This window comes from Lytechinus pictus, chromosome 16, assembly GCF_037042905.1.
Source record: "Lytechinus pictus isolate F3 Inbred chromosome 16, Lp3.0, whole genome shotgun sequence".
NCBI lineage: Eukaryota > Metazoa > Echinodermata > Echinoidea > Temnopleuroida > Toxopneustidae > Lytechinus > Lytechinus pictus.
The window spans coordinates 21,505,905-21,566,852 of NC_087260.1; the positions used below are offsets into that span (position 1 = coordinate 21,505,905).

General features: G+C 36.0%; 2 protein-coding genes across 3 annotated transcripts; one reads left to right on the forward strand and one right to left on the reverse strand.

Moving 5' to 3' along the window:
• Nucleotides 1-3,260: 3,260 nt before the first annotated feature.
• On the reverse strand, nt 3,261-25,675 carry LOC129278604 (progesterone-induced-blocking factor 1-like). Of its 2 annotated transcripts, none has more exons than XR_010296041.1 (14): nt 24,796-25,675; nt 22,815-23,057; nt 21,894-22,013; nt 21,481-21,614; nt 20,737-20,845; nt 18,899-19,080; nt 17,847-17,972; nt 14,034-14,132; nt 11,186-11,351; nt 10,444-10,594; nt 9,542-9,632; nt 8,923-9,025; nt 7,723-8,079; nt 3,261-6,199 (listed from the first exon to the last, which is right to left on the reverse strand). XR_010296041.1 is itself a non-coding variant. In XM_064111197.1 (14 exons), the coding sequence occupies exons 1-14, from the start codon at nt 25,132-25,134 to the stop codon at nt 6,107-6,109; spliced, it is 2,151 nt and encodes a 716-aa protein (XP_063967267.1). In that variant the 5' UTR covers nt 25,135-25,657; the 3' UTR covers nt 3,261-6,106. The 2 variants fall into 2 exon arrangements, 1 of the variants encoding a protein (XP_063967267.1); XM_064111197.1 differs by having other exon boundaries at nt 7,723-7,917; nt 24,796-25,657.
• Nucleotides 25,365-47,840, forward strand: LOC129279320 (tyrosine-protein kinase RYK-like). Its single transcript, XM_054915409.2, has 14 exons — nt 25,365-25,556; nt 29,350-29,471; nt 29,785-29,884; nt 32,050-32,184; nt 33,624-33,707; nt 34,796-34,934; nt 35,444-35,550; nt 35,997-36,119; nt 37,497-37,580; nt 38,085-38,281; nt 38,955-39,064; nt 40,358-40,517; nt 41,034-41,170; nt 42,144-47,840. Exons 1-14 carry the CDS (start codon nt 25,436-25,438, stop codon nt 42,253-42,255), a joined length of 1,731 nt encoding a protein of 576 aa, XP_054771384.2. The 5' UTR covers nt 25,365-25,435; the 3' UTR covers nt 42,256-47,840.
• The last annotated feature ends 13,108 nt before the right edge of the window (nt 47,841-60,948 follow it).

A 60,948-nucleotide genomic window follows, 5' to 3' on the forward strand; every position in this document is an offset into this window, starting at 1 on the left:
GGACAAAGTGAAAAATGCAGACGCCCTTCAGCGTAAGTGCTGGCATCCCCAGATTATTCTCGCTCCTTAGTCAAAGGCACCTCAAGTGGTTGGGGCATGTTCGCCGCATGAAACCTTGGCGAATCCAAGAAGGGATTCGCCAAGGTAAGGTCGCCAAGGTAAGGTGAGCTGTGTGATTGATCTCACCCCCATCGGTAGATCACACCTCCGATATAGAGACACCTGCAAATGTGACATAAAACTTGCCGGCATAGACAAGAACACTTGTGAAGATGTAGATGATAGTCGCCATTCTATGGAGAGCTACTAAGTACAAGGGTCAAGACGTCAGAAAATAATCGGAATGCTAAATTGGCAGACCAAAGACCGAGGAGGAAGGCTAGGGCAGCATCTCTATCTAAACCTGTCTCAGCGCCTTCCTCCTTCATCTCTACAAATTTGCTATAGATACTGCCACTCTAGAGTGGAGCTCTACAGTCACTCTCGAAATTGTAAGACCTACATGTAGCGCTACACCATCGTCTTTTAAGGGGAACTGATGCCTACCAATCATTGGACACATTGATTTAGAAAAAAATATTGAGAAAAGACTTTCAAATTCAAATAAGACTCTAAAGCCTCTTCAGTACAAAAGTATGGATGGACATTAAAAAAAATAAAAATGCACACGAAATGGATCATAGCCCCAACCAAAAGAGGATTCATTCTAAGGTGAGCAGTTAATGTCGAAAACTGACATATCAGATGTGACTTCCCCTTATACTAAAAATTGAGAATTAATACAAGAAATGGGTATTCTTACTGAAATCCCTTTACATTAGCTCTTACACGCATAAGCCTCGGAAAGTAATTTTTTTCAAGATCGCGGTTGGCGGCCATCTTGGATTTGATCTGAAGATTATCCTTTTAGGCAAAATTACAGCATAAATTGAATCAACATACCAAATGACTCATGAATAGAGTTATTATTCAGGATTCTGGGGCAAAGGGTTAAACAATTGATTTTTCAAGATGGCGTCATATGGCGGCCATCTTGGATTTGACCTGAAGATGACATTTTATAGCAAAATAGACAGCATAAATGGACTCTACACACCCCAAAACCCCTAAACAAAGGTATTACTCATCATTCTGGGGCAAGGGATTCAACTTTAATTTTTCAAGATGGCATCTGGCGGCCATCTTGGATTTGACCTGAAGATGACCTTATATTGCAAAAATGATTCCAGAAATCGGTTCTACACATCTCTAAACCCCTAAAACGAGTCATACTCATCATTTTGTGGAAAGGGGTTCAAAAGTTAGGTTTTAAAGATGGCATCTGGTGGCCATTTTGGATTTATGCAAATTAGCAAAATTGCCCAAACGGCAACTTTGGGCAACCAAGCTGAATTTGTTCTAGGACCCCATAGGAACACGAATCAAGAAAAAAACTTCATCGGAAAGAACATTTCTAGGTTCGGAAAATGTCAAATCGACTATGTACAGAGTGTAAGAATATAAGAATCTATCTACAGGCGACCTGATTGGCTGTTGCTTCCATCTCGAGCTCGACGACGACGCCTATATGGCTCTCGACGGTTGCAAAAAATTCATCCCAGATCGGAGATTTTCACACGTACCGCAGATCCAACGTCCCCGCCCCGTGGTTTCGAAAACTCTCTATTATGTGCCAGCATAAAAAAAGGAATGTTATCTACTTTCCTGTCAGTCAATACACAAGTCAATCATTTCAGGGTTTATGGCCTTGCTACAAGGATAAGGGGATAATTTAGCGAAACATGAGTAGTCCCATAAAGCAATAATTCTGGGGGGATGTCAATAAAAAAAATAAAAAGGAAATTTGTTATATGATCATATAGGCCTACCTACAAATACATCGATCAAGTAAGTCATGAAATAGTTCAACTTTACAAGGATCGAAATATTTGAGATGTATTGAGGACGGTTGGGCACGACCCCCCCCCCCCCCTCTAATCTCGGCCGCAGTTTGCTTGAATCGCACTGAAATTCGGCACACATTTCTTTCAACATTTACCACAAGCTACCATGCCTCCCCCGTCCCATTATAACCCTTACTTAACCGGGGGGTCAAATTGACCCCCCCCCCCCGGTTAATTTTGCGCCGCCGCGCGATTTTTTTTTACCACGCCACTCGCTGACTTTTTACTTTCAAGTCTTGCGTATATTTTGAGACCAAATTCACGAGGCCTGGGTACACGGTTTCGAAATTGTGCAACATTTTGTAAGTGCATGTCAGACCCAAAATTGCTCAAAAACATGATTCCCTGTACAAAGTTAATCCAAATTGTGTTTTTGAACCCAAAATCATATATATATAAATTATAATCATTTTTACTTTTATTGGTTCCGGTGGATTTATTTTATGCTATTTATAGTCGCAAAACGGTCCTCAACAAAGTTAATTGGAAAAAACCCAATAAAAACAAAGGCTTGGAAAAACAAAGAAATACATAAGAATAAAAAAATAAAATACATAGGAAATAATTATTTTGGGGGAATTTATTATAAATAGATGTTAGAAATGTAAAAATTGATATTTTCACCCCCCAAAAGCATCCTCCTAGCTATGTAAAGTGAATAAAAGGCAAAAACACACACAAAAAAAAAAAATTTCATACAATTATTTGCATAATTAATAAAAATATAAGCAATAGTTTTTTTGAAAGTTTTACTACTCTTGTAGTTTACATCCGGCTCTAGGCACGTGCAAATGTTCACAGTGATCGCGCAGTCAGTGGCTGAGATCTGGGGGGGGGGTGGTCAAATTGACCCCTCCCGTACATCCTGGTCTGAAAATTAGGGTTACGCCAGTTTGAATTTGAAAAAAGGGAAAACAACTTGGAGCTGATGACTGAATTTACTATGTAAATAAAATCCTACAATTCTCTGTCGTCCTTTCTTGCTTCCCCTCACTTTCACTCTCTTTATCTCTCCTTTTCCTTCATTCTTTCAATATTTCATTTCACTTCCTTTTATTGAAACCTATACCATGAATAATAATTATGTCATAAGGCTATTTTATGAGATAGGTGCGTTGGCTTCAAGCATAAAACATAATACTACGAGTATATTTTTAAGTTGAAGCTATAATAAATTTATAATAAAAAATTATGCAGGTTGGTTGTTTTATGGTACACAGCAAAAGCTCTATGGCAAAAGCAATAAGAACCTGTAATAAATATGATTAGATAATAAAATGACTGTCCAATAAAAGATTGACCCCATTGAAAAATTGATACATTGCTTGTATTGCTTTAATGCCAGACTCAATTAATCAGTTTATATGATACCCTTATCTGTGGAATGTGTTTTTGCTGAACTGTCAAAACATTCACAAGTAAATTGAAAAAAAAAAAAAATTTGGTCCAATTATTTGGTCTAATCACCGGTTCGTCTATGACCATTTTGTCTCATAACCAGTTGGTCTAATAATATTTGTTTTATTTTCATTCACTTTGCCCAATTATTAGACCAGATGGTATATGGACTAAATGGCTATTAGACCAACTAGTTATTAGACGAAACGGTGAGTGGACAAAATGACAATTAGACCATGTGGATATTGGACGAACTGATGGTAGACCAAATGGTATTTGACGAGTTGGCAATTGGACGAATTGGCATTGGACCAAATGAAAATAAACCATGAGCTCCATTCTTCTCCCCCCCCCCCAAAAAAAAAAAAAAAAACTCATTCATGGACATCATGGTGCTGTGTTACTGAGATTCTGCAATCAATTGCAAAATGACAATGGCCAATCATGGCCCCGTCTTACAAAGAGTTACGATTGATCCAATCAATCGTAACTCTATGGAAGTCCATCAGTGTCATAATTTTTTCTACAGGAAATTTGCAAAATGTCCTTTGTAAACAAAGGCGAACACACCAAATTGTCAAGAAAACAATGAATTTATGAATATCTGAAAAAAAATTGAACAAACATGCATTTTAGATATGGGCGTTGCTGGCTTTTCATAGTTCAGGTTGATCAGATCGATCACAACTCTTTGTAAGACGGGGCCCAAGATCATTGTGGAATGATCATTTATATCAGTAAATAATTGTTTATCTTTGTGTAACAAGGCACAAGGGTGTGTTTCAGAAAGATCACAAGTATATCTGAATAAAAGTCAATAACGTTCGTCATCATTTTTGCCTTTAATTTTCACTATTAATGCTATTAAAGCTTTTAACTACAAACACATTTTCACTCAAACTGTTCTTAATCCTCATGACACAAGGCTGGCTACACCCCGATGTCAATGCTTAGTTTTTAATGCAGCCCCAAGTCCATGAAGTATGCTCCAGCGCTCTCCTGACAAGTCACAAACCCATCCTATTTATGACACTCACAAGCAGAGGTCTGTTTAACAAAAATAACAAATTTGCAATAATGGTTAAAAGCTACTGAAATCCTTCAATTTGAATGGCTGATATGAAACTTGTTATAGGGATTTTGAATTTGTTATTATAACAAGGCTTTATGAAAGAGGACCCAGGTCTGACCAGCCATAAGCCTAAGCAGGGGGGGGGGGTGAGAAGAGAGAGAGCTAGAGTAGTAATGTTGAAATAAAACTCATCTATGAGTCTGCCCTGCGTACTTCTCACATACTGTATTACCTGCACGAGTACCTTCTCATGAAAGAGGCTTCTGAGATGAAATTTTTCTTTACTTGCCATGAGCTGTGCAATGCAGTATATTCTTGAAAAGAACAGGCCCCCCCAAAAACCCCATGGGGATGAATTCTGGGTAACTTACATGGCATAGCAGGTATCATCATATGTCACGCCTTTCTCTATTTGCATGATCTATTCTCATACAAGCCACTTACTTTTCAGATGCCAAGCATGGAATGGCATGGGCCTATATCAGGGAATAATCATGCTTGCTTGTATCTCTCTGATTGGTAAATTTACTTCTAAATATAATACATGTTGAAATGGCTCCTTTTTTAAAGAAAAAATAAAAACAGCACAGAGAGAGGGTGCCAAGTATCCTCAAAGGTGAAATTCAAATTAAAATAACAAATAAAGATGAAAAATATTCAACAATTGATAATACATTTTATGAAGAATTTAAGATGAAGAATCAAATATGCCTGAGTCTTTAGACGAGGGAAATATGGTTCTTTTAAGGGCAATATACATATGATGTTTCCCGAAATAGGAACAAGTCAATATTATCATCATTACCTACAGCTATATTTGGAACAATTTAGACGTCTGTTTGCCTATCACTACTTCTGATTCCAGGTTATTCATGAACTTGATGACATAATCCTTGCCAAGTAATTGTGACATAAAATGGTTGTTGAGCTCATAAACTTAACGTGCTTGGGTATGATCAGTGGGAATGCATTCATCATCATGCGCTGCATATCGATCAAACTCATGCATTATCTACATTGTGTTGATTCACAAACTGGTTCCAAGCAGGTTTGCGTATATTGAAATTATTGATCAAAGTCGACTCCTACTGCACAAGTGCACTGGCAGGTTTTTGGCCAATGTTGCCCTCGTTTCTGTATAGTATTCCTATGGGGAAAACCAGGAAGAGGGCAACATGGCAAATGTCTACCACTTTGGTCTCGGATTGAAAGGAGCATGTGAAATATGGCTTTTTTATTTAGCTGCTAAAATGCCTAGTATAGGTAATAATTCACATTATTGCACATTAAACAAAGCTTCATATAGGCTTTAAGCAAATACATGTATGGAGCCATTAGAATCCTGTGCATTATCAGTAACAATACCATAATTTCGTCATCGTTCATCCCTATGGCATTTTGTACCGAGGAAATGTAGGTCGCCCAAACCAAAATTACAAGCACGTACATGTAGCTCTCTTGCTATACCTCCTCAATCCTTGATTTTGAGTAAAAATAAAGATACAACATTCAAAAAGAGATCTTGGTTATTCCTGTCACATACATTTCAAGAAATGAATTCCCCATATGACTTTTCACAAAAAGAGGAATAATGATAAGATTTGCAATGTCGTATCAGTGATATAATGTTCAAGTGACTGTCAACGAGTCATTCCATCAATTCTTTCTTATAGCCTCTGATCATACTTCTCTGTCACGTTCCTTCTTTCCATGTATTCTTGCGAGTTCCTCTGTTGGTGTTGCGTTCTTTCAGCTTATCATACCACTGTGAATCTTGGCTCTTTGTCTATTAGAATAAACAAAAAAATTAATTGAATAAACATGATTATAAATTAGTTTGTCACTTATAACACACTTTCTCAGGTTAACATTGAGAAAATCAACATGGAATATTATAAATGCCTCATCTCTCATACAAAATCGGTTCTCCATTATTTCTTGCTTTTCAAGGTAATGTACATATGCCAATTAAATCCATATTATAATACTTAATAAGTATAACATTGACTGGCTTTGAGGGAGACACTATCAATATTTCCAAAAGTAGTCTCATATTGCCCAGAGTCTTGGAGAGGGCAATACATGTATGTGTCTACTGAGAGAAAGTGTGGTCTCTCCCCAAAATTCCATATTATTAAAGTCAATATCATTATCATCACCTACAGCTGCATCATATGTAATTCAGGCTATTATTTTGAGCAGTTAATATGCCTGTTTTCTTGTAAATACTTCTGATTAATGGTTGTTCATGAACCTAATGAAGTTATCCTTGCTAAGTAATTGCGACAAAAACTGTTACCATGCAGGAGCGCACAACGCATAGCGCACAATAATGCATACAAGATCTTGGTCTTGATCAGTTTGGATTATGGATACTGTGGACTGATAATTTAGTACAGAGGCACTATAGGAAAATGACATAATTTGCGGAGGAGGGGTGTATGAATGTTATGGTCCCTAGCCATACAGCTGAACTCTGGCTGGGCCATTGTGACGAACAGGTACAATACACATTTACATATAGCTTGTATCGAGAATGCCTCTTTCAGGTAATAGTAATAACAAACATACATCCAGTGGCGTACATGTACCTAGGATTTTCCACAGGGGGGACAAGCAAAAAAAAAAAAAAAGGTCTTCAACCAGAAATAAAGGATCTTGTCCGCCAAAAAATTTGACAAGCAAAAAAAAAAAAAAAAAAAAGGTCTTCAAGACTCGTCGGGGGGGGGGGGGGGGGCAGGGATATGTCCCTTGCATGGGTTGTGACTCGTCAGGGGGGGGCAGTCTGTCCCCTCTGCCCCCCCCCCCCCCGTAGGTACGCTAGTGCATACATCCCCTTGTGCTACGTATGTTGTAAATCAAAGGTGTGTAAAAAATAAATGATAGTAGTTGCAGTTAACGCTGATTTCATGAGAGTCTGTAAAACCAAGATTAATGGTCACTTTTTCATCACAGATCCAGATCTGGTACATTTGCATAAACTAAACTTTGTGAAATCATGGAATATAAGCTGAAAAACGATCACAATGGAAATTGGCAACACAGATAAGCACATGTGGGACAGTGTATTATTACTGCTTTGGAAAAGACCCGACAATTCTCTGGAATGTCATGCTCATTTTGCTAATTTATCAGTAATGACACAATTTCTTGCAGAATCCTTAGTGACATATTTTTTTTCAATTTATGCCTACAGACCATTGGGTGATCAATTTATTGGATTCTGTATGAGCTCATTTTGAAATTGTGACCACAACTTGAATTTATCTTTCATTGTGCAATGGGTTAACGTCTTCATAAATCACTCACAAAGACAGTAGGTCGTGGCAGGTCACCCGCATCCAGACCAACGGTCATCTTCTTGGACACGGGATGCTGGTCACGACTCAATCTCTCATGAAGGACTGGACTGTGATGGGATTCCTTGTTGCCATGGTAATGTGGTGTTTCCTTGTTGCCGCGCTGGCTGAGCTTCATAACAACTTGTTTCATCAGAGCCATTTGCTGCCATGAAAGAAAGTGAGAAGAATCACACAGTAAAGATTTTTTCAAAAAGTAATGTGTTAGTTCCTTGTTATAATACAAAGCCTTATTCAGGTATAACCCAAATAATTTATGACATTAATATAACAAAGGTTGCGGATAACAACAGTTAAAAAGCTCTAGCTAGATGGACCTCAGGCCTTCCCAAAACACACACTTTTGCTTTTTTATAGTATTATCTACAAATTAAAATTGATAATGTAAGATGAATATATATTATGAAGGCAGCTTATCATACTTGCTGATAGATACATAAATCGGCTAAAAACTTCAGGTCAAGAAGAGTTGCACTGAATTTTGACAACATGAATTTGTGAAGCCACAACTATTTGGTTAAATAGAACTTTAAATTCAGCTGCGTTACATCCCGGCACAGTATAGTATATACATGTACTAGCTGTGCTATTGTATTTTCGAATTATTACATTATTGCTATCATCATTATTATTAATATCATTCTTTTCATCATCATCATTATGAATACTATTATCATTATTATCATTATGACTGTGTAGTGGGTTTCAGGTTAGACCATTTGTTTTTCGTGGGCAAATGTTGGTCCTGAAAAGGACCACCCAGACTTGACGTTTCGACAAGTGTGTTTTTGTCGTCTTCAGGAGAATGAGCAAAATTTTATAAAAACTTAAATCAGTTAAGTGGTTGTTATTGTTATTGGTTGTATATCAGTAAAGTGATTTTACCACTATTTTTACTATCATCATTATCATTATGATTGTTATTACTTTCATTATCATTATTGTCCGTATCATCATCATCATCATCATCATCATCATCGTCATCATCATCATCATCACCACCACCAACACCAGCATTATCATCATCATCATCATCACCATCACCACCACCATCATCATCATCACCATAATCGTTATCATCATCACAACCACCTCACCACCATCAGTACCATCATCATCATCATCATCATGTTCTAAATCTCCTCCTTACCTCCTCTCCTAGTTGTTGTATCTTTGTCTCTCTTCTCTCAATATCTTTCTTCAGTGATGTATTAATCCTTTCTAAGCTAAGAACTCTCCTTGCCAGATGAACACTAGTAAAAAGAAAAATAATGATAAATGTGACAGAAGGTAATAAAGACCGATGATGAAACATAGCTTAACAAAGCTAGGCACATAGCTGACATTTTATTCTTTGTATTTTCCTTGGTCTTCTGAGGAGTACAACTTTAAGAACTTTGGATAATGCACTTTGACATACAAAATAATATTTATTAATATCAGTAAATAGGACGTGAAGAAAATCCAGTTGGTATGGTTTGCATTAGCCCCTATTAATGTACAAATGATTCATCTCGATATTATAATAAACTGCTATTACATTGTCAAAACACAGAACACTGTACTCCCAGCTAATTAACCCCCTCAAAAATAAAATAAAATAATAAATAAATGAATGAATGAATGAATAAATAAATATATATATAAAATAAAATAAGAAATATAAAATAATAATAATAATAATATTAATATTAATAATAATAATAACAATAACAATAATAATAATAACAACAACAAAAAAACAACTAAAAAACATTAATCCGTCATACCTGTGCTGTAATCTCCTTTTTGCTGTAGAGGGAACATTTGCTCCATAGCCATATGAGAACAGAACCTTCTCAGCCTCATCAGCTTGGTCATCTGTGATGAATAAGTCATATCAAATCAAACAAATAAACAACAAAAAATACAATGTTTCTGATCTACAATGTGATTGTGTGAACTAAACAAATACTTTAGTCAGGGACAGATCCAGAATTTTTAAAAGGGGGCATTTTTGTACAGAAAAAAAAATTAACAAGCCCCCTTAAAGTCTTCACTCCCAATTAATGGTGATTCAGGTCAGGAAAAATTTGACAAGCAAAAAAAAAGGAGAAAAATAAAAGGGTCCTCAGTTGCGAATGCATCACATATTTCCCTAACCAATATTTGTTATGCCTCTTAAAGGGGGGGGGGGGGGGGGCGGGGGCATGGCCCAGATGTGAACCTTCCTGGATCCGCCACTGGCTATAGTGTTTGCGATTGTTCAATAAATCAGCAACAAATTAAGTGCATGTGTATTTTCATGCTTACATTCTGCTCATTATACAGCTCTTAAGTCGAGGAAGAGATTGAGTCTTGCCACGGATGAAAGAGTCAAGTTATTACCATTATTTTGTCCACTTGCATGAAGTTTTTAATAAAATACTGATTTTATCACGTGTTGATCGTGATACTTTATGTGAAATTCTTTGATAGAAAAATTGTCTTAAATTCTAAATGGTCGCAATTTGTTTTAATGTCTTGCCAAACACCAAACCTGCCGCTTCTACATGTTAATATCCCTCGTGGAAGCAAAAATCTTATGAGAATATTGATGGGGGAATATTATCAGAGTGATTTATCCTACCTGATGATTTATCATGTTACGCATAAAGCAAATGCAGTAATATTTTAAGTAATCTGTACTTACATTCGGCAGCCTGCATTACTACTTCATCAAGTTCTTTCTCTAGTTTCTCATAAGTCTCTAGCTTTGATTTCAATTCAGATAGCTGTGCTTCTAATTCAGTAGCCCTTCTCTCCCCTGAAGACTGCATGGTGTAATATTCTTTTGTCAAAACCTGAACGAAAGAAAACAGATTGATCATTTAAGCATGAAGTTATTAAAATTCTTATCTTTTAATCTTCAAATTGGCAAATGTATAATTTGTTTATCATTGTTACATTTAATGCACAGCTCAAGCTTAAAGGTAAAAGAAAATAGTTGCAGCAATTACTTCATGAGAAAGTCTTTAAAATCAAGGTTAAATGCCACCATATTATCATAGATCTAGTACTGGTACACTGAAATAATCTTATCTTTGTGAAATCAAGGAATCTTAGCTAAAAACTGATAATTCTGATGATCACTAACACAAACAGGCATATGTGGGACAGTGTATTAATAATGTTTAGAAAAATATCTGACATTTTATGGAATTCCATGGTTATTTTACTCATTTCTCGGCAATTACAAATTTTTTATTTATTTATGCATACAAACACTTGGGTGGTCATTAAATCGGATTCTGTTCGAACTCACTTTGAGATCGTGACCACAACTGGTATATATCTTTAAGTTGGGGTAATAATATCGCACCTCAGAACTGACAGTACTTCTGGATCGATAGCGCTATAAAACTATCTATCATTATTATCCAGCACAAATATACCTCTAATTTCTTTTGGAGTTTGTCGCAGTCCACCTGGGCCTGTTTGAGGTTCCGTTGAGTCTCCTCCTGAATCATATTGGATCTTTCTGCTTCAAAGGTCTTTAGCTTGGCTTCACTGCTCAACTCCATGGCTCTGGCATCAGAGGTGGACTGCAGCTCTCGGTACCTGAGAAATGACAGGTTGGATTGAATGAATTGGTTAATGTTTTGTTTTATTTTTCTGAAAGTCTTTAAAGGAGAATGAAACTTTTGGAGCAAGTTAGCTTTTGTGAAAGCAGAAAAATCAAAGAATAAGATCAACAAAACTTTGAGTAAAATAGGACTAGCAATAAAAGAGTTATGAGCATTTGAATGTCGAGATCACTAATGCTATGGAGATCCTCCCATTGGCAATGCGACCAAGATCTGTGATGTCACACACGTACAACTCTCCCATTTGGACACTGAAAATATACCCCAAAACATCTCTTTTTGCTCATTCTAATCATATGACAAACGATTCATCAATGATATAATGTTGTGAAACCTCTGTACTTGTCATCTCATAAAGAGAACACCTCACCTTGTGATAGACTCTATAAAAGTGAGAATATAAGTGAAATAAGTACTAAAGTAATGAGGGAGTTGTACGTGTGTGATATCACAGATCTTGGTCGCATTGCCGTTGGGAGGATCTACATGGCACTAGTGATCTCAATATTCGAATGCTCATAACTTTCTTATTATTCATTCAATCTTCCTCAAACTTTCAACAATATGTTTCTTTGATTTTTCTCTTTGATATGGATTCAGCTGGTTTCAAGGGTTTCATTCTCCTTTAATGTATTACAGATCCAAAGCATTTTAAAAGATATGTTCGTAGGAATGGTAGCAGGAACTAGACCAGGGCCCCGTCTTACAAAGAGTTACGATTGATCTGATCAATCGTAACTCTTTGTAAGACGGCCAGCAACGTCAACATATTATTCATGTTTGTTCAAAACATTTTCTATCTATGATGTATGTTCATGCATTCATTGTTTTCTTGAAAATTCACTGTGCTTCTCTTTGTTTACAAAAGACACTGCAAATTTCCTATAGACAAAAATATAGCACTGATGGATTTTCATAGTTAGTTACGATTGATTGGATCAATCGTAACTCTTTGGAAGATGGGGCCCAGGGACCCATTGCATAAGACACTATTATGGTAAATTTGCCATCCAATGGTATCTTTCATTAAATCCTTGATTTTGATTGGCTGAGCATTGTTACCATGAAAGTTACCACTGGATGGCAAAGTTATTATGATACAGTAGTACGTTTTATGCAATGGGGCCCAGAAAGGGGGCCTAATCATCATCTAACCTCAAAGACCAAGACCCTGCTTCAGAAAGAGTGGTGATCAAACAGAACTTAAATCAACTTGATTTCCAACCGATCAAAATCATGCATTTGGGATTTGCACTTAATGGAATTTTATGAAGTCAAGTGGGCCCTAGAACAGATGTTTATCCTTATAATACACTGATAATACTGATTTTCATCATAGCGCAGAAACTTAGGGACAGTGATTTTCCGTTTCAAAAAATTGCCTTTTCCGTTTCAGAAAATCTCAAATTCCGTTTCAGCATGTCAGAAAACGGAAATTCCGTTTCCCCATAGACTTTGTACACACGGAAAAGTGACAATTCCGTTTACACATTGAATAGCAAAATCAACACGTACACTCGAACTGGTCAAAATTTGTATCTGCTACTGTACCAACAACACAATAGAATCCGTTCTAATCGGATCTATGCGGGTGCATAAAATATTTTTACAAACCCATTTAGCATGCATACATCCTCACCTTTCACATTATTAGCATTATTTCACGGTAAAATGATATTTCATGGATAATTTTGGGGTTTTTTGGACATCGTTATCATCAGGTAACGGCTTTTGCCAATCCGCCATCTTGGATTTTAAGACCACGATATCGTGCTGTTACATGTTCAAACGTAGAGGGCAGCAACACACGACCGTGTAGTTGAATGATATGTGTGCATGTGAAGCCCAACCCGGCCGGCCGGCCTGGTACGGTGCGGGGTACAATGGAGTGTGCTGATGTCGAGTGCAGTCACGATGTGTGAATTGTCATGATAGTAGCGAAGTGAGATCGTGTTTTCTGGGGTTTTGTGGCCATTTAATATTCTCATTTTGTTGTGATTTTGGAGATAATTTCTGTTGCTATTCTGTGTATTTTGAGGGAAAATACGTTTTCCGTGATTTTCCGTTTGAAATGCCACTTTCCGTTTCAAAAGGCCCTTTCCGTGAATTCCGTCCGTTTTCCGCGATCGCGGAAAATCACTGTCCCTAGAAACTATGTGCATATATTCTACTGCGCTGTAATTAAGAGCTGATGAAATGCTTGAAAACAAATTTAGAAAAGGGGTAAAAAGAATGTATGGGAATTAATTGAAAATATAGGTTTTTAATCTAAGTTTGAACGTTTCTTCTGATGGAGAGGATCTAATAACATACGGAAACCATTCCATAATTTTGGGGCTGCGCAGGTGAAAGCACGATCTCCGAAAGTTTGTATTACGAGCGGGGATGTAAAGGAGCAGATTATCATGAGAACTGCGCAGGTTTTTTTGCCTGTGAGCTTTTCTTGGTAAAAGCTCAGAAATACAGCTGGGGGCTTGGCCACTTTAGTGCCTTGTACACAAATAACAAAATCTTAAAAGATATTTGTTGGCTAACTGGAAGCCAGTGCAGATCTTTTAAGATACGGGTGATCTTTGAAAATCTAGGCTGACAACAAATCTTTCATGTCTAGCATAATAAGTTCACAGTTGAGAAATGAGAATAAACAGGGACTTACTTTGCAAAGAGCTCCTCATATTTGGTCTTTCCTTCCTGGTCCGATGCTGAAGCTCTGTCTTTCTCTAACACTGCATTGTCTCTCGCATCCCGCAAACTCCTACAAAATGAAGAAATCACAAGTTGCTTCAATATTGTCGCAGCAGCATATCAGTACACGGGGACATGTCACATGACATGTCACATGAAATATCACTTTTGTGCCCCTGACCCACTTGCCGCTCCCACATTTCTTTGCATGTTTGTATGTAGTGTAACTGTTTTTCTGATGTAATGTATTTGTACACTTTTTATATTGGTCAAATAAATAAATAATAATATTGATAATAATAACCCATGCACCACTTTGTTTGGGTGTAACATAGCCCCCTACAGGCCTTGCAGACTAGAAACACACAGGAAGTGAACTGCGGGAAGACAGGCCGATGCTTCGTCAGGCAATGACAGGGATGCTCCATCATGCTCAGAAGTGCACTGAGAGAGAGAGGCATGGAGCTCACGTAGAAGATTAAAGTGTATGGATGCTAATGCTCAAAGCACCATCAAACGAGGATGATTTCATTCATATCACAAGACTGCAAATTAATGTACTCCGTAGTTTTGAAAACATTCACAATTCAAAGAGTGTGTATAGTTGTTGTTTTTTCTGACTCACACTGTATAGTGTGACAGTACACTAACTGCTGTTTTGACACCTATTGTTTGTTCACACTTCATCTTTCATTCTGCCTATATCTCTCCTAATCCCCTACTGTCTAAAGTGAGCTCTATGAATAGTAATACAAGAGGGATGAAAGGGATGTCTCTTTTTAAAATCAGATTGAATTGAAGGAATTGAGTGACTTTCTTGCACATGGGTAAATTCTAGCCCCATCCCTACGTTTGTTTTGTCTTGAATGTATATAGTAAATGTATTTTTATTCATTTATACTGGTGTTTCTTTCATTTGTTATGTTAAATGTAGACTGCAAACTATTTTTGGTTAATCTTCACATATACTTGGGAAAATTTTTATGCTGTAGTGTCAGGCACTACTTTCTTAATGTATATCATGTGAACACCTCTACTCTATAGACTGTATGTATCATGTGAACACCTCTACTCAGAAGATTATACATGTATGTATCATGCAAACACCTATACTCAGAAGACTATACATGTATGCATATCATGTGCAGGGGTCATGGAAGCGAGGGGGGGTGGGGTTCCCCCACTCTTTAAAAAAACGTGTACAAAACCGTAAAAATGACCATCTGATTGTGATTTTTTGCATGGTCAGCCCCCCAATTTTGGCTCAGCCCCCCCCCCCCCCCACTTTGAAAACCGTTCCGCGGCCTCTGATGTGAACACCTCTACTCTGAAGACTGTATGCATCGTGTGAACACCTCTACTCAGAATACTATACATGTATGTATCATGCAAACACCTTTACTCAGTAGACTGTATCTATTCTACATGTATGCACACCTGGGCTCCGTAACACAAAGATTAGCGATCAATCGCTAAATGAAGTGACCAATCAATACAAATGTTAAACGCGCATTAGGTCTAAAATACTGACCAGGGACCAATCAGTGCGGTTCTTTCATATTTGCAATCCATCGCAAACCTTTGTGTTACGGAGCCCGGGGCATGTTATTCAGAGTGCATTCTTTTCTATTGTATCTCCTGTTTACTAGAGCCTTAAACTCTGCTACATTGGGCAACGTGAATCTCATTCCTATCTAGGATGTCTTTTGTGTCTTGCTCTGTGCACTGGAGCCTAGTATAGAGTGCATTTAGGTATAAATAGGGCAAGTTAGGGAATAGATGGTAGTTGTATCTGGGATCTCAAGGCTTATGGCACACTCGCTGGACCGACCGCACGCAACATACCCCGTTGCTCAGGATGCGTTAGCAGCTAGAGGCCCTATACTTCAACAGTGCGCTCTGCAACCCAGAATTCAACCCATACAGGTCACGTCTATGTAATCTCCCTAGATCCCATGTTAAGGTTAGATAGTTGAGGCTTGATAATTATAATTATTGTTAGATATATGTAATTATGTGTAATAGTCTCGGCAAACCTCTACAATACAATGCGAATAAATACAAAATTTAATTTAATCTAACAAGGCAAAGAGAGTATAAAAGGAGCTGTAACTTGCCCACCTAGTTTCATTCATTCATTATTTTGTTAGAATAGGAACTAGAGTACTCTTATTAACATATTCTTCCTCTTGATACATGCAGGATAGGAGTAATAGTTGAAAATACATTTAGGATTTAGGATTTGAAGAAATCATGGCATCATCCTCGGGGACTGTCGCGAGAAAAGGAAGAGAAAGGCAACATTCTGGGGTTTTTTTGCCACTATCACAAAACTTAGTATGAATAAATGCCTTAGCATTACTTCAGAATGTTTATTGCATCTTTTCAGTGTGCTGTTTTTCTGAAACTGTAATAGACAAAAAAACAACAAACATGTTACTGTGTTATATAATTTTTGATATATTTTCTTATATATTTTTTGTAAATCATATAAATGTAAGACTGAAAAAGTCTTTTTCTTTTCTCTCACATTGTCTTTACATTACAGGAAAAGATTGTTGAACCTGATCAGCAAACTACAGGTTATGAACAGCAGAATGCTGAGCTCAATCTAGAGATATCAATTCCCAAATAAAATTCATGTATATGAAGCTCCATACTGTGGGAAGCTAACAAAAGAACCAATGCCATAAAGTCTGGCACCAAAGTAATCACGAGAGAGAGATGATTACTGACACGTCCATGCATGGCTAACTTGGAGTCAGAGGACGCAATATCTCCATCGACAAACTATACACATCTCTTCCTCTCACTGAATGGCTACTGAGGAAGGGGATAGTGATCACTGGTACCATGCAGGTTAACCGGATAGGAATCCCCACTGGCATGAAGACAACTGAAGACAGGGAGGGTTTTTTCCTATCAAGTGGTCTGGAATCAAGAAAATAGGAATATGAGTCTCCAATTCCTATGTTGTGCGAACATAGTAGTCTGGCCCTGGAAATGTCCTCCTCCTGACCCCTCCGAGCCCACAACTTGGTCAAACAAAGGACGATAGAAAGAAAAAAACGGCCGTGTACAAGTTCTACGACTTCACAAAAGAAAGGACAGATATAGTAGACCAGAGAGCACAGAGCTACACAACCAAGGTAAAATCAAATAGGTGGGTAGTGGTTGCATATTGACACCTGCCGTGTCAGCAGTGCCACAATCTATGCTATGAACAATGGAGAAGATCCAAGGAATCTTAACTCCTTTGACTATGGGTGGACCCTCTGCAAGAGTCTCGCAATGCCATTCATCCAGCAATGGCCACGTTGAGGTCTACAAGCTTCTGTAGTAAGCAAGACTAGTGCATGCTCTGACTCGGAGGTCACAATAGCATCTGTAACCAAATCGACTCCTTAGAGCCAAGAGCGATGAACGAAGAAGATGCAGGCATTGACTGGAACAGTCAAATGGAGACGGACTAGAGCGAACCAAGATGAACATTCATTGAAAGTCTCTGCATGATCGATGCCAACACTGAGGCAAATCTGTATGCAGTATGCATTCAGTCCTCATGTGCATATCATGCTATTCAGATCAGACTGTGCAGCAATTTAGCATTGCTGAACATTGAGAAGTTTCAACATATTCATGACTGAAATTTAACAGCTAATGACTGAAACAACATTTGATCACCTCAAATTGAAAATCATAGTGACGTTTTATGACGTTGATGTTGCCTGTTCACTTCATGGCTTAAATACGACTAAGTTGTATTGGTTATAGCCTGACTCACCTGTTCTCTCTTTCAAAGGTATCCCTCATGGTACTCTTCAGTTTATCAATCTCAGTTTCTGTCCTTAGTCGGATTGACTCTAGCTCTTCTCTTAGTCGAGTCTCATACTCCACCTTACACTGATCCCTGCGAATAAAAAGTTTACAGACTTAAATCACCTTGAATAAGCCTTTTTTAAGTACTTCGTTTCAATTCGTGCAAAGTACAAATGATTAATTACATTTCAAATTTACAAGAATTGTTATTATTATGGAATGGAATATTACCAAGTGTTTCATAAAAGCCGCTTGGAAGTTACGGCGGACTTTATGCAGGACACTAGTGACCCTTTCTCATGCTATATGATCCTTGTGCAGCTGACTTAGTACATAAGAACATGTTCCAGTTGTGCAAAACCTTTTTTTCAGTTTTTCAATTCAGTTCAGTTTATTTCATTTCCATTTTCAAACAATAAACATAACAACAAACACATAGATACATAATATACAAAAGTGATCAGTAAAAGTTGTAGTTTTGTAAACACATTTTGATAATTAAATAATTGAGAATTACAGGTCATAGTTAACGTATCAAAATGAAAATGAGGGACTTATTAAAAAGCAAAGCTTCTATTGGTAAGCCCCTCTGGAAATAAGTTGTGATTATTTATGGAAAGCCCACCAAGATTCAATGTACTTTTCATATAAAAATATGTAAGGGTCCTTTTTTTCAAGTAGTATTTCAATTTGTGTAAATTATCAAATTTTTAAATTTACTAGAATTTATATTTTCAAGAATGGAATGCAACTTGCCTGGATTCAATGTACTTTCTATATAATATGTACGGGTCCTTTCAAGTAGTATATTTCGATTTAGGCAAATGATGGATAACATTTCAAATTTCCATGAATTTTTTTTCTAGAATGGAATGCACCTTTAATCATCTTGATCCAATGCACTTTTCATCAAGTGTGAATGGATCCTTTTCAAGTACTACATTTCATTTCAAGTAAATGATTTCAATTTTAAGAAATTTACAAGGGTTGTTATTTCTAGAATAGAATTCAACTGACCTGGATTCAATGTACTTTTCGTAAAGCTCTTCTCTGGATCGCTTGGCATGGTCCACGTCAGCCTGGGCACACAGCAGACGTTCTTCAGCATGGGCAAGTTTGTTGCTGACATCGCTGAACTGCTTTGAAAAGTACCCCTTGTCTTGGTCAAGGAGAAGCAACTCTTGTTTCTTATCGGCGAGCTATGGGATGGGGGGGGGGGTGAAGTACAAAGGTGATGAACTAATTATTGTGACAATCAATAAAAAGAAAAGCTTTTGAATATACACAACTATGATTATATTCTTAACATTGTGAGATCACAGGCACCTAGATAATGTGCAATGTAATCTATACGGAAGTATAGTCAATTTTTCTGAAATAATAAGATTTTATTTGAATTAATTAGTTAATTTATGTATAAATCATACTTTGTGTTAAAATTCACTAAATAAAGCTCCTACATGTAGAATGTTAATTTTAGGTGAATTTTTTTTGGCAGCATTCCTCACAATGGTGTTTCAAAAATTTGTTTGATATTCAATTTCTTATGTGTTTTAATGTTTATGAATTTCCCATGTGTTTTTTTTTTTTTTTTTTTTTATTCATGAAATTTTGCATAAACTTTTTTGCAGAATAATTACATGTACCGTAAGTAACGGACTATAAACCGCACCCGTGGATTAACCGCACCCCCAACTTTGGACTAAAAACAAAAAAAAAAAAAATCCTTCTCACATTTACATGTGCATATTTGAGGTACGAAGAAACAAAAACTAAGTTAAAGATTTCAAAGTATCCAAAGAAATTAATACCGGTATGCGGAAATCTGCTGTTCTTGATCAATTCGTCTACAGATGTTAGCAAGAAAGAAAGGTCCCGACAATATTGGCCACTTACACACTCACTCACCTCACAGTCACAGTGTACACACACACACACAGCGCTGCCGTTCTTGTACATTGCAAACTACGATACGGTACCAGTAAATCTTATCAAATAATGATCTGTGTCTCTCCTGGCGTAGGAGGAAGAAACATTCACATTTCTTGCATCACAAACTCACAATCACTTTCAGAATTTGTCTAGCATTCGATGTCTTAGCATGAATTTTGGATACGGGATTACAGAAAGGTTCAAGAAACAAAGAAATTGGCATTTTTACAGTTGTTTTTACGGCTTCGTGCCGTCTCTCTCGTGCGTGGTGTACATGGTATCTTATGAAAAGCAAACGGGAAAGAAAAAATAAGCTGGCGTGAAACGGGACTTTGGAGGGCCTAGGGGAGGGGTTAAAATGAATAGCGCCAGCTTAAGTCGCACCATAACCACAATACAATGCAAGCTAGCTCAGCTCACTTAGCTCTCGCTCAGCTGTGACAAAATATTACCGAGTATGCTTGGCGTCTCTTTGAACTTAGCCAGGGAACTACGCTGCTTTGAATCGAGAATAAAGTCGAAATTAGTGTCATGAAGGTGGGTGCGTTTGTTATGGACAATATTTGATAAGATCGTAATAATCGCTTCTCATTACCCGCGGCTCATACCCCTCTAAACGACATTGCCCTGGGCGGCTACGCCCGGCCACTCGATGTGTTGTGAACTGGCAGACGTCTTACATGTTCGGGAGGGGTTACGACAGGCTGGCTCAGACCCGTCACCGTGGATAAACCGCACCCCCGACTTTTGCTTCTATCCCGCCGAGAAAAAGGTGCGGTTAATAGACCGTTACTTACGGTATGCTAAAATCAATTAGTTTCAGCTGATGAAAGTGGCATGGTAAAAAAAAACATGCAGCGGAATGGTCATTGAAAATGTTGAGGGGGGGTTAACTCTATGAAACACCCCAGATTATCATGTACCTCTTTGACAAGTTGATCCCTTTCTTCGGCCACTGCTTTGAAGGTGACATTGAGATACGTATGTTGCTTCTCCAGATCATCAAGCTGCTGTTCATAATTATCCCTCTCACTGCAAAACAAATCCACAAAACTACAACTTGCATTTGATTGATGTTACTAAATTTGTACTTCTTTTCATGTTTAAAGGTTGTTAGTAGATTTGTCCAGGATTAGAAATTAAAATCAAGCATTCAGCTGATAATTAAATCATAATTACAATCATTTGGGCCAAACAGGAATGACCAGTGACTTACATGTATAAGCAAAGTGGTTAATTATTCATCAACATAATCATGCCATGATAGTGCTACTACCACACTCTTAAGCACTGGTGTAAATCCGAGTAGTGAACGTATTGTTCAAGGGGGGGTCTATTGTGTCATCCCCCCCACTTGAATTTAAGTCACAGATTTATGCCAGTGCTCCTAAGAATCATTCCTGAAGGTGTGGCCTCCAAGTTTTTCATGCCACTGCACTGACATAAGTTGCTAAATTTCAATTTTAATATGACATAAAAAAAAAGTCTTCTGTGAACTCTGAAGAGTCAAGATTGCTTTTAATTTGTGCACATTCATGCATTTTCATATTACGCAGAAGTCAACAAGTGTAGAAACACTTCTACCAGTCTGCTCAAAGCCATTTTGTTCAGCTTCAGCAGAACTTACAGGTACAAAATACATGCAATTTTTCAATTTTGAAACTGACCTCTTGACTCTATCGTAGTTCTCTTGCTTGTAGTCATTCTGATTGTGTGTTGACTTCAAATTGGCAAGGTCAAGGGTCAACCTCTGACATTTTCCTTCAGCGTCACTTTTCAGCCGTTGCTCCTTCTCCAGTGCCTAAGAATATTGTGACATGAAACAATCTATAATATATTTCCATTTTCAAATCAATACAAAATATCTAGCCAATATTAATAAAAGGATAATTTTTCAATTACTGAATTCAAATCAATGAATGTCATGCTTCAAATGATCAAGATAGTGTTGCCATCAATATTAATTAAGAAAACATAAAATTAAGAAAACTATAGAATAAATCAATGAAATACTAGATAACATGAGTGTTGTCATCTAAATATGGCCGCTTTGTAAAAACAGCCCTGTGATTGTACTTGCCTCATGTAATCTAAACTGTTCCTCTCTGCTCCTCTTTAGCTCTGTTTCTAATGTGTCCTTCCAGCCTTCAAGATCAGTCAGCTTCAACTGCAGTGGATGTTTCTCTTCATAGAATTTCACCTGAAAGAGCCCAATTCAGATGTATCAAAGCATGTCACAATATATACATAACTTGCTATAAACTTCAATCGATGATGAAATTGAAAATCCAATAAAATAGCAGAGAGGGTGAGAAATTCATACAACTTACTAAAATGAGCGAGAAATTGAGTGTGAAACAGTGAATCTACCATTTGAAGCATGATGCAGGGCTGAGCTTAATCCATGTCAAGAGCATAGTACTATAGGCTTGATAAAGCATTATAAGGGTTAACGGATTGAGCTGCAAGCCTTCATAGCATACTTACAAAGTCTCACCATACCTTCCATTAAGTTTTGGTCTGCTATTTAAAACTATGGTAATGATGGCTAATATCGGTTTTTTTTTGTATGAGTTTCTAGCTTATAATTCATGTTTTACATTGTTTTCAAACCCTGGAAAATGCAAGTTGTAAACCCTATTTAACCCTGAAAATTCATTAAAAGATAGATTGTATTATTCAGAAAATTTATAGATTTAAACAAAAACTGATTGATCATTCTCTTCTATGCTCTTTACTCTAAAATTCCCATTGCGACTATTATTGGTTGTTTTTTTATAGAGTGCCATCATGAATATTATGTTGCTTGATCAGACAAAAGCGTCAAAATATATATACACATGTAATTTCTTTACTTGTATATTATTTGAATATCAAAATCATTATTCTAGGTTGAGAATTCAAAAAAGTGGAACAAGTGATATCATATTTCTGATTGGTGATGAGCTTTTCTAACAAACTTAAATTGAACATGGCAATACACATTCACAGGCTTACTTACCGCTATGACATCCCTTAAAGTGAGTTCTTCCTCTCTTGCTCTCTTCAATGAACTGTACTGCTCATCCGACAGATCTAAGTTATGCAATGCCCTCCGGACATCACCAGCTCGTCGTTGTAACTCTGCATTTGTGGCCTCCAGATGGCGCTGTTTTTCTGTGATTGTGTGCAAGTCAGCTTGGAGTTTCTGCTGTAAATGGCGGGCCTCTTCTTTGTTTACATTCAGTTGTGCTTCAAGTCTGGCCTGTCATGGGAAGAAGATATTACCAAAGTGTTTATAACTGGTCAAACAAAATAACTGATTTATTTCTAAAATGGACATCTTTGATGTACCGTAACACTTATCCTTTGGTGAATCAGACACAGTGTCAGGTATTAATTTATATTTCTGGATCTGGATGTATACAATGCAGGGCCCTCCGGGCTTTTTATGCTGTTTGTCAATGTCTTCCCCATCACATGTACCTTGCAATTTCAGTAAGTGAACAATAATCAATTATCAACTTAAAAAAAACCTGGTCCACTGTTTAATTCTATTGAATAGAATAAGGAGCGAAGATACATGTACGTGTACTCGTACGCCTAGTCCTTTCAGAATAAGACTACATGTATGTTGAATTTATGTAGCATAAATCACAGTACTGGTACTCTGTAACCTACAATGTCAAACATACACAGCCAAGAAGAAGAAAAAGACAAAGGAAAAGAAGAGGAGGGGGAGGAGGGAGGAGAAGAGGAGATTGAGGGGGGAAGAGGAGGAGGAGGAAGAGAAGGAGAAATGAGAATAGGGGAGGAAAAAGAAAAAGGGGAGAAACCTAAATACAAAGATGAAAAAGAGGAAAAGGGAAAAGTAGTATTTTGTATAGATCTTCAAAGACTTTCTAGATCTATACTTTTATCCAAACCTACCTCGAGCGAGGTTTGTGCAGGCTCCACTCCACTTCACTACCGCTACACTACGCTCCACCTACCTGAACTTTGAGGTACAAAACTCGCTCAGATATTCCGAGTGACAAAGGTGGGATTTTATGGGGGGAAAATATAAAATTCATGCAACATCACGATCTTTAAAAACAATCAAAACTAATATTCTTACTGTACACAAAGTTTCACTTCTTTTCCATGCTTCTATCAGTCTCAAAATTGGTGATTTAGAGCCAACATGAAGTTCCTCACACGTATCGCTGCCGATTTCAAAACATCGCATGCGCGAGGGTCCGAGCTCGGACCGGACCCAGTATCTCGCGCATATCGCATCCGATGTTTTGAAATCGGCAGCGAATTATTTATACGTGTGAGGAACTTCATGTTGGCTCTAAATCACCAATTTTGAGACTGATAGAAGCATGGAAAAAAAGTGAAACTTTGTGTAAAGTAAGAATATTAGTTTTAATTGTTTTTAAAGATCGTGATGTTGCATGAATTTTATATTTTCCCCCCATAAAATCCCACCTTTGTCACTCGGAATTATCAGATAGAGTTCATGGTCTCGAAGTTTGGGTAGGTGGAAAGTAGTGTAGCGGTAGTGAAGTGGAGTGGAGCCTGCACGAACTTCGCTCGAGGTAATCCAAACCATGCAGAACACTGACAATTGTCAACAAATTATCGAGATTAATAAGAAAATGAAGATTTACAAATTTGTGACCATGTCATGATCATCATCACAAAATTGCATTCCCAGGCATGACATCATCAAGTTCAGCTCACCATCATCATTCATCCGTCAAGTATATAAAATCAGGAAAGAAATAATCAGACAAACTTAGACTCTAAAATTGTCATCAATCATCATTTTCATTCTTCATCATGCTCATTTTCAATGAATAAAGTATCTGCATGATCACTCAGCTCAGCACAGCACTTCAGCAGCAGGATCAACTGGCGTTTGATAAGTCTAACGTTATTGATCAATATTTTTATTATAATATTACCGGTAACGTTAAATTTGAAAAAAAATATTAAAAAATATTTTTTTAAATCACCTGCAAAATCTGCTTGGTGTGAGAGGCATCGCCTAATTTTTCTTCAAGTTCTTCAACTCTCGCTAATTGTTCAGCTTTCAAATTCTCGATAATCAAATTCTTCTGGGACAATTCAATTTTCACCAGTTGCAAGTCGTGTAGCAACTGCTTCCTTTCGATCAGCTGACGGGTGATCTTCCCGGGTTGTCTCCGTTCAGAATGCCTCGATTTCCGCTGACGATTCTCGTCAGTTTCATCTCCCGCAGAAAATGAAATATCCGTCGCTAAAGATGTGCTTATTTCTCCAGTGACGTCGGTATCCAGCTCACTTATTAGGCTTGAAATATCTTTATGAGCCATTCTATCCTCAGGCTCAGCTTGTGTCTCAAAGGAATATAAACTTAATTATGTTTATGAATGTTTACATTTTCAAAATGACATTCTTTCGAAACAGCCGCTGCTAAAGTTGATATATGAGAATGCACTCCTGCAATAAAATACTAAACAACAAAGAGTAGAACGAAGCTTTCGCACATTTTTATGAGAAACGAGCACAGTCTTCTCTCCGAAATCCTTAATGGGTCAAAGGTTAAGGAGTGCTATATTTGGGTCATTGACATTACATTTGCTACTGTGTGTGAAGTCAGGAGAGAAAGACGAAATGGCTACAAGGATAATATATATAATTCTGCTTAAATGTGTTGTTTTATTTTCTTGTGTGTACTGTGTACACGGATATATGAACCTATTCATCAGTCCAGCTGAAGTTAAAAGATTAGTTGGTGAGTATTCGGAGACGCAAAAAGTCGCGAAGTGAAAGAGATGAGAAGATGATTGCCTCAGCTTCAGCATTCGGAGCCTGTGCAGTGTTGACTGTGTGTGTGTGTGGGGGATGATATGTGATGAGTGACTGAGGCTGTGCGTGTGCGGGCAAATGCAGTGGGGCAGTGCAATAATGGTATTGTTTTGATTCAATCATGTCAGTTTTGTTCATTATTTATTTAGAAGTGTAGCTTAGAGCCTCAGTAGTAGAGCCTAGTAGAAACCACTCAAGGGTTCATTTATGATGGGGGGAACTAAAGCTACGCACTTTGTTTACAAAACTTAATAAAAACTATGCCAATTTTAATATTTGAACAAATTATTTTTCACTGATTTGTGCCTTTTGTGGCAAACATTCTAAAGATCATTAAGCAAGAAAAAATATCACAAAACTCACTAATACGAAAATCCTGCCGTGTTTTCCGAACACTTCTTGAATTCGTTGCCCGATGTTAAAAGGGGTCCTAAATAAAGCTACGCACTCGATTTATCATGCAGAAAAATAGTATTTCCTGTGCCTCAATTTCTAAAATATGTTCATATTATATTATAGTTTAGTTTACTCCAACGATGTTGTAGGACTAAGCCTGTTCATTGATCAAAGTAGAATGTCTATTGCTGCTCTCCTTGGCTTTAGACAAAATTAGGTGTGCTACTTATGTTGGCAGGGAGGGGTGGCAGGGGTATTGTAGACAGCAAAAAAATTCCATATTATTATAGGATAATGTGAAATTGTAGCAAATATAACTCAAAATTCCAAACAGTTGTGGGTTTTCTCTGCATTTAGGGATTTACTGCAGCCTCTGTGGAAAAAATGAATAGGAATCGTTGTCACAATTCCTCCCACAAAGTGCGCATTTGCCACTAAAAACTGCATGCGCGACGAGTGGTGCTTAGCTTCAGGACCCGCGCAGTTTTACGACCCCCTACCATACATGCCGTGCACGGGAAAATCAAGGCACGACGCATGCAACTCTCTCGAGCTCTGTGAGCTGATTCTTCACTTCTTTGGAGTTTGGAATTGGAGATTCCTTCAACTCAGGGAGCTCCAGCACGCAAAGCGGGCTGGAGCCCAGGAGTCGTCCGTATAATACTAGGCAGACATGGGTACTCTTCAAAATGGGTTAGAATGGGGTCGCAATAGCACTCGAAATAAAAGGGGAAAAAATAAATTATGCACATACCTCGATTATATGGATCGTGACACAGAATCCTGACATCGAGGCACAAACTGGACACTCAAAAAAAGAAAAAGTTAGACCTCCATGTCGCGTTCGTTCTCGGTATCGATCGGCCATTTTGTTTTCAATTTTGAAAGAAGGAGAACGAACGTGACAGAACTTTTTACTTTTTTGAGGGTCCAGTTTTGTGCCTCGGATGTCAGGATTCTGTGTCATGATAGACCTTCATCCCTATAATCGAGGTAAGTGCATAATTTATTTTTTCACTGTTATTTGGGGTGCTACATGTATTGCGACCCCATTCTACCCCATTTTTGGATAGTATCCTCTGCCTAATATTACACGGACGAGTCCTGGGGTCCGGCCCGCGGGCCGGAGCTCCCTGGGTTAGAGATTCCTGAGACTGAGAGTCCAGATTAACACTTCCATGCGATTGCACGGAATAGATAATTTAAAATGTAAAATCTAATAATATTGTTCCATTTCACTTACATGTACATGTACCGATCGACATGAAGTCATTCGGTGACTTATTTTAGCACTCTGTCATGTCTGTTCCTCATCTTTTCTTGCTCTTGACATCGCTGCCTGTTGATGCCATTCAAATAATTGTTCAAATTGAATGATGGTGGTCCCCAAGTCTGCACACCTAATTATATGAGTTAAGATTTAACATGAATTTATTCTTACTTAAAATCTTTCAGTTAATAATGTTCCTTATATTATTATGAGTAAGTGTACCAAATATCTATTTGAAAGAAATTTAGGATTTTCTTGGAAAAAAACCTCGGGCAGTCATTTTCATATTAAAAAAAGATGGTACCCCATGTCTGCGCACCCATTCACTTTGCACGTGATTAGGGTATTTTGATAAGAAAGTCTGCATTTTGAGGTCTTCACATGAAATGCCTAAAATCATTTATACTTTTCCACCATTTTGAGTCAGATTTTTTAATGAATATCTGTCTATGTATTGCATGTGTAAAGACTGTGTTTGTTGTGTACAGTATATTCTTTTACTAGAATCCTGCAGATACGCGTGTGCGCAGACAAGGGGGACTGCGCAGACTTGGGGTAACTTGCCAAATATTTAGCAAATTTGAAAAATGATTCACCCTAGAAATAAGGGAAAAAAGAAACATTAAAAAAAAAACTTTTTCAAAATATTGCGTTACTTTCACATTTTGCATCCTACGTTATATAATCTATTGATGAAATAGCTGTCTGGGCAAGACTTCCATATGTCCCCTCCACTAAAATTGAAAAAAAAAATTTGGAGAAAGTTTATCAAGAATTATATAACAAATACGGTATCTAAGAGATTTAAGAAGGAAAAGTTGGATACATACCAAAATATGGCTTTATTCCTTCAAAAATTTGAGTGTGTGTAATTCCCAATGGCATCGGTTTATTTAGTCAAAAAATAAATACCCAATACTCTTGGAGAGTAGACTAGTCTTAATATCGGTTGATAACCGTTATGAAACCCCTAGCTTTCAACAATTCCTGCTAGCTCAGTGAGTAAGGTGACAGACTGGAGTTGCCTTGTTCTGCTGTGAGAGGTTCGAATCCAAGTCCCAATCGGAAGTAAGAAGAAAAAAAAAAAGAGAACAAAAGAAGGGGGTTTTGGAGAAGTATTTTTTTTAATTAGTGGAGGGGACATAAGGAAGTCTTTCCGCCGTCTGTTCGTAGAATTCGAAAATGCCAAGAAATTCAGGAATATTCCTTTCTTTCTTGATTCTGAAAGATTCATTTGATGTCACAGTCACATTTAATCTACTAACATCAAGTGCTACATGTGTGACTTCACTTACATGTCTGAAATGTCATTTTCAGGCAAATCAACTTTTGATACTACAATATCTGTCATTTTTCCTTTGTAGACTCGTAGAAGATATGTATCTTTGTTCACAATGAGTTCATCTTTGAGATGATACAGTATTATTTCAAGTTGAGAAATGGAGCCCCAAAGCATAAATGAGTTCAAAATAATTTGTTCTTGGAAGCATTTATGTACCTAAGAATGGCAGATTTTAGTGACTTTGCCAGAAATGGCATATTATGTTCATGTACATGTCCACATGTAGACATTGATGTTTGTAGTCAAACATAAAATAGCAGTCCTAGAAATCAATTTTTAGAATCAAGAAAGAATGGGGATATTCCTCATTGTCTTGGTACTGTAGTTTCCAAATAAATTGAAATGATTTAAGGAAAATATAGATAATAGATGGGCATTCCATGGATGTAAAATCTTAGCAACTTTTGGGGAAGGTTATTTTTTTAGCCCCCCCCCCCCCCCCGAGCTCACTGGGTGGGCTGTCATCATGTACCATATCCCCCCCCAAAAAAAAAAAAGGAATATGCTAAATTCTTCTTGATTTTCCTTGACTTGATTCAAATTCAAAGCCAAGACAAACATTTTCTGTGTGTAATTGTAGTATCCTATTAAAAGTCGAAGCCTCTTTTTGTAATACATGTAGGTCATCTCTCGCTACTGAGAGACCGTAGTCCTTTTATGATTTGAGTTACCTGTGCATTTCATGTTTTATGTTGTTACATGTACCTGCAGGTGTTTCAGCAGAGCTGTATTATATCCGAGAAGGGAAGATCAACCGTGCAGCCACAAACTATCCTTTAGCAGTCCCAACAGGAATAAATAAACTATATTACACATGGTATAGTGAGAGGCAGGTGAGTTGTTTTTCATTTTTTTCCTAAGGGGGAGGGGGTGACCTTTTATTGCATTTCATATCAAGTTATCATGATAATCAATCAGTTATTAAGAAAATAATAATTACACAATGCAGTATAACAGTTAAGATCCAGAGAATAAAAGAGCAGGAATGGATAATTCTTGAAATAATTATATGTTTCCTTTTTTCTTCTAACATTTACTTTAAATTTATCACAGGAATAATACTACAGAATGAATGAGAATAGATGAAATTGACATGTTTTGTAAATTGGAGTGACCTAAATGTATGTTTTGATTTTCCCCTTCCAGGTTTATTATTCAATGTCTGTGAAGTCCAAGAATCCAAGGATTTTATATCATCCAAGCTTGAATATCACAAAGGATGGGAAAGTCCCTCTCATTAAAACAGGTGCTTTGCAAGTATATTATGTATCATTATTATTAAACATCATTGCAGGGCTGCCAAATCTTTGTTTTCTCGAACTGTTTTTTTGTAAAAAAAAAATATCCTTTTTTTTCTACCTGTACATGTACACCAATGCTTACAAGCCTTACATACATGCATGTAGGTAATGGCCCTGGGGCCCGTTTCTCAACACCGTCATAAGTCTAACTTCTTGACTAAATCGGAGATAGTGAGCTACTTGTCCGCTAACCGTTTCACGAAGCCCTCTTTACCAAGATCGGGTACAACAACCTCACTACATATTTATGACACCTCCGAACCTGTCTTATCTTCTTTCTTAATGACGTAGTGGCATCACGTGGGTAGATTATGACATGCGAAAGTGCCTAGAAATTTTAAAATTATAATCTTACGTAATCAATCATAGAGGTTGAAATTACATCACAAAACAAGTGGGTTAATGCATTCAATGATAATTGTAATACAAAGAAAAGTTCTATAAAAACTGTTGGTACACGCCACAAAACCATTAATTTTGAAATAGTAAAATGATTTAATCGATAAAGATTCTACCACGTCAGGCCATCCATAACTGAACTCATATTTGTTGTTTTCAGACCCCTATTAACAGTTGGATGAATTCTATCTCTAATTTATGCATATAATTTGTCCAATATCGTATCTTTCGGTATCAATGATTAAAAATGTTTCGTTAAACTATATTTTGATGACGTTTGGAATCGTAAAAGTCCGTATAATTATCATCATTTTACTAAGAAAACCGTTATGGTTTACTTTCGTAAACTATTAAAATTGGGTCTCCCGGGGGTACCCATCTCAACGTCCACAAGTTATTTTTTATTTATGAAATGAATTATTCATAATTTAATTTTCTCTGCAATTGAATGCTCCAGTCTTCATGGTCTAAATATGTATGATGCATAATTCACCTGTGCTATTATTTTGAAAAGATTTATTTCCCAATTCATCATAATATTTGCAATTTTGTAATAAATTTTTCTTTTTGAAAATTATGCTATTTTGTGACTAAGGCTACGTCTCGTCTGCTCTTTTTACCGATAGTATCGATATCAAGGTATTCTAGTTAGGAAGCCTTTCGAGAAACAGGTTTAGTAAGATTGGAACTAACTCCGTGGTTGGTGGATAAAGATATGACTAACTTGTCCATGTGTTGAGAAACGGGCCCCTGGATGCCACATGGATTGATCTCAGTGCTCCTTTCCTTCTGGCTTTCCTTGAACTTGAAAAATGGAATGCCCCTGTAAAACAGAAACATCTATAATAATAATAATAATAGCGGTATATTTACCCAGGGTAGCCACTTCAGTTCCGAAAACTGTTCTCCCAGCGGGCCCTCCTATTATAATGGTGACTTACCTTTAAAAATATTGAAATTTAAGCCCCCTGTACAACTCCCTCTTTCGTACAGTACATGTATCTTTTGTACCTGAGAAAAAAATCACTGATTTCTCAATCCAGAAAAGTGAATAGTCTTCGGGTGATATTCTGATAGCAATGGTTAAGTCAAACCTGGATTAACTTAGAGACCACACTTTATGGAGTGCCAGTTGTCAATTCATTCACCAACTAAACTATTCATATGCCACAAAAAGTTGTAAAAATATTGTGACATGAAAAAAATGGGAAGAATAGGAAAATCCAAAAATATTACAAAATTTGATTAATTCATTTATATTGCAGTGAATGTGGAAGAAATATTGTAAAGCCCAGCATTCCATAGAAAATAGAATTGTGGTTTAAAATTATAGTGTAGACAACTGGGGTTAAACCTAGGTTTACTTAAAATCAGAAAACAGCCCTTCATCTTTCCTGCTAACATTACTTGTTAATGTTATTGTTTTGATATTTTGGTATGATGCAACTGGACCAGTGTGCTATAATGTAAATCTAACAGCATTTGTAATTGTACCGTAATTGTTTGATAGAGTGTAAAAGAATCGTAACCAGTGGGCTATGTTGGTGCATGTGTTTACTGAATTCTGTGCAATGCAAAAATGCATATTGCAGAGAAATCCACATGTATCAAGCGCTCTTCTTTTCTTTGATTTTTGTGATCCAGTTAGAGTTATCTAGCCATTTGTATTCATTTAAAAATAAATATAATTTTTCTTTTCCAAACCACACAGTGTTTGAGATGCAACTAGAATGCACAGGCCATGAAGGAGGCGAAGCAATCATCGAACTTCAAGTCAACCTTACGTTGTACTCAGCCAGCAATATCACCACACTCAATACCATTAGAACCAAATTGTGCCAAGGAAGTGAGTATTGATAGATAGAAAATATTCTCAGTGTTTGGAGGAGTTAGAGTTTAAAGCTTTAAAGCCAGTGATTCAGAGGGGATGGGTTACATGTTTGCTCTGTTTCCATGGTTACTATTGTTGGCGACATGTATAAGTTACTCATGTCGGTGGTATTGGCTTGCATTCTTACTATTAGTAGTTCTTGACCCACTATCTTTATTCCTCCTACCCAAACCCTCCCCCCTCTCTTTCTATCTCTCCCTTTCTCTCTTTTTCTATCTGTCTTCCTCCATCTCCTCCCTCTCTCTCTTCTGTTCTATTACTGTTCTTTTTTGGTTTCTTTTGAAGTAGGTGTCCTTATCTTCTGCTTTAAGAACAAGCACATAAGATTTGCCTATTAATGCTATAAATTCAACCACTTATTTATTCTGTCCACTGATATTTCACTTGTCAATTGCAGGGGTGTGAGAGTTCAGATTTTTATCTGATTTCAGATTTTTTGTTTCTATTTTCAGCTTATTTTTGGCCTTCCTCTGTACAAAAAGTATGGGAGCTTTTTCTATTTCAGACTTTTTCAACACTCTTCAGCTTTTTTCAGATCTTTTTATTTGTGACCCCTCACACCCCTGCAATTGTAACAAGCAATGACCTCTAAAAAAGTTTTTTTATATTATCACATAAGCATGAATATTATGTTGCACCATATCTTTTTTACTCTGTATAATTTTGGAGTTTTATTGATCAAATGAATCTGTTACTACATGTATGTTAATGGCAAAAGATGGCCCACATTCATTACGAATATAAGAATGGGATTTGTGTTTGTTCCCCTCAAAGTAGATAGGGAAAAGCACATAAATAAAGAAAACTATCTTAGGTTTGTTTTTTAATCAACATTCAAAATTATAATGAGGATTCAAGGTTAATGAATAGGTTATTGGTACACGTAGCAATTTTTATTCATTCAAAATCATTTATATTCACTGATTAAAGACAAATGCCAGTTGTAGTAACGATCTCAAAATGATTTCGAACAGAATATAATAAAATGACTACCCAAGTATTTGTATTAAAATATTTGGCAAATGGTGCTGGAAGAAAAACTGAGAAATAAGCAAAATAAGCACAGAATTCCATAAAATGTCAGGTCTGTTTGCAAAAAATACTAATACACTGTCCTGCATATGCTTTTCTGTGTAAGTGATAATCAGAATTATCAGTTTTCAGCTAAGATTGGATGATTTTATAAAAATATGTTTACGTTAATGTACCAGATCTAGATCTATGATAATATGGCTCATGAAATAATTGTTTGTTGCAACTATATTATTCACCTTTAATGGCTGGTATCAATTAGAATAAAACTAGAAATAATTAGCAATATTCTGTATGTTTTAAACAATCATCATTTAAGATATGATGTGAAGTAATGAAGTCTTTCATTTTTACTTGATCAGTTCCAGGAAGTGTTCCAATTCGACCCAGAGATCCTATTGAGAGAGAGGACCACAGACCAATGACTAACAACTCACATCTAGTCAGTAAGTATTAGTGCTATAGTCAAAATTTTAACTCAAACGAGGTAGACAGTCTAAAGTCACAGCCATATTCATGCCTCAGTCTACTGGAGATGGTTTCCAGAAGCATAATGTTTTCAATTTGTCTGTTGTCTGTTATTATCACCATCATCGTCATCATCCTCCTCATAAAAATCATCACCATCATCACCATCATTATCACCATCATCATCATCACTGTTTTTTTCGTTCTGGTCATCATTTTTATTATCATTATTATTGTTGTTTTTATTACAATTTTTTTATTGTTATCATCAGCAGCATCATTATCATTGTTGTTGTAGCTATTGTTATTATTCTATTATTATTTTTTTTATTATAATTATTATTATAACTATTATTATTATTATTATTACTATTATTATTATTATTATTCCTCTAAACAGGATCAAGTCCATATTTTTTCTTGAATAAGTTTGCTCTAACAAAAAGCACCAAGTTTATTATTATCATCATCATCATTATCATTATGATGATGATACACAGCATTTGTATAGTGCCATATATCTGTCAAAGACATTCAAAGGCGCATTGGAGGAGCCAGCCAATCTGGGTCACCAAGAAGGGCGCGCACACGGAACTGTGACCCGCAGGTCTCTCCTCCCGATAACTGGTTGGGGAATACAGGTGGGCCACTACACCGGGGTTTCCCCCTACTCTTATTCGAATAGTGCAGTGGGTTCTTAACGTGCAAAGGTGGTGATTCTCTTCTACACGGGTCCTCCATTTAATGTCCTATCCAAGGGACGGAGTGTTTTCCACTGTAACATAGCCCTCATCTATGAAACAGGGGAGAGATGTTTACACACAACGCACTGGCTTCAGTCATCCGCCCGGGGTGGACTCGAACCCACGATCTTTGGTTCGACGGGCAGACGCTTTACCGACTGAGCCATCTTCGCTCTCATTATTATTATTTTTAGTTCAAGTATTTTCGTTATTATTAATATTTTTTTGTCATTTCATCATCGTCATTATCACCTTGGTTATTATTATCAAAAACAAGATATCACACTGACAGTTATCAATTAATATTCTATTTGTTTTCACAGCCGAGTCTAAAGTGAAAGCTGTAACATCAACCAGTGTGTTCTACATAGCAGTAGGAGTGGTCTGCGGTATCATCATGCTGTTTGTGTTGGTGGTAGCACTCATCCACGTCAAAACAATGAGATCATCTGATCCAGCAAGGTTAGTCAAGTAGTAGTAGTAGTAGTAGTGGGAGTGATAGAAGTGGTGGTAGAAGTAGTAGTAATAGTAGTAGTAGTAGTAGTAGCAGCAGCAGCAGCAGCAGTAGTAGTAGTAGTAGCAGCAGTAGTAGCTGCAGCAGTAGTGGTAGTGGTGGCGGGAGTAATAGTAGTAGTAGTAGTAGTAGTAGTAGTATTAGTAGTAGTAGCAGTAGTAGTAGTAATAGTAGCAGCAGCAGCAGGAAAAGTAGTAGTGCTGGTGGTGGGGGGTGTGATGATTGTGAGGAGGAGGACAATTACTAGTCATCCTATTAGTATGATTTGACCATTGCAGTCATATACCTTTTATACCACACTCAACTGGAATTCAAGGGCAGCTCTAGTCACACTTCTTTGTGAAATGGTCCCAAGGAGTTGTACATGTATTATGTATTGGATTCTAATTCTTACTGCATACAAGATTCAGCAATGCTTGATTTTAATATTGTTCTTTGTTTTTTAATGTCATAACAGTAGTGACGCGAGTAGTACTGGATTGATAAACGGAGGCAGGCAACCGGAGCACCCCAATTTCCCCAAGATACAGGAGCCAAAGGTCAACGGACTTTCCAATGGAAATGGTAAGTTCCAGGCATCCATTCAGAGTCTGACCAGTGTCAATTTCAATCGATCATGACATGCCAAATTTTCTATTGTTCTTTGCTTGCCTTACATTACCTTAAATTGGAAGTAGTTTACTCGAGTTTGCCAAATTTTTGTAATCAATGACTGTGTCAATCATTCTAAATGCTATAAATGCTTTCGATAATTTAGCCAAATTCATGTTGTTGCAGCCAGCAATTTTTATGAAAAGACTTGAACATCAAAGTTAATCTAAACTCTTCTTGTATGTTTACAGGGAATAATTATCCTGGTAATGCGTCGCAGTCTGCTCCACATCTTTGAAAGACTGCTATGCATAAAGTCTTTTGTATAGCATATTTTTACATAAAGCTGTACATTAATAGTTGAGAGCTTTTCTCTTATGACCAAAAATTTGATTTGATTTTTTAATTGATCTTTGTAGGTTACAACTCACTTCAATATCAGATCTGTCCTTCGTTAGCAGAAGCAGAAGACTTGAGATTGAAATTAGCTCCATATGCCATTGAGAGAAGTAGAATCACTCTTGGTGAAGTTTTGCAAGAAGGTACGTAAATGTACACTTATCTCCGTCTCGCATGTGAATGCCTACCTCACAGCTCACAATAATTCATCAAAAATGACATGAAATTATGACTATTTTTATACAAATGAAACAGTAATTTATCCTAACCCAAGGCGATGAACGCGATTTCCTTGAATAGCCATCTGAACTGGGTTGCCTTCCCTTTTTTAAGGTTGGAATGTATTGTCATATACATGTCTTGTATGCCCTTGAGGAAGAACACACTATGCATGTATTCCTATTCACATCTGCAATAAAATATCCAAACGTATTGGTTTATTTTACAAACTGAAATCTTTCCCTAAAGAAACTCTAATGATCTTATACAACACATTGATATTGCCACATATGTATTACTGTATTCTTACATGGGCATGCTCTAGTATGCAAAATACTAATAGACTTTGTGTGCTACAAAAGAAAATTATAAGACTTGTTTATCACAGCCAATACCTTGCCCATACCAGCCCTATATTCTTTAATCTAAAGACTCTGAAAATGCCTGATATATATGTATACCAATGTGCAATATTCATGTATTTATGTATCCACAAATTATTGCCAACATCTATTATTTCATATTTCCAACTGAACAGAAATATTCATGAATATCAAACTAGGCATTCCAATAATTTTCACTTTCCTTTAACAAAAACTTCAACCTACCAAAATACAATTTTTTATAAAGGTCCATTAATTTGGAATGAATTACCAATTACAATAAGACAGAGTCCAACGCTGAATACTTTTAAAAGAAAAATGAAATCTGTACTATTACATAAGTACCTCTAAAATGTAACAGTTTGATATTTTAAATAAGAAATGTATGTCTTTTTTTTTCCGGGTGTTTGATTACGAATGGTGTATGTGTGTTGATGTTGATGTATGGGTGTTTGATTTAAATGTACTATTTTCAATTAATTTTACTTTGCTACTTTTAATCAACAATTCAATTTTTAAATCTTCTGATCTGTATGGAGATTGGCTTTTAATATAAGGCTCTGCCTTTCTGCCTCTCCTAATACTTTCATTTGTACATTTGTATCATTTGTTTTATATGTTTTCTTTATACTCCTTTATATGTGTGTATATATCTACATTGTTATATGTTTTTTAATGAAAATATTGAATAAATGAAATGAAATAACATCAAGTCATTGACATTCCAAGTTGGAGGTTTGTTCAAGCATGAGATCTGAATATTGTGCAAAATCTGAAAATCTGTTGAACTCCATCAGCAGTCTGCAAAAATGGTGTTAAGGAATTTGTAAATTGTACATAACTGGAATTAACGTGATTCAATTAAATTGAGATGTATTGAGACACTGATAGTTGGTACCTGCTAATGATTCGTTTTAGGGACATTCGGTCGCGTTCACCAGGGTGTCTTAATCAGTCCAGCAGGAGACTCAGAAAAGGATGTTTTCATCAAGACAGTAACAGGTGAGTGTATCTATATAAACAATGCTGTTCAGTAACTAGTGAAAACTGGTATGTGCCAGTTTGAAATAGTTTCAACCAGTTTGAAGCAATATTACACTGTAGATACTTATTGTGTTTACTAATTTGTAAGAGCCAATATAACGTGCTTAAGACATACTGTACGTTGTATGTATCGAAGCATATACAGATTTATTATTACTCCGGTCATATGTTATTATTCAGATTAACCCAGTACATAATAGATCTAACCAAAACTAACCTAAAATAGATCTACTTTACACATATACTGTTAACCAATCAGTGATATTTTCATAAAGAAATTTATAAGGATAGAGTGAATGAGATAATAGTCAGTGATTATTTCTTTCTATTTTTAACTACCAAAATATTACTCAACCTGAATTTACTTGTAGATTAAAAAATCTGTACTTAAAACATCTGATGAGGATACCCTTTGATTTGATATTGAAGTTTCGGATATTGGATTTTCCTTGTTATCACTAGATGATTCGTCAGAGGAACAGCGCCACCTGTTGGTGAAAGAGAGCTGTCTCCTGCAGGGTCTAAGTCATAAAAACATCTTACCGTTGCTTCATGTGTGTTTCTCCGATCCTCCCTTCATCCTGGAGTCATTTATGAAGCTTGGAAACCTGAAGCAGTTTCTCAAGGATGGACGTATCGGCCCAGGAGACAAACACCAGGTAATATTTCTCAAGGTTTAGTCCAACCTTTAATCGATCCTATAATCAAACCCTCCTTCCATCTTGGTGTCCTATGATATGTATGAAGCTTGGAAACCTGAAGCAGGTTCCAAGGATGGACGTATCGGCCCAGGAGACAACCAGGGGAGTGTTTCATCAACATTTTTGTCCGACAAGTTGTCAGATCTGACATCTTTCCTTCATTTTGATTGGCTGAGAGGCACTGTTACTATGGAAACTGTCGGATAAAACAGGATTTGTCAGACGAAACGTCCGACAAGTTCTTTCATGAAACACCTTTTAAAGGGGATGTTCACCCTTCTGTTTGTCTTATTAGAGCATAAACCCAAAGAATCACATTAATCAAAATTTGTCAAACATACGCCAAATAATAAACAAGTTCTTGATTTTCAAACTATTGATTTTATGAAGTTGCATGCCAGCAGCTCCCCAATATGTCATGTGATATAAATTCCATAAATGTGATTTTCTCAGGAATTTAAAGAAAAATTGTTTTGCATGGGCATGCAAAAGGATTTCATTCATTCTTAGATTTGAAAAAAAAATACTCTGTGTTTGTGTATGCAAATACTTGAGTGGTCACTTTATTGGATTCTGTTCTAAATGTTATTTTGAGATCGTTACCAAAAATTACTTTCATGTTTGATTACAGGCAATATCAACTCGGGATCTGGTTCACCTTGCCATTCAGATCACACATGGTATGATGTACCTGGGTAAAAAGAGACTCGTTCATAAAGACCTCGCTACTAGGAATTGTGTGTAAGTTAACCTATCTTTGTCCTTGAAGGCTTTCTTTTGCTTTTAGCAAAGACTGCAGTGTGTAAAGCAGTTATGCATTTTCGATAAGAGACCTAACGCTGTTTTATCTTGAATAATAATTGATGGAGGAATTTGTTGCCGGGCTGACTTAAAGGTGTAAGGATTTAAGGGTACATCAGTTTCTGTTCCTGTTGGTCAGGCAGGAGGGTGTTATTGACAATGAATTAGCATCACAATTAATACCTCGGTCACATTTGCTCTACGATGGCCGTACGGCGAGTCTAAAACAGCCGTTTTATTCATTTTCATACAAACTACCTATATGTAGCTGGTACAAAAGAAAAAAATTAAAACGACTGTTTTCGACTCGCCGTAAGGCCGCCGTAGAGCAAATGTGACCGAGGTATAACTAGCATTATATCCGACATGAATTAAAGTAATTGGTTCAAATAGCATCATGTGACCAAACAAACATATTCCAGCTATGCCGTGAAAACAAAATGCCCTTGAGCAAAAACAGTGCTATGGTGTAACGTCGGTGATAGTGCACTATTCAATCACTGACATAACATATCATATGATCTCCCGGGCACACTGGAAAGCAAGATGTTTTCACCGGGCAAGTCTCATGATGCAACAGCGCAGACACTAATCAGATTCCACTGAACGAAGGAGAGATTAGTAAACGTATGGAGTAGAAAGCTCAGCGGTAGATCTAAATTTTGGTCTAGACTGGGGATTAATCAACTAGGACTACATTATCAAGATCTATGATCATTCTAACTTATTTAAATTAGGATATTAATCAAACATACCAGGTGGTAGTGTCATAAAGCTGCTCGTAAAGTTACAAACAACTTTACTCACGACTGGAATATGTTCTTAGGTCATAAATCAATTACATAGGGATATCACATAGCACAAGAAAGGGTCACCAGTCGTGCGTAAAGTCATTCGTATTTTACGATCAGCTTTTTGAAACACCCACCTGGCATTTATTGTGAAAATGTAGAGAGGATATTTCATCCTTGGTTGGACTGGCAAAAATATGCCATTGCAACCGTGGATAAATAATTCCCTCTATACTTTTTCAAATCCTTGGTGTAATTGTATAATATTACATATCAGGATGTTTTTTTATGAAATTTGGCATGGAAGAAGCAATCAATTTGTAAAATATAAACTTCATTTTGGTTAAGATATCTCTTGCTTCTTTTTATCATAGTAGGGTATTTGGGTTTGAGGTCAACAATGGGCTAATGGTTGATTATTTTTTTTTCCCTTCTATTCTAGAATTGATGAGGACTATAACTTGAAGATCACAGACAATGCTTTGGCAAGAGATCTCTTTCCGAGTGACTATCATTGTTTGGGAGATAATGAGAACAGGCCCGTTAAGTGGATGGCTGTAGAATCTTTAGTTCATAAGAAATTTTCACATGCTAGTGATGTGGTAAGTATTAAAGAGATCTTGATATTGAATAGAACTACCATAAACTTGAGAAATTCAATTTTACCAACAAAAAACAAGTTCATGATAGCTTTGATGCGAAATAACTCCTCTAAGCAGAAATGAAAAAAAATTCTGGGTGATCCACTTTCCACCTTTTTTTGTGGTTCTGTACATTGTAGTTGATGCAAGGACATGCAAGGTCAGATTTTCAGCAGAAATTGACCGGGCCACAAAAATGCTCGGTTACCGGTTGTAACGCCTTTTTACTGAAAAAGTATGAATAAGTTTATGACACAAAGAAATGTCATTGTAGGTCTCTCATATAGGGGGCGGGGTCGGATGTTCATACTTTGTAATGATAATGATTATAATGATGAATTGATAGAGCACAAAAACTATTGCATTCTACTACGCTTAATAGAATTGCCATGTAACATTCTTCCTCCCATCTTTTTCCATTATCTCTCCCTCCTCTTCCTCCATGCATTCCTTTACCTATCTTTCCTCTCCTGACAGTGGTCATTTGGAGTGACCCTTTGGGAGCTGGTCACCTTGGGTCAGACGCCGTACATGGACCTTGACCCCTTTGAGATGGCCACTTTCTTGAAGAGCGGTTACCGCATGCCTCAGCCACCGAGCTGTCCTGATGAACTGTGAGTATGAACACAGCCATTCAGTAGTAAATAGATATTGCCTTCCTAGGCGTGTGATGTCATGTAAATATATCATGATTCTTTAGGATTTGGCTAAAACACCATAGCAACATCAAATAGTATCCTTCTCCCGAGGGTCAATGGCCCAAGAGAGAATGCTACTAATGGAGTTTAGCTTGTGCCCAGAGTGAGTTGTTGTATACCCTCCTTCCTATCAGAAAAAAAATGCCATAACATATAGAAATGTTTTTGAATATGTTGGTACTTAGCTTTGCAGGCAGGAAGGCACACCCAGTGAGTACAGTGAGTAGAAGTGCATATCCCCCCCCCCTTATCTTCATATTTCTCACTTCTCATATTTTGTTAAATTTGTTATAAAGCATTCTATGGAGTTTATGCTTAAAAAGTAGTGATTTTGCTCTTGACGAAAGTGTTGACAAATGAACTGACTCTAGTATTGTTCACCAGTGAGAAAAATCAATAACAGGATGTCAAATGGCCATCCTCCTCTTAAGGTTAGGAACATTGATAATTGTCAGAGCTTCCAAACAATAGACAGACTGTCACAGAGACTAGAGTTGGACTCACTGGCCCATATTCTGGTCAGGTTTAACTTAGACCATGGTCCATGGTCTAACTCTGTGCTAAAATTATGGGAAGCCAAACGTTTCAAAATTTTGTTTACGGTGGTTGCTTCTCATGTTTACTGTGGTCTTTACTAATTCTTTAATGGTGAAGACAACTGTCATACTTATCCTTTCCAGGCAGTTAATAATGTTTTGGGAGTCAAATGAGCTGATATATCGAACCTCTACTGTTAGAGGTTTATGTAACAACTGGCTTTCCATAGTTAAACTACAACTTTAAACCAGGGTTTGATTTAAACCTGAGTTCAGAATACGGGCCATTGTATAATAAAGGTTTAATCTCACCAATGAAATATCATCCTTATTTTTTTTCCTATCCTTTGTAGCTTCAACCTGATGGCCTGTTGCTGGGCTCTCATGCCTCAGGACAGACCCAAGTTCAGTCAGCTGTGCGCTGCCCTTACAGACTTCCATCGCACCCTCGGCATCTACATCTAAGCTTCCCAGCTGCCTCTCGGAACTCTGAAGCATTGTTCAGACGTGGCACCGTCAACGCAACAATCCTGGTACATGTATACAAAGCATTTGATCTATGAGTATCCCAACAAATTTGCGGAGACAAGGGAACAATTCTTCTTTCCATTATCATGGACCAATCATCTAAGGAAGTTGCAACGCACAAGGTGTGCAAAGCCATTCATCCGTGAAATGACCCAAAAAATTGCAGATAAAAAGGAGCATTTCTTCTCAACTGGCTATTTGAATTGTGCATCAATTTTAAGAAAGTTTGTGCCACTTTGAGAGTTTGTAAAGACATGTAGCTGATTGGCTGTTAAAACCTTGTTTCTGAAAATTTAGATAATCAGAGGAGAACTCAGAAAAAGCTTTATTTTAGAGTTGTGACCTTAGTAGCAACACATTTTTTCTAGATAAAAATTTCTCTGCAGATATTAGGAGACTGTTTTCAGACAATGTGAGGTTACCACCTTTGCCATAATTCTAAAATGCAGATTTTTCTGACCTGTTCTCAAAGTGTTTGAACTTCAAGATGCAAGGTTTTAACAGCACACGGGATGATGTCTGAATGCACAAATGTTGCATTGGTACATTACAAAGGTTTGCCATGCAGTGTCTGAACAGAGCATTATCTAAAAACAGAGTGTAGATCCCAAGGTGGATCCCTTCCAGTAACTTCTATGTGTGCAGAGCATCAAATGATGCTTGTAAAATGAGAGTAGTGTATGCAAATGGTCTGTTGTTCCGTGGGCAGTAGACAAATTAGTATTTGACCGCTTCAAGTATTTCTCTGCTGTCATTATTAAGAGAGACATTCATGTATAGCTATGTGTAGACCAAAGTCTGATCATCTATTTGTATTCAGCAACAACTCTTTGTATTTTCATGTTATAACTACAACAATATTAATGCAAATGGTATAGAGTCACATAATGTGTTGATAATTGCTATTAACTGCAACATAGTCTATCGTTTTCATTATTGTGTGGATAGAATAGAAAGACAACTTTACAAATAATGTACTTGCTTCTATTGCTTATCCATCTTCAATTCCTATTGCCCTTCGGAATTCATTCACAAAACATAGTTGATGATAATGAAATGTGATTTTTTTATATAAAGGGTAGAGATTTTTCATCTTTTAATAATTTTGTCATGAATGGAAATATTTGATAACAAATTATTTATGCTTGTATCCAAATTAAATGTTGATTTTAAAAATGTAAGTGATATGTGTAAAGCCAAATGGGAAATTCATACTAACTATCATATTCTACTTGCAAAATGTCAGTACTGTTTTTTTTTTTTCATACAATACTTGCCCTTGCCCTACAGTATACTGCATTTTCAAAAATCTTAATTTGTCTAAATTTCATTATTCTCAGGATTGTTTGTTTATACATGTAAGATTTTAAAGTCAAATCTAAAAGTTAAAATCATGGCCTGGTGAAATATATTTTTAAGGTTAGTTGATTTTATCTGTGCTTTTGACAACATTTTTCCCTCTATGCATTTTATATTCTTAATCTAAATAGTCCACAACAGTTAAAAAAAAAGGACTGTGAGGATTTTTGTTTGTTTGTAACAAAGGGAATGTCTGTCTTTCCTTCACTGTGCAGTTAATTCATTTGTAAATATTGTGATAATTCTTTTGGTGCTTTAATTTCCTTATGTTTTATTTTTTGCTATTATTGTAATGTGTCCCCCCTGAACCTGCTTTATACATATAGTAAATGCATGTATAAATATTGTAGTACTACTTGAACATGAACTACCATTTTGTAGAATTTGATTGTTAGATACTTGATTATGACTGACATTATTAACCCTTTACCCAAAAAAACTTTAGAATACTTTAAAAGAAAAAAAAAATGCAAATTAACACAGTATACGTATCAACATTAAAACAGGGTAGAGTACTTATTTCTTTGTGATTGAAAAACTTGGATCATTTGTCATTATAACACCTGTAAATAATGCTGATTTTGTAATACTAAAGTGTTTTTTATTATGATTGAAAAAGCAGTCATTGTAGAAGTGCTATACAAGCACATGTACATCTGTAAATCTCCATGGTAATAATACACAAAGTTTTTATAGTACTGTTGTCTGTTGGTAGTATAATACAAATAGATAAATTTAAAGGTAAATGCTAGTTTTGGTAACGATATCAAAATGAGTTCGTACAGAATCCAATGAAATGACCACCAAAGTGTCTGTTTGTATAAATAAAACGCATGTGCCAAAGGATTCTGGAAGAAATTGTGTAATTGCTGAGAAATCAGCAAATAAGCACAGGATTCGGGTAGAGCGTCGGGCCCGACGCTCAAAGCAATAATTATACACTGTCCCACGTGCGCTTATCTGTGTTGGGGAAGTTCAGTCTGAACATTTTTCAGCGTAGATTTCAAGATTTCACAAAGTTCAGTTTATGTAACTGTACCAGATCTAAATCCTCGATGATATACTGACAATTAAGCCTGGTTTTACAGACTTTCTCATGAAATCAGCTACTGGAATTTCTCTTTAACAGGTTGAGGACTTTTTTTGGTACATGCAAACCTTTGCCAAATAAATTTGTAGTTGTAGGAGTACCCCCAAAAAACACAATCGAAAAGTGCATGCAGTACCTTATCTGCAAAGCATGGGACGCGAGCATAAAGAAAAAGGCTATAATATTATTTTCAAATGTACTGTGAATGATTTCATTGGACTTATATTGGTATGATAATTATAAAGTACAGTACTTAAAAGCTGCTCAGAACTGATTTATTGATGGCGCTTCATGCAACGCTTGTGCATATCCCCTAGGAGGAGCAATGATAGCGTCAGAGTAAATTCGCACAAATTTAAGGAAACCTCACTCGCGTTTGTGTTTGCATTGCCTCGACACTTAGATTCGGTCATGAATAATTATGCACATTGCTTATTAAAATAACTCCAACTTGTTTGCTTTCTCATTTTATAATGAGTTCTCTTTTTGAAAATTGATAAATTTCTTCCATTATTGATACAAATGATGAGGATAACATTTATCAGTGGTATGCGTGATTGGCAGAAGAAAAACTTTCATCGAGAAGGTTTATTATTTCATTTATAAAATACATTCATATATCAATTCATAAAAATATGCATATAAAACAGTAAAAATACTTTACAATGTATCAAGTATTCAGTTGGGTTCCTAAAATCCATTTCCGAGGCTTAATTCTATGAAAATGCTATATTCATTGTTTAAATGGTATTAAAAATCAACGCATGTAATAAACACATAACAAGGTCATAGATGTGTGTAGTGAATATAAATAGAGTTTTATCAAGCATAGAATTTACTTTAGTTTGGAAATGTTTGTGTACAAAATTCTATGCTCTATATAGTACTACAATAATGCTACTAGCACAATACATGTATGTAAAAATGTAACCTATTTGCATTGGTATGATGTAAAACATGTAATATATTTTTGCTTTGTATAATGCAATTATTTATTTGTGTACAGGCTTTCTACGAGTGTATGATATCATTGGCTATAGGAAAATTACTAGCTTGTCTTGATCAGTATTTAGAGTTGTTATACATTAGAAGATATTTATTTGTGTTTTGAGATTGGAAAATTAAGAAGTAATCAATGCATATTATGTTGTGATTTGACCCCCACTCCCTTGCAGATCTTATTACTGGGTTTGACCCCTGTGCTTTATGCACAGATTTTTATTATGCAGTGACCATTTGTGAAAACTGACTTCAATATATAGTAAACTATATAAGCCAATGATCAGGAGCACGTTACACAAAGCCTAGTGATTGATCTTAAGGCTGATTTTTAGAACTGATTGCACACAGTAATCAATGCTATTAATTGTAAAAAACTCAACTTTACAATCAATAGCTAAGCTTTGTGTAACAGACCCCAAACGATGTTAACTTTCTGAAACGTATTTACTCGTTTCACCACTATCGATACAGAATGATTTTATATTGGCCTAAGAAATACATACAGGTAGGTAAAATCATCAATTTATGACTCATTCTAGAATTTGTAGCAATCATTTGGTTTTGATAAGGAAGAAGAATGTCGAATTTGTGTTGTTAATTCATCCCAATGAATGAGTTTTCAACTTTCTTTCATGTATATACATCAGGCAGAGGGCGACAGGCGATTTCGTCCTCATGAGAGCCCAACTAGCCCCTAAATTTCCCCAAAAAGTATGCTTTGGGGCGACCATTCTTTTTTGAGTCGCCCCAAGATCTGTCACAAACAATATTCAAGATAATGGCAGAATGGTATTTGCATTCAAGGTCTACTGCATAATTACTTGTTGCCCCCAAAAAATAGCCCTTAAAATGAAATAAGTGGTCCACAAAATTCTGCCATCACCCCAATGTCAAGAAAAAGATAGCCCATAAAAAATTATTCCAACCCTGTTATACATGTACCTACTAACTTTGATACATTAAGGTACTTTCAAGATTGGATCTTATATTCAATGATCATTCTTTGATATGAATTATAATGTTATGTACAATGTAGTACACTAATATACAAAGCTGTAGCTACTTTTAACTTTATTATCCATGAACATGTATGATATAGACCTATGTAACAGTATAATGATGATGTATGCATTTGTGCATTAAAGAACACTGTAAAACTTTGTTTTAAAAATAGTTTATCAAAATGGGTGAATTGACAAGTACATGTAATCTGAATCACTACGCCATCCATTGCAAAATGTATTCAAGATTAAAATGATAGAATAGCTTTAAAACGAGTCAGTATTTGAATATTATAACTTGATAGATGTTTGATGCCATCGCAACAATATTTAACTTTTGGCAATCTAATAATACACTTTCAGGATTGACCACCTGTATGAAACAAACCCACAAATAATGTGGTATTTTGTTCTGATAATACAAAGTTTGATGCCTTTTTGTGTCAAGCATGGGACATTTATTAATGGAATATGTATTCAATATAGATATATAGCAAAGCTTTAAAATGAGTCAGTATTCAGAAGTTATACATATAGATCAGATTGGATTATGTAATTGATTTGTATTCTTTCACTTTTAATATATTCATTCAGCTATTCATTAGCAACATCACTATAAATTAATTACCAATAGACCAATTTATAGCCATAGAATGTACATGTATTTACAAATACTCCATTAATATTTGATTTTGATATGAACACCTTTAATGTTTCTTTTATTGATAAATTGGCTGAAAAAATTGGTATTTTTTTAATGCTGCATACATGTAGCTTTGTTGCAAAAATATATATCATTAACCATTAATAGACCATGTGATGTACTGTAAAGACACCGTAAGGAAAGCACCATTTCCACGCAGAACATTAGCAAGTATTTTAATTTGTCATGTGTTTCATGTAAATGTATAAAAAAATTGTGCAAATAAGATTGTGCTTTCAGAGATAAAAACTTAATCAACATACAGATCACAATTTGCACCTTGCACAAATGTTTGAAACAACAAAAATTTTCATTGAAACCTTGAAACAACGAAAAAAATTAGCTATAAATGTATTGCCAAATGATGAAAAAAAAAACTTGTTCTTCCAAGTATACTTTCTCCAGTCTGAAATTCACTCCATTGTAATTTAAACAAAAATATGTTAGGGGCTCTCACACCTAAACCTTGTAGCCAGTGAATGGCTGAAGTGGCTTGCCATACATACTTTAGCATACGTGTTCGTATGGCAAGCCATATTCTCCTTTGTTTAATGCTATTTCTTGATATCAAGCATTACATTTCTTGTATTGAGAAGTGCATTTTGTTAACACATAAAATAACAAGAGTTCAAATTCTTGATATGATGTGATCGTTTTGTGTTGTTAACATAGGCAATTCTTGATACCAATGTCATGGATAGTGTACGACCACCAGAGGAGATGCCACGATTGATGAACAGGCTTGTTATAACCTATGTATATCAGCATAGGCTGGCTAAAACATTCAGGGCGCCATCTAACAAAGAGTTGCGGTTGATCCGATCAGCCACAACTAAGGAAGGCCAGCAATGTCAACATCTAAAATGCATGTTCATTTGAAATATTTCCTACATACATGTATGTTGTATATTCATACATTCATTGTTTTCTTGAAAATTTTGCATGCTTCTCTTTGTTTACAAAGGACATTGTGCAAATTTCCTGTAGAAAAAACAATGATGGATTTTCATGCAGTTACGATTGATCGGATCAATCGTAACTCTTTGTAAGACGGGGCCCAGCATAGGCTGGCTAAAGGTGTGTTTAGGTGTGACTGCCTTATGAAACAATAACATTATTGCTCATTGTATATTTAATGTTGATTAGGGCTATAATGTGATTATAATGCTTTTATTTCACTTTTCTTTTATCCCGACTCAAAAGTGTTTTACAATGTACTATATAAATGTATGGGGTTCATTTTTGAGGATCTTTTTGATGTTGTAATATGGAATCCTATACAGGCCTATTGCGTTTGTGAAATTCATGTAAGTACTTCCACTCTGCAAAACGAATGTTGAGCTTTATAATAATATTTAATATTAATAATTTTCAATATTAATTTTTTTCAATATTTGGTGATAATTTTCATGTGGTGCCCTACACATTATTTTATCATGTGTGCAAATATTTCATTGAATTTCTATAATTCAAGCTACACTTTTTAAATCAAATACGAGTTGAATTTTGTTGTTGGCTGGCCATTTTTGGGGGGAATTGTAAAGACAAAAAATCTAAATGATGCACTTCTTTTAATTCCTTTGCCTTCATTCCTTTCTTCCCTCTACCCCCCCCCCCCCTCCCTATTAACATTTCTTTCTATGATTTATTAAACTAGTATCTATACAATGATATAAATGTATTTTGTAACATCTTGTAACATGATGATATACAATGTATTCAATATGCTGGTTATTTTAAACATTACACATGTTATGATATTATCCAATTTAAAAATTGACCTTGTATACTGAATTAACATGTTGATAATGTGTACAGTTTATATCCCAATCCCTGTTTTTATTCAATTTAAGTATGTACCAGGTACTCTTTATTGTTATCTTTAATAATGTTGACAATTTTGAAATAACCATATGACCATTAAATATATGCATGTTAGATAAAGTCTTTGGATGTGCATTTATGTTTGTGTATTCTCTAAAAGGAACCCAATCCATGACAACCCAGGTATTTGTAGAGCACTTAATATCTTATTGCATTGTATCAGGAGAAAGGATAGGCCTACCAGTTCAAACAAGTCAAGACTTCCATTTATCAAACTTCAATAAACCCTTGCAACAAGTTAACATCGAAATCAAAGAATATGATCTGAACAAACAGTATAAGAATGTTTTATACATGTAGAATGGTTATCATGCATAAGTAATTACCGATGCATGGCCAGCCATGCATCGGTAATTACTTATGCATAACTACGTTTGATAGATCGTGAGACAACTGGTTATTCTTCTACTCAATCCTTCACCACAATGAACCTCTTCAACATCATCTTCTTATGCATGGTTGTAAAAAAAAATTATTTTGAGCCAAAAAATTCCACTATTCTACATGTATAAAACAAATGATACACAGGTTTGTTTGTGCATCGATAGGACTAGTGAGCATGCGGTAACTATGGAAACTAGTCTAAATCCACTCGACTGCACCTCGTGGGTTTGACCGTTCCATAGTTACCTAATGCTCACAAAACCTACCGATGCACTCACATCTGTGAATCATTTGTATACTGTGGTTTGAATGTTGTAATCACTAAAACTATGGGAGATCCTCCAATTGGCAATGCAACTTTTAAGATGTGTGATGCCACACATGATCAGTTCTCCCTTTGGTCACTGATATTGATATTATACCCTGAAACGTCTCCTTTTCCTCATTCTAACGATAGTAAAAATGAATACATTCAAGATATACAGTCATTACATGAAACCTGTATTACATTCCTGGGGAGCGATACATGAAAGTCCTGTTTTATCTGACAGTTACCGTGAGGAACTGTGCTTTTCAGTCAAAGTCAAGGAAAGTTGTCATCAGGCCCGACATCTTGTCAGACAAAAAATGTTGATGAAACGCTTCCCAAGCCTGATCTACTGCTAGATAGATAAAAGAGACAATTTAAGTGAAATATGTTCAAAAGTAACTGGAAGGTGTCCATGTGTGATATCACGGATCTTGGTCACATTGCCAATGGGAGGATACTCTAAGTACAACTGTACATGTATTAGTGGTCTCAACATTTAAAGGGGAATCCAACCCAAATAAAAACTTGTTTTTATAAGAAAAAGACAAATCAGACAAGTTGATTGGTGAAAGTTTGAACAATATTGGACAAACAACAAGAAAGTTATGAATTTTTAAAAGTTGTAAATATTGGTAATCACTATACTCATGGAGACTTCAAATTTGCCGCATATGGGATGTCATAGTGATGTAAGGCAAAGACTACTCTTCCATGTACTCCAATACATATTATGGCTAAAATGTCATTTTTCCCAAAATTTTTATTTCAAATTATATTTTTCATTCATGAGGACCTTAAACAATATACTACCTGGGTTATATTTAGATTACTGCCCCAGGGGAATGGGTACTTAGGAGAAAACCACAAATCCCTGATAATAAAGTACATGGCCTATGGGAAAGTTGTCCTTGCCCCTCGTCATGATAATTTACTTACCCAGTTGCCAATTTGAAATCTACATTACTATTAGTGATCTTAATTTTAAAGCAGCTATAACTTTCTTATTGCTTGTCTGATTTCTTTCAAACTTTCACCATTCTGTTTAATTTATTTTTCTTCTTCCATACACAACATTTTATGGCCAAGGCTGGATTCCCCTTTAAATGCTCCTAACTGTATTATTCATTCACTTTTTCTCAAAATTCCATTGATCTGTTTTTTTATATTTTTTTTAAATACAATTAGTCACAAGAGTTTCATATTTCTTAAATGGAAAATTCATCGAGGACAAAGGGTGATTTCACCCACATGACGTCCCAATCACCCCATCCCCCCCCAAAAAAAATCCATTGGAAGGAAGATACATGTATTGCTGAGCTGTTATATCTGGAGCTGAAACAGACACACACAAAACAAATTTATTAAGTCTTCCATTTCTAGTATGATTGCTATTATAGCAAGCTTTATTTACATCATGGTAATGGGAATATACAAGAAAGGTTATTTATAACTGCAGTGACCTCTTAATGCTGTAAGATCACAAAAAACTCTAGAACAAAAGCTGATATGAATGTCAAGAAATTGAAAAAAAAGGTTTACTTGCAATTATACAGTCACGTCCAGAGCATTACTAATTTACTGGATGATCAAATCTTACCCAAAAACGATTAATCGGATGACACATGGACTACACGTACATGTATTGCATTTCGACATTATAGTGTATGTTTACAAAAACTAAGAGGAATCAAGACGCCCTTACTTTGAAAGAATACGTTTTTAATGCCATTGGCATCATTCCTCCAAAATAATGAATGTCAATGGGTAGGCTAAAATCGATTTTAAGATACGGCATTTGCATGCACCTACAATATTTCCTTAATGTTGTTATGAAAAGAAAATATTGTACACTCTCCCTCATGGAGAGCTAAATGATACTTATGACTTTACATCCCCTCCTGGGGACTAATACAAGCTAGATGTATTTATTGCAAGAGTTTATATATATATACATTGAATAGTGTACATGTTTAGTTGTCTACATTCTAACTGAAATCTTTGACCAAAACATTTTGATAACCCTACTTCAATATTTTACCAAATATTGCAATCATTTACTAGCAGACTTCAGCTTTGAGATTACCTTTAACCTATCCTAAACATTTTCAAATAAGAACTGCACCTACTCAAAGTTATACAAATGGTTCATTCATTCTTGAGTACATCGTTATCGCTAGTTACTGGACATTAATTATGAAAATAAAACTAAATTTCATTACTTTTAGCCTGAAAAATAATTAACACTACTTTAAAGAAAACACTAATTCAAGAATTATGGTATTAAATCATCATCTGAGCTGATACATGGATATATACCTCAATATCTTAATATATCATATCTCATCTAAGACCTAGTCAGTCCAATATGTACAAGCTTTACATTGCGACCTTTGATACCTGGCTTGCCCAACATACCGCCAGCCTACTCGAGGATTCACTGAGCCAATCACTGACCTAACCTAGTATATCTTAAAATATATCATATTTACATATTTACATATACTACAGTGCCGCTCTCGGTAAACTTGACACTTCGTCGCGGGTGTACGTGTAGCGACCGCGGGAAGTCGTGAGCTAAACGCGGGCAGCATGTCTGAGCGAGAGGCACACGGCCAATGAATATTTCAATGGTCCATTTTAACAAGTGGAATAGCGCCCCCTTACGCTGAACATTTGCGAGCGCAAGCTGTACGTGGCCCTCCCAACGAATTGGCCGGCGCACCGTACCCCGGCCTGCGCCGCCAGGCCAAGCATCGATATCGATAAGCAAGTGCACTGCACACTAGCTAGTTGGCGCTTGTAGCGGCTCGGTACCGCTCTGCGATTCCACTTCCAACTCTATTTTCTAACCCTATTTTTTGAATTTTGTAGTATTCATTTAACTTCTCATCTTTCTTTGCGAAGATTTGTGATTGTATGTTTTTTCCAGTTTTAGATTGAAACGTGGTGATATTTGTTTGTGGCGGAATTCAGGTGAGTTTTGTGGGGTTTTGTTGACGATGACAGTGAGTGAATGAGTGCCGCTACGGAGAGTATTTGTAGGCTCCGGCCGTGCATGCCGGGCCCGTGTCTCCGGCCGGACATGTCCCTTACGAAGTGGCTTGGCTCTGTGGAGTTGGGTATTCCCCAGCATTGCAGAAAGGCCGTTGGTCTATCTTTCCTGCTCGTAAACCTTTACTAAAAATATAGAAATGAAGTTGAATTTTTTTTTTACATACTGTTTCACATATTTATTTTTATTTTTTATTTCTCTTGAAATTTGTAACAAGTTACACTTACATGTAGTACCGGTACTGGTACTAGAATTTCTACTACTAGATCTAACGTTAGATGTAATGAGTTTGAATAAAAAATCTTTTCATTTCCAATTATTAATAACATGAATAATCTAGGTCTGATTACATGTAAATCTACATGTATATTATCGTTTGCTTCATTGACATGTATGCTTATACTTAGTTATAGCATCTGCTTGAAAATAAAATTACCATTAGGCCTAAGTTACCTTATTAGAGTCTAAATAGTAAATGTATGCTTGTATTTTCATTTTGTACAGTCTCTACTCTAGATCCATCTTACGTGTCCTGGTACCATTGAACAATATCCCAGGCAGTGCGAATTGTTGATTAAAGTGATAAAAATGATAGGTATATGTGTATTTGCTTTTAATTTCTTCTGTGTGCTCAGTGGTATTTGATTTGTATATTTTAGTGAATTGAGAAATTTACTGTTTTTTATTTTCCTTTTCTTTCTTTTCTGTCTCCCAGATAAACCTTGCCCCCCCCCGGGCCTTGCGCATTTTGGTCCTGATGGAATATATATATATATACATACATATATATTATGTAATTACCATGTAAAGAAAGTACAACTCACGTTTACTAACATACATGTACATGAATTTTTTAACAATAAAATTGACTAACATTTACCCCTAACTCTCGATTCATATAATTTGACAATGATTCCAAAATGTGCCTGAGTGCACTTTCCCATAGTTAAGGTTAAGTCCATCCCCCCCCCCCCCCACCAAAAAAAAAAGAAAGATGATAATCAAACAAGAATAACGCTGAAAACTTCATCAAAATTAGATGTAAAATAAGATAGTTATATTATATAGTTTCGCTTATTTTTTCACAAAACAGTTCTGTGCTAAAATCAGTGATATGCAAATGATAGAGTCGATGATGTCACTCAACATTCCTTCTTTTCTTTAATTATACAACATTTCAATTTTCACTGATTTGACCATTACATGAAGGACCCTCTTGTTTGAACCACAATACATGTGTTTAAACAATGGAATCCCACATGTTATAATAATAATACATGTAGTATCGTCGTATTTATTCAGGGTAGCCACTTCAGTTCTGACAACGTTCTCCCAGCGGGCCCTTCTTAACACACTGGCGTAAATCCCGGGGGGGGGGGGGGATATATCACCCCCTACTTTTTGGAAAGGGGGGTGGTCTGTTCTATCCCCCCCCCTACTTTTCAAGACGGAAACTATGTTTCTTTAATCACCAAATGATAAATACTACTGGTAATGCGTACAATCATCTTTAATTACCATTACAGTGCATGAATTGGTTGAACTCTGCATTTTAAAATCCAAAAATTGTCTTGCGCGGTGGCTTCGTTCCCGCGCTTAATCTAAGATGTAGGCCAACCTTTGAATTTGGCCGTGACCAAAATAATATAGGTAATATCCACTGCATCACGTGGGTTTGGGGTCATTTTGTGATGTATGATTCCAACGCCTTCAATACTGGTAATACGGGCAACACTACCGTACATGTACATGACACTGGGTCGAAACATCAATATTACAATTTGCATGTCTGATCAGGCGATACTCGTGGTTCGCGAACCACCTTATCTTTTTAAATGTTAATTTTTCGTTTCGTAAGCCTTTTTTTAATTCAAATTTGCATTCTGTCCTTTACACAGTAGCTTTACATATATAGGTCCTTATCTATTTTTTGTCGTGTCGAAAACTGGGGTAAAGAATAAATTACATGCATGTTGATGTATCGTCTAATATTCCAGTCTTTTAAAAAAGTTGTTCATGTATATACTAGCCGTTGAATTTTGTTCATCCTTTTATTCTTTGTGAGAATTTGATTGACTCACATGAACGTAGTTCGGCAGAGACCTACATGTAGCAATCACTTTTTATGTTTGTTACAAAGATGTTAGTTTTTATTCAACTTTCTCTCATTTATTTATTTGCATCGATTATGTTCACATTTGGTACATTACGATCCCTCGGCTGAAAGAAGTTTGGCAGATACCTTTTTTACTTTTCCTGTTGGTTTGTTGTTAAAATTTTTATTTTTTTTGTTCAACTCGCTTAGATTTCTTTATTTCTTCATTAATTATGTTCACATTTGGTACATTATGATCCCTCAGCTGAACGAAGTTTAGCAGAGATCTAATCCCGATGATTCATTAATTAGTTAAAATAATGTTTTTGTTTTTGTTCATCTCGCTTTCATTTCTTCATAAATTAAATGTATGTTCACATTTGGTACATTATGATCCATTGTATGAACAAATACTTTTCCAGTTGGTTCGTTTAGTTGTTAAAAAATGGTACATGATCATTGGGGCTTTGTCTCTACGAAGATGATGGGGTCAAATGTCTTCTAGGGGTCAAAATGTCAAATTATATTAGGTCATGTTCATCTTTTTATAAAAAAAAGCTACTTGCTCCTATTTCTACGGAGCCTTTAAAGTGCCATCGACTTGACGACATGCTGGCGAGATACTTTATCTTGCCATGCTGACATAATACGCTTATCAATATTATGTCGACATGGCAAGATATTTTATTTACCATGTCGAGTAAATAGCCTTGTTATGTCAACATGGCGAGTTAACGTATCTCGCCATGTCCACATATAACTTTTCATTAGTCGACTTGGAGAGATAACGTCATTCATAAAGTCATGAATTTATAAAATTACCAATGGGAGTTTCAAATTGGCCGGATAGTGATGTCGTTGTGACGTGTAGGGTGAAGACAATTTCTCAATTTACAATACTCGAGTTGACTAAAATGTCATATTTTCCAAAGTTTTGCTTGGAGATAGATTTTTCTATCATGATAACATATATTTGCTATATATATTACTGCCCTAGGGGAAAGAGGGCTTAAGAGAAAACCGAAATTTCTGATGTGGAAGAGTTGTCCTGACCATGTGCCATAATAATATTTACCAAATTGCCAATATTATATTTACATAGATTTATGTGATATAATTTTTCGAACACGCAACAGTTTCTTATTACTAACCCAATTTATTTCAGATTTTCACCATTCAGTCTTACTCATTTTTTAAGCTTGTACACAAATCATTTTCTTATAAAATCCCATTTTCAAATCTTGTCATTTGCGTTTCCTTTCCCCTCACAGCGTCTTGAATGGTTTTAAATTTGGAGTTGTTTTATGAGCTTTTAAATTTCACACTTAATTCATAGTTGAGCAATTTTTGTTGAGACGTGAATCCGAAATCATTTTGTATTTCAGTGAAAGTTTGCATCACCCAGCTGGTTCCATGACATTTGCTCCGGCGACAATTGCTACGCTTTAAATTCCACACACTAATTGAATAACTAACTTCAATCCTGGATTTAAAACTACCCTATACTAATACAAACCCTAATCCTATATCTTAGACGAAATAAAGCCCGGAGCAATTATTGTCGCAGGAGCAAATGACGTGTCACCTGTCTTTCCTTATAGATTTCACATTTTCTGTGGAATTTCAAGAAGGCCCTGATGCAAACCGTCTCATAACATTTTAGGGCCGAAACTAGCACAGGCCAACCCCAAAGAATATGAAACCATAATTATGAAACCATGTTTTTTTTTTAATGAAATTTAAATGAAATAGATCTTCAAAAGTCACTTCGGAGGTAAACTGTGCTAGTCCTGGTATATTTTTATACTGTTGTATTTAACATCATTAAAATCTATGGACAAAGTATATAACTGAACAAAATAATGCGAGCGCGAAGCGTGCTGAAAATTGTTTATCTACTGATCTGAAAAGGGTATTTTAAACCCCATCTGAATTCAGGAACAGGATAAGTATATCACCGAACAAATAATGCGACCGCAAAGCCCTAGCTAATTTCATTTTGATCTGCTGATCTGAAAATTGGTTTTTTCAAGCTCATGAATTCAGGAACAGGATAAGCATATCACAAAACATATTAATGCAAGCGTGTATAGCATGTTAATTTTTTTTTTAATTCAGGAACATGATATAATTTGCTCCTAAAAGGTCGAACATCAATTTGGCGCCCATCCCCGAGTTTAACTTCAGTTTCTGGTCAATATGGCGTCCCCGGAGGAACATGACTTTGGCGCCCCCTCTTCCTCCATTTAGGTGGGCTCATAGGCGGGGGGGGGGGGGGCAGTGGAGCAAAAAAGGGGGCGGGTAAGAAAAAGAAGGGAAAAGGAGGGGAAAAAAGGAAGAGCAAAATAAGAGGGAGACGAGTGAATAAAATAAGGTCAGGGAAAATGATTTAAACTATGTATTTCATGTCACTTTATTAAATTTTCGCTCGCGCTCGCATAGCCTGTTCGATAAGATACAATTCTTGTTCAATAGGCTGATATGTAGCTTAAAATATCAAATTTGAAGTCAATATACAACACATATTTCAGATCGGACATCGAGCTTTTATCACTTTTGTTTGATTTTCAAATTGATTTTGTTCTGTAAAATCTCCGTTTTATGGTGTGAATATCATTTGCAGCTTTTTGCGCTATACGTTCGCATTATTTGATTTGCCAGATAGGCCTACATGTACATATTGTCTTCGTTCATTCCATAAGATTTTTATATATTAATTCTATAACAAGTTAATTAAAATCCCCCTTATAAGACAGTTTATAAAAAATTTCGTCTCGCGATTTGCGCTCGCATTAATATTTAAATATATATCAACTCATAAATCCTATTCATGATTCCAAACGTGCTTAAAATATCCCATTTCAGGCCTCAAATGTCAACAAATTTCACTCAGTAATTAGGCTTATTACATTAATGAATATGATAATAAATTTTTACGAATTTCTAATAACTAAATTGTCCCTTTTTCAGAAAGTTTCATATCACGCTTATGAAGCGGAATACAAAGACAGTCATCATTTTGATATGACAAAATTTCCTTAGGCCTAGAATATCCAGGTCCAATAGGTCAAAATAATAATAAAAATATCAGCTAGCGCTTCGCACTCGCATTATTCGTGCTGTCCACATACAGTTCACAATTTCTGTACACAGTGCTTTAGACAGTGCTTAATTTCACCCTTTAATACCGGAATATCAAATATTTTCCGCTCTCGCTTCGCGCTCGCATTATTGATCTTCATGATAAAAAAATGAAAATTTGTATTCAGAATGCCCAGATTCTGTCTAACTCTAAAACACGCGCACACAATGTTTATTGAGATACGCAGCTTGATCTTTTTTCAGAACGAGCTAAAATTATCCCGTTTGCGCTCGCATTATTAATGTAGGAACTTTCTTTTTCATTATTTACAAAAACAGGAACAAAGTGTCCCATTTGTAGGTCTGAAATCTCATTTTTTTTCTGCTCGCGCTTCGCGCTCGCATCACTTGTTTAGTTTTATACCTATACCGTTTATATAAAAAAGGGCTTAGAATGTCAATTTTTTAGGTCGGAATGTCAGAAAAATTTCAGCTCGCGCTGTGCGCTCGCATTAACTAAAAGTGGAAATATGTATCGTCTTAATGACTCTACTGCAAATCGTCCTTTACTGGTCCATTTTCGATAAAGCCAGAACCCATATTAAAAAAAATTATTCTCGCGCTTCGCGCTCGCAGTAATTACCTAGTTACATACGCATCTTGTTCAGGTTCACAAACATTGCCCAGAATATTCAATTTTCAGTACAAAATACATTAAATTCCAAAAATGTAGGGCTTATGAGATTATTACATTTCTATGTTTTATAAGAATAAAGCTAAGAAATGTTAGGACATCAACATTTTGCCCCCCCCCCTCCCCAATTTTTCACAAACCAAGAAAATGTTGAGAGAAGGAAAGAGATAAGTGTGAAATATATAGGCCTATTATTTTTCAAATGTTTTGTCAAAATCTACCACAAACTTTAAAAAAATGTCAAAATTTTTGCTCGCTCACTGTGCTCACAAATTCTTAGTAATTTTACACGATATGGTGTGTCAAGCCCCCACATTTTTGGTGGCTCATTACGCCACTGAGACAACCCCTTCAAAGAAACAAACAAAAATCAATTTTGAGCGGCCGATCGGGATAATTAAAAAAAAAAAAATTCGCCCCCCCCCTACTTGCGGGAGCTGGATCCGCCCCTGGGTGGACTGATGATGTCTTGTCTCCAATTTCCTTTGTATTATCGGTATGTTATTACATAAACTCGTAATAATTTCACAACTTTGTTATTCCTTGTCCGATCTCGATGAAAATTTCAGAGCTTGGTTTTATTTTCCGTATGACAATCAAAACAATGTACTTAATTATTTCATTGTATCTCTTTACACCAAATTATTTTAAGCCTCAAGTACTCCTTGTGACAAATTGTGACATAGAATCAGATAAATGCAAAAAGATGAGGGGTGAGTGCAAATAGAAAGTAGAAGCATGAATGGGTGCTAAAAATGATGGAATCTAAGGGGGTGCCTAGATAAAAAGAAATATGCGAAGAATTTTCACACATTTAAACGAAAGTGGCAATGTATATCTATTATCTTTGGGGCTTTTTTAATAACATATTTTTACTCTGATGTTCTTTCGAATATATATGGTCGATTTGACTTTTGTATACGCCAAATTCATTACAACATTTTATAAATTTTCTGCTAGCTAATTTTGCTCGCTATTTCCTGAGCATGTAATCCTTTAAGAATTTTGTTTATAATAAGCAAATAAATTATTTAAAAAATACGAGTCCGGCCAATAACGCACACGCTCTCAATGCGCTTTCTCTAGGCTATGCCAATTCCCCTACTTTGTAATGGCACGTCCCACAAAGCTGAACCGTGTTTGGCATGTTGCCAAATGTTTTGTGTACGCGTCATGTGCATGATGCAGGCCTGGCATGATGCTCCAGCAGCACTCGGCTCAATGTATGAATAATTAAAGCGTGTAGGTGGATACCTCTATGGGGTTAATTACATACATACGTGGTTCTGATATTACTTCTGTTTTTGATGGGCTCAACCTTTGACATGTGTAGGCTTATCGCCGTTTGATAAACAAGAAAATCCACTACATGTACGTTTGACTGTAACCTATTATCTGATTATTGGCTGATTCATTCATCCATTTTTCATGATAGATTTCAAACACCAAAAAATTCGGACGGCTCGTTGCAGAAGAACTTGCACTTTAAAGTAAAGTCCTCTCCAAAGAAGCACTATAACTAATTTCATCAAAATCTAATTTGATAAAAGAAAGATTCACAAAATGCAAATGAGAGTGTCGATTATGCCAGACAATCACTCTTTCTTTTGTATTTTATTATATGAAATATAGAATCTTTTAAAATTTTAAGATTTAAGAGCAAGGTAGCTGTTCATAAAATTACAATATTTCACGTTCTTACAGCAATGGCAACTAGATATAGTTTAGAAAGGAATCTAACCTTTTCAATACAATAATGATAAAAAATAAAATATTTCATATTTCATAAAATAAATTTAAAAAAGAGATAGTCAGTGGGTGGCATCGGTTCCCACAATTACCTACCGGTATGTGTAAATAACTCTTTTTTTCTTGCATTTTTGGGGGTGGGGTAAGTGGGAATTATGTTATAACTTTCGTATTTCACATCTGATTTTGATGAAATATCTCGTGTTATTCTTGTTTAAATTTTCTC

Coding starts and splice junctions, on each gene's coding strand:
- LOC129278604 (XM_064111197.1), bottom strand. CDS start 25,134: ATGGCTCATAAAGATATTTCAAGCCTAATAAGTGAGCTGGATACCGAC. Junction 23,058..24,795: donor ACACCAAGCAGATTTTGCAG/GTGATTTAAAAA, acceptor TTCCCATGACAG/GCCAGACTTGAAGCACAACT. Junction 22,014..22,814: donor CTTTAAGGGATGTCATAGCG/GTAAGTAAGCCT, acceptor GGGCTCTTTCAG/GTGAAATTCTATGAAGAGAA.
- LOC129279320 (XM_054915409.2), top strand. CDS start 25,436: ATGGCTACAAGGATAATATATATAATTCTGCTTAAATGTGTTGTTTTA. Junction 25,557..29,349: donor TGAAGTTAAAAGATTAGTTG/GTGAGTATTCGG, acceptor ATGTACCTGCAG/GTGTTTCAGCAGAGCTGTAT. Junction 32,185..33,623: donor AACCAAATTGTGCCAAGGAA/GTGAGTATTGAT, acceptor TTACTTGATCAG/TTCCAGGAAGTGTTCCAATT.